Here is a 72,089-nt window from a genome sequence, read left to right as displayed (position 1 = left end):
AACCTAGCAGCTATTCTTCAAGCATTGGAAGATGGAACTTCTGAGCTGCCTGAACCAGAATATGCCAAGGCTCCTTCTGAGTCAGACTCAGATGAGGAAATGGGAGATGCACAAGCTGAAGATCTTCCAGAAGATCACCCTGCTGAGATTGCTGTCCCTCTGGGCAGAAATACTGGTGCTTCTTCTTCTGGTGAAACCTCAGCTCTGATGGAGACCTTGGAAACTCTTCATCAGAATCAAGCTATGCTGGCTTCTCGTTTGGACGCGCAAGAAGCAGCCAATGCTGAGTTTCGTTCCTTCATGACAAGGCAAGCTACAAGCACTGACGGGATTCATGATGTTCTGGCGCGGATTTTGCGTAGGCTAGGATCTTAGTCTTTTGGTCTTTGTAGTTTCCTTTCCTTGTTGCATCTGTTTTCCTACATTCTTCTTGTAATCCTCTTTTGCTGATCAATAAAATAGTTTCTTTGTGTTTTACATTCCAGTACATGTTTTCTTTTGTCGTTTTATACATCTGAATCTTTTTATATATTCTTTTTGATGTTATGACAAAAAGGGGGAGAAAGATAAATGATAAATGATTTGATTAAATCTATCAGTTGCTGGGTAAAGGCTCCCACACATTCACTAACAAGAACTGCAAGTTCTATATGGTTTAAGTGTTTTGCAGGTACAGAGAAGTGAAGTGAATCTTCAAAGCAAACACTAGAAGCAAAACCATGGAAACTGAAGCAAGCTGAGTGCTGTCAAGCTTCAGAGATCAGAAGCAAGAAAGAAGAATGAATCAGAAGCACTGATAATAGAATTTGAATATCATTGTCTATCCTGTTATGACAAAATTCTATTCGCCCTGATACATATAATGTTATGGCTCTGATACATTATTTGCTCTGATACATGTTTTTAGCCTAAATGCTCTGATACATTTGGCTCTGATACATATCATGTATTTGAATATACATTTTATGTTCTAACTCGTTCATGCTGACTTTTGTCGTTTAGTTTTTGTTCTGTAACATTTCAGGATGTAGAGATGCTCAGATGATGCTCTGGTACATTCAACAATGTTCTGATACAAATCTAGCATGAAGTGATGTTGGTAGACATTCAAAGTTCTGAAGCTATCCGAGGGAAGCAGAAATCAGAAGATGTGAGTGTTCTAAAAGATCCAAGAAATTCAAGTTCTGAAGCTGTCCTGAATGGAAGCAGAAGTCAGAAGCTGTGAATGTTCTGAAGATCAAAGAAATTCAAGTTCTGAAGCTGTCCAATGGAAGCAGAAGTCAGAAGCTATGAATTCTCTGAAGGCAGAAGCTTATATGATCGTCTCTACCGAAATAATCAGGGAAGTCTTTTATCAAAGTTCTTCGAGTATTTATTTCAGGGGGAGATTATTTATCTCAGGGGGAGATTGTTAATCTCAGGGGGAGACATATTCATATGCTTATGCTATAGCTGTGTAATTTGTCTTTTGCCGTCTACTCTTTCTGATCGCAAATTCATATCATTTATATATGTTTTTGTCATCATCAAAAAGGGGGAGATTGTTAGAACAAGATTTGTTCTTATCAATTATCTTAGTTTTGATGATAACAATAATATGAATTTTGCTTAAGATAATATGGTACTCTAATCCAATGCAATTTCCCTTTCAGGAAATATATATAAAGAGTACGCATAATTCAGCGCTCAGAAGATGTGTCTCAAATGGTTCAGCGTGCAACATCAGAACATGGTCTGGCAAGACATCAGAAGATGGTCGAAGCAGAATCAGAACATGGGTCTATGGAAGCATCAGAAGAACATGAGATCAGAAGCACTGAAAATCAGAAGATGGTATCACGCTCAGAAGCACTTCAAGGTCAGAAGATCAGAAGATGCTTTGCACCAAGCTGTTTGACTCTGATGATATTCAAACGTCGTATTCACAAACATCAGATCAGAAGGAAGTACACGTGGCAGACTACGCTGACTGACAAAAGGAACGTTAAAGCTACTAAAGGCTACGTCAGTAGACACAGCGTGAACAAGGCTCGAGGTAGTTGACAAAAGCGTATAACATTAAATGCAAAGCTGTACGGAACACGCAAAGCATTAAATGCATTCAACGGTCATCTTCTCAACGCCTATAAATATGAAGTTCTGATGAGAAGCAAGGTCAACGATCCTGAACAAAGACAATTCAAATTAACTTGCTGAAACGCTGTTCAATCAAAAGCTCAGAATCTTCATCTTCATCAAAGCTCACTACATTGCTGTTGTAATATCTTAGTGAGATTAAGCTTAAATTGTAAGAGAAATATCACAGTTGTGATTATCGCTTTTAAGAAGCATTTGTAAACTCTTGAATAGATTACATTAAGTTGTAAGGAACTAGAGTGATCAGTTGATCAGTATACTCTAGGAAGTCTTAGCAGTTGGCTGAGCAGGAAGTCTTAGCAGTTGGCTGAGCAGGAAGTCTTAGCAGTTGGCTGAGCAGGAAGTCTTGGCAGTTGGCTGAGCAGAAAGTCTTAGGAGTGAACTAAGCCTAGAGTGATCGTGTTGATCAGTAGACTCTAGAAAAAGTCTTAGGAGTGAACTAAGCAGTTGTTCCTGGAGTGATCAGGTTGTGATCAGAAGACTCTGGAAGACTTAGTTGCGGCTAAGTGGAAAACCATTGTAATCCGTGCGATTAGTGGATTAAATCCTCAGTTGAGGTAAATCATCTCTGCGGGGGTGGACTGGAGTAGCTTCGTTAACAGCGAACCAGGATAAAAATATTTGTGCATTTATTTTTATCGTCCAAGATTTAAAGTCACACTTATTCAATCCCCCCCTTTCTAAGTGTTTTTCTATCCTTCACTTCTCACCAACCAATTAGAACTCACTCTGCATCAGAAATGTTCCCTAAGATCAGATAGGATCAATGGATGGGGGGGCTGGCTCGAAAATGCAATGATCACTCTTGGATATTCCTTGAAATTTCTTCATGGCTAAGAAACCAAACTCACTTCACTAAGCAAGCTCACTCTCTCAATCAGTACTGAACCATTTGCCTATAAATAGAGGGCTCTTTCTCATTCAGAAAACACACCAAAGCAACCATATTCCTTGCTTTCTCTTTCTCTTCTCATGCTTATGGTTTTTCAAAGTTCTTTGGCAAGAAGAATCGTTTTCTTCAAACCAAAGCTTATCTTTGGAAAGTAAGCATTCTAACATCTCAAAGGGGTTCATTTGAGGTGATCCAAGCACCTGGATCACTTCTGTAAGTGGAGGAACGCCATTGTTTCTCTCACTTTGGAGCTGTTGCAGTTGGAGGTCCATAGAGCAATTCAGAAGGTTTCCAACAAAGCCAAGCATCCAGACGTGTTCCTCAGGTCATAGTGAAGCTGTTCAAATGGCTGCAGCTCATCTGTAACTCAAGATTCATCACTCTCCATGTCCACTTGAAGCTCAAATCGAGGGAGGTCCATAGAGCAATTCAGGAGAATTGAAGTTACAATAAGCATTCAGTTAGCATCACTGAGTCCCAAGGAAGCTTTTGGGATCATTCATACAAGCCCAGGTGCTCTCTATCATCCTCACGACCTCCATTTTCAGAGGTAAGTTTCTGAACTCTATCTCTTTAATTTAAGTACTCTTTGTGATAAAGCTCGATTCTATCTTGTTCAGCATCTTCAGAGGATTGAAAACCCTCTATCATCATTCATTTATTCATCTTGTTTGTCATTTAATTTCAAATTTAGGGTTCATGTGTTCTTAGAGTTCTCTGAGAAATTAGGTAGCTATAGTTAATATAAATAAATGTTAGTTACATGTCTGGGTTCGTGAGGAAATTTAGAGCAAGATTGATGTTTACATCATGCCATTTAGTTGAGAAACCAGAGAGTTAGAAATTTGAAAATCTTTGAGCTCGAGGAAGAAGATGACTATGGTGGCGCGCGAAATTCAAATCCATGGGCTAGGTTTATTTTATTTTGAATGGTATGCGTTTTATAAACGAATTCATCGTTTGCCCTAGTGGCCTCACATGCGCTCTTAGTCTCCTCATGCCTCAAGTCTGGGGTTCGAATCCCCCTCGCCCCAGACTTTTTGTTTCTTTTATTTTTCCATGATTTACCACTTGTTTGAAAATATAATGAACTGGGTGTGTGTTATAATCACCAAGCGCGCGTTGGCTCAGTGGTGTTATTTTGAGCTGGTGACTTAGAGGGCGTGTATTCAAACCTTGGAGGAGACAAACCCAATTTTTTACCACTATTTTTCTTTGTTTTTATTCACAAACTTCACACAATTATTTAACCTATCAAAAATATCCATTTTCACCTCATTTTTCACACACTTGTTATTTAATATATCTATTTTGTGAATAATCAAAAAAATCATAAAAATATTATTTATTTCATATATTTTTATTAGGTTTAAAATAGTATGTTTTAAGTGTTTTCTTAAATGCTTTGAAAATATATTTTTTCATTTTGTTTTAACCTAATTACTTTGTGAATAATTTTATGATAAAACCCTAATTGTTTAGGTCTTAATTAGGTATAGATTTCATCTTTGCCTTAATTAAGTTGACTTTTGTCAATTTGCAAAACTGTTTTCAATCTCCGATCAAACAGACGATTAAGGTTTTCAAACAACAAAACCTTATATCATTTCAATCATTTTCAACTGTTTCTCATAAACAGTAAATCATTTTTAAGTGGGCCTCTAATAGAGTGTAAGTCCCAGCACCTTCTTCTCTTCTTAGCTTGTTTTCAAAACTGTATTTTCAAAATCTTCTTTCTGTTTTCAAAACATTCTTCTGGTATTTGAAGGGCATTATTCCCGGTGAAACTCTTCAGATACCTATGTGACCTTTGTCCATCTCCACTTCTTCTGTTTTCAAAATCCATTAACTGTTTATCATATATATATTCAATGTTATCCATCAATTGCTGGTAAGGCTTTGTACATACTTCTTCAAAGGCCTCCACTCCATCCAGGTTAGGCTTTACAAGCTTTCAATTTACAGTCTTTGTTTAAATTACTGTCAAATATAAACTGTGCATATATTTGTTTAGAACTACGTTTGAGTGTAAACCCTAGGACAGTTAAACTATATATATATTATAGGAATATGACCTAGGATTGAGAATGTCTTCCCGGTGAAGGCTCTTTCCTAATTAGAGATCTGTAGTTCAAACCCCCAAGATGAATTATTCCCGGTGAAACATCTTGGCAAAAACCTTAGAATCCAAAAAATAGGACACATCCACCCAAGAGGAATTATTCCCGGTGAAACCTCTTACCCATTTGCTTAAAGCCAAAATAAGTTCAAAACTACATAGCTTTCTCTTGTGCTATAACAAGGACCCTCGATGACCCTCGATTAGCCTCCTCTTGGGCTTTGTACAAGGACCCACAGGCTTTTTAAAAGCATTTCCAGCTTCCCCTTGAGCTTGTATACAAGGACCCATCAGGTTTCTTATAAACATAGGAACAGGTCTTTAGTCACCTTTTAACATACCCTGGTGAGTTTCTTCCAATTTAAACCAGACTTTAAACAAGCTAAGTTTGTCTCAATTTTACATTGAGTACACCTTTTGGAATGAGAGACATGGACAGTCTCTGTCACCCTTATCTTCATCAATCTTCCTTAGCAGAGTCTAGGATCCATGTTTGCTTATCCTCAGCAAGTGTCAGCCTTCATCTTGGGCTTTAAACAAGAAGTCTCACTAGATAATATTTCTGCCATTCATCTTAACAAAACCCCTGGAAAGGGTTAGCCTCCACACATTCTTTCATCTTAACAAAAACCCCTGGAAAGGGTTAGCCTCCAAAATCACTTCTTCAAAAACCAAAGATTCATTTCTCTTAGGAGATAATTTCCCCAAAAGAGTCAAAACCCCTGGAAAGGGTCAGCCTCCAAAAACATGACAAAAATCAGTCTTTTAACAGACAATTTCTCCAGCTGAGTCAAAATCCCTGGAAAGGGTTAGCTTCCAAAAATCAGTCTTTTAATAAATAAATCCTTCAATAGAGTCAAAACCAACAAAAAACAGTTAGCCTCAACCTTGGGCTTCACACAAGGCACCAAAACAATAAAACTCCCCTGTTAATAGTCAGCCTCAACCTTGGGCATTGTACAAGGCAGATAATAGAGTCTCCCCAGTGAGTCCTTCATTGTTCAGTAGCCACAACCTTGGGCTTTGTACAAGGCAGATAAACCACACTTCATGTGTCAAAGATTCCTAACATCTAGGATCTTTTCCCTATTAGAGTCATTCATACTCAGTCAGCCACAACCTTGGGCTTTGTACAAGGCAGAAAATAATATTTTTTTCTAGCTAGAGTCAGCCTCAATTCTGGGCTTTGTACAGAACACCAAATAAAACCCATCAAAATAGATTTTCCCTAAGTAGAGTCAGCCTCAATTCTGGGCTTTGTACAGAACATAAAAACCCCTTGTAAATTAATCCCCAGTGGAGTTTTCTCCCAGAGTCATAATAATAATCAATCAATCAAAAAGCCTCAAGCTTGGGCCTCATGCAAGCCAGCTAAAGTCAAATCTTTTATACAATAGATAGACATAGCTTATCTCTATAGAGAGATATTTTTACTACTCTACCGCATTCAAACAAACAAACATTCCAACATTTCAATTTCAATTTCAATCAAGTCTCCCATTTAGGATTTTGAAAGGCATGAGCTGGCAGTAAAACCCAGACATGTGGTAACTTTCCCTAATTTGGACGAGCATCTTTCTTTCATTCAAGAGATACTAGCATACTTGCAAACACACAAGTAAGGTCACTCTCTTAATGAAATGAATTCAATCATTCTGTCACTCTTTTAAAATGTTTGTGGTAGAATAGTACAAATACCTCTCTGTAAAGATGATTTCATGTCTCTTTACTGTAAACAGAGATTTAATTCAAAGCTTCAACCTTGAGCTTCAAGCAAGGCACCCAAAAATAATTAATAATTAATTAGTTCCCCGAACTACATTAAGCTTTGACTTCCATTAGGGATATGTAGGCATGAGGTTCACAAGGAACCTCAGCGAGCTAATAAAATACCAAAAATAGTCAGTCTGTCTGTCTGTCTTTCTTTTATTCAATTCAATTCCTTCTCCTAACACAAAGGAGAAACTTTCCCAATCATTAGCAGTAAACACAATCACAATGACACAGAGAAGGTTCCTGTAGAGTACTACAGATATGTAGGGTGTTTAAACACTTCCCTATGTATAACCGACCTCCCGGACTCCAGAATTTCTAGTCTAGGTGTAATCCCCACACTTAGCAAACTCCTAGGGTTTAGTTGAGATCTTTTTTCCCCTTTCCTACTCGTAGGACAAATAAGAAAGTTCGTGTGATATCGTAGGAAGAACTGAAATAAAATTCATCCCACCACGGGCGCATTCTCCTTCCAAATTTCGCGTGAAGGGTCTAGCGTGCCGTCCTCCCAAGTAAAACGGGGAGGTAAAAAAAACGACACCACATATAGTTCTAAGGGTATCCAGCATCATAGATCATGTGTTGAGACACCTCAACAAAATGGTCGTGTAGAAAGAAAACACCAGCATATACTTAACATAGGTAGAGCATTACTTTATCAATCTAAGTTGCCAAAGCATTTCTAGTCCTATGCTATCCAACATGATGTTTTCCTAATGAATCGAATACCTTCACCCTTACTCAACCAGAAATCACCCTTTCACATCCTATTTGATCAACTACCTGATATTCAGGATTTCAAAGTTTTTGGCTGCCTTATCTATGCTTCCACCCTTCAAAATCATAGATCCAAACTTGACCCTAGAGCTAGAAAGGTTGTTTTCTTGGGTTACAGGGCAGGATTTAAAGGTAGCATCCTTCTTGATTTACATACCAATGAAATATTCATATCTAGACATGTAACATTTCATGAGACCATATTACCTTACACAACTAAAAAATCCACACCTACATCTAAATGGCAAGTTTACCAAAATTCCAAACCTGAACTCACTTCCAAATCTAACATTACAAATCCCGTTCCTTCATCTCCTATCCCACCTCTCACTGAGTTACCTATCACTAACACACCACCACCAATTCCTGTAGTCCAAACTTCTTTCCACCCTGAGCCTGATGCCCCCACCATACCTATCCATACACCTGCACCATCAAACCAACTTCCACCTTACCTAAAAGATTACTTGTGCAATTCATTCACTGATCAGGCTCATCAATCATCATCAGGAACTTCATATCCTTTATCTAACTATTTGTATTATTCTTCATTGTCTCCTTCTTTTCATCATTTTGTCATGTCCATTAATATCCTCCATGAGCCAAGGACCTATGCTGAAGCCGGCAAGTTTGAGTGTTGGAATCAGGCCATGCAAGCTGAACTGTCAGCTCTTGAAAGAACAGGCACGTGGCAACTTGTTGATGCACCTCCTAACATCAAACCAATCGGGTGCAGATGGGTATATAAAGTAAAATTTCATGCAGATGGCTCAGTTGAAAGATTTAAAGCACGTTTGGTTGCAAAAGGTTTTAATCAGATTGAAGGCCTCGATTACTTTAATACATATTCTCCTATTGCAAAAATGACCACAGTTCGAATGGTGATTGCTCTTGCATCTATGCATAACTAGATCATACATCAATTAGATGTCAACAACGTATTCTTACATGGAGAATTACAAGAGGATGTGTATATGTCTCTTCCACCTGGTGTTACACCAACCAAACCCAATCAAGTGTGCAAACTTGTTAAGTCCCTTTATGGACTCAAATAAGCCAGTCGCAAATGGCACAAAAAGCTTACTACTACAGTTCTTGCTCAACATTACAAACAAGCCAGTTCTGATCACTCTTTGTTTACAAAACAAGGCACTCACTCATTCACACTTCTCTTGGTGTATGTTGATGACATCATTGTTGCTGTAAATTCCTTATCTGAAATTGATCACATCAAATCCATCTTGCACCACACGTTCCAAATCAAAAATCTTGGACAGCTTAAGTACTTTCTTGGCCTCGAGGTAGCAAATTCTTCTAAAGGTATCATAGTTTGTCAACACAAGTATTGTTTAGACCTCATTTCAAACACTAGATATCTTGGCTTCAAGCCTGTCTCCACCCCTGTGAAGGATAGAAAAACACTTAGAAAGGGGGGGTTTGAATAAGTGTAGTATAAAAACTTGAACGATAAAAACAATTTGCACAGTTATTTTTATCCTGGTTCGTTGTTAACTAAACTACTCCAGTCCACCCCCACAGAGTGATTTACCTCACTTGAGGATTTAATCCACTAATCGCAACAGATTACAATGGTTTTCCACTTAGCCCACGACTAAGTCTTCTAGAGTATCCTGATCACAACCTGATCACTCTAGGAACAAATGCTTAGACACAAGCTAAGACTTTCTTAGAGTATCCTGACCACCACGTGATCACTCTAATTACAACTGCTTAGACACAAGCTAAGACTTCCTAGAGTATCCTGATCAACACTTGATCACTCTAGTTACTTACAAATTAATGTAATCAATTCTAAGAGTATTACAAATGCTTCTGAAAAGCTATAATCACAACAGTGATATTTCTCTTAACGTTTAAGCTTAATCTCACTAATATATTACAACAGCAATGTAGTGAGCTTTGATGAAGATGAAGTTTCTGAGCTTTGATTTGAACAGCGTTTCAGCAAGTTAATATTCACAGAAATCGTCAAGAATTGGTAACCTTGCTTCTCATCAGAACTTCATATTTATAGGCACTTTGAGAAGATGACCGTTGGGAGCATTTAATGCTTTGCGTATTCCGTACAGCATTGCATTTAATGTTTTACGCTTTTGTCAACTACCTCGAGCCTTGTTCACGCTGTGTCTACTAACGTTGCCTTTAATAGCTTCCAACGTTCCTTTTGTCAGTCAGCGTAGCCTGCCACCTGTACTTTCTTCTGATCTGATGTTTGTGTATACAACGTTTGAATATCATCAGAGTCAAACAGCTTGGTGCATAGCATCTTCTTGTCTTCTGACCTTGAAGTGCTTCTGAGCGTGATACCATGAGAACTTCAGTGCTTCTGCTTCTGATCTCAAGTTCTTCTGATGTTTCCATAGACCCATGTTCTGATTCTGCTTTGACCATCTTCTGATGTCTTGCCAGACCATGTTCTGATGTTGCATGCTGAACCTTCTGAGTCAAAGCTTCTGAGCGCTGATTTGTGCATACTCTTTATATATTTCCTGAAAGGGAAATTGCAATGTATTAGAGTACCACATTATCTCACACAAAATTCATATCCTTGTTATCATCAAAACTAAGAATATTGATCAGAACAAATCTTGTTCTAACAATCTCCCCCTTTTTGATGATGACAAAAACATATATAAATGATATGAATTTGCGATCAGAAAGAGCAGACGGCTAAAGACAAATTACACAGCTATAGCATAAGCATGTGAATGTGTCTCCCCCTGAGATTAACAATCTCCCCCTGAGATGAATAATCTCCCCCTGAAATTAATACTAGAAGAATTTTATAAATAAAAGACTTCCCTGAGTATTTCAGTAGAGACGTTCACAGTGCTTGATCTTCAGAACATTCATGACTTCTGATTTCTGCTTCCATAGGACAGCTTCAGAACATTGAATTTCTTTAGATCCTCAGAACATTCACAGCTTCTGATTCCTGCTTCCATCGGACAGCTTCAGAACTTAAATTTCTTTGATCTTCAGAACATTCACAATTTCTGACTTCTGCTTCCATCGGACAGCTTCAGAACTTGAATTTCTTCTTTCATCACTTCATGCTAGATTGTATCTGAACATTGTTGAATGTACCAGAGCATCATCAGAGCATCTCTACATCCTGAAATGTTACAGAACAAAACTAAACGACAAAAGTCAGCATGAATGAGTCAGAACATAGAGTATGTTTCATAACACATAATATGTATCAGAGCCATATGGTATGTGTCAGAACACATAAACATAATGTTTCAGATCATATTCTATCATCAGAATATCTGAACATTCTTCCTTCTTGCTTCTGATTCTGAAGCTTCATAGCACTCAGCTTGCTTCAAGGATCCAAGAACTTGATTCATCTTGTTGCTTCTTATATTGATCTTGAATCTTCAATTCCTGCAACAACACAACTTAAAGCATAGAACTTTGCAAGTTCTGTTAGTAATGTGGGGCCTTTTTACCCGGTAACTGATAATATTTAATCAAATCATTTATCATATATATTCTCCCCCTTTTTGTCATAACATCAAAAAGAATATAAAAGATTCAGATGTAGAAAACGACAAAGGAAAGAAACAGAATTAAACTTTTCATTGATTAAACACGCAGGATTACAAAAGATGTATGCAGAATAAGCAGATGCAATCAAACAAAGAAAATTACAAGGACTTAAGGACTACAACCCTAGCCTAGTCATAATCTTAGCTAGCATATCATGAATCCCTGCGGCGTTCTCTGCATTCCTGTCCAGACTAGAACCTCCACTGTAGGAGAGATGCATGAATTCAAGGAGGAAGTGAGAGACAGTTCACAGGAAGAGAGTTAATGTCTCAAACGGGGCTTTCCCTTAACATAGAAGTCAAGAACATGATCCTTAACTTCATCCAATATCTCAAGAAAGTCTTCTTCCTTTGGATAAATGTTGATAACAGCATCACAGAAGAGATCTGACTTGAGACTTCTTAGAATCTTGAGAGATCCGTCTTGAAATCAATGTCAGCAATCCCCGAGATTTGTTTCTCAACCTGGAACCAGACAACCCTTCCAACCGTTCTATTCAAATAGATCGACCATCCTTGAGCCTTCGTCTTCGTTTTTGGTTTGAAACCATAAGCACCCAAGTCATCAGAGTCCACAGAAGATTTACACAAAACTTCCATTTCTGATGGAGGAATGTAGCGAGTTTTCAGTGGAGAAACCTCTTGAGAGGAACTTGAAGACGGATTCATGGTGAATGCTAGGTTGAAGATGAATAAACTAGGGTTTATGCAAAATGCAGATAAAGAGAGAGAGAGAGAGAGAGAGAGAGAGAGAGAGAGAGAGAGAGAGAGAGAGAGAGAGAGAGAGAGAGAGAGAGAGAGAGAGAGAGAGAGAGAGAGAGAGAGAGAGAGAGAGAGAGAGAAATAAATAGAGGGAAAAGAAACGTTTGAAGAGTATAAAAAGAAACTGAAATGATGAATGGCATTTAATGTTACATGACGTGAGGAGAGATAATAATGACAAAAGAAGTGATTAGCACAGTTACCTAAGTAGGCGTTCCCTCAACTGCACGCACGATTGTCCAGAAATAGTGAACACGTGTTTACCATCTGGATAGCCAGTTACAGCTGTTTTACTTTAAAAGAGATTCTGAGTCAACTTAGACAATGAAACGTTAGTAATAACAGAATCACTACTTCTAATTGATCACAATCAGAACTTCTTATAAAAGACTAATCCAATCTCATTTCAGAAGATACTCATACATAAGATCTTCTCATCTTCTCATTCTGGGCATAAATCCATACTGATATTCTTCAGAATGAACTTAAACCTATCTTCAGCAAGGGGTTTTGTAAAGATATCAGCCCATTGATGGTCTGTATCCACAAAGTTTAAAGATATAACACCCTTCTGAACATAGTCCCTTATGAAATGATGTTTAATCTCAATATGTTTAGCTTTTGAATGTAAAATAGGATTCGTAGATAAACATATAGCAGAAGTATTATCACAGAAAATAGGAATGTTACTCTCATATATCTGATAATCTTCTAGCTGACTTCTCATCCAGAGCATTTGTGTGCTACAACCAGCAGCAGCAACATATTCTGCTTCTGTTGTTGAGAGGGCAATAGTAGCTTGCTTCTTGCTGTACCATGAGATCAGGTGACTTCCAAGAAATTGACAACTTCCAGAAGTACTCTTCCTTTCTATTCTATCTCCAGCATAGTCAGCATCATAGAATCCTACTAAGTTGTAATCTTTGGATCTTCTGTAAACTAAACCAACATTAGTAGTACCTTTCAGATACCTCAGAATTCTCTTAACAGCAGTTAAATGAGATTCTCTCGGATCTGATTGGAATCTAGCACACAAACAAACACTGAAGAGAATGTCAGGTCTAGAAGCAGTTAGGTATAGAAGAGATCCAATCATACCTCTGTACAACTTCTGATCTACCTTCTTACTTACCTCATCCTTACCTAGGACACATGTTGGATGCATAGGAGTTTTGGCTTCTTTACTTTCAGAAAGATTAAACTTCTTCAGAAGTTCTTTCACATACTTCGTTTGATGAACATAGGTTCCATCAGAAGTTTGGTTGATTTGAATCCCAAGGAAATACTTGAGTTCTCCCATCATGCTCATTTCAAATTCAGCCTGCATAGACTCAGCAAACTCCTTTCTAAGTGTAGCATTAGATGTTCCAAAGATGATATCATCAACATATATTTGACATATTAAAATATCCTTTTTAAAGGTTTTACAAAAGAGAGTAGTGTCCACTTTTCCTCTAGTGAAACCATTTTCCAGAAGGAAAGAACTTAAACGTTCATACCAAGCTCTAGGAGCTTGCTTCAATCCGTATAATGATTTCTTTAATTTAAAAACATGATTTGGAGACTTGGAGTCTTCAAAACCAGGAGGTTGATGGACATAAAATTCTTCATCTATATAACCATTTAAGAAGGCACTCTTGACATCCATCTGATAAAGAGTGATGTTATGTTGAGTGGCAAAAGAAATTAATAGACGAATAGATTCTAACCTGGCCACTGGTGCAAAGGTTTCTGTGTAGTCAATTCCTTCTTGCTGACTATAACCTTGAGCAACCAGTCTGGCTTTGTTTCTTACCACTTCTCCCTTCTCGCTTAGCTTGTTTCTGAATACCCACTTAGTGCCGATGATGTTAAATCCTTTTGGTCTAGGAACCAAGTCCCATACATCATTCCTTGTAAACTGATTGAGTTCTTCTTGCATGGCAATTATCCAGTCTGGATCTTCTAGAGCTTGATCAACAGAAGTTGGCTCGATCAAAGAAACAAGACCTAATTGACATTCTGCATTGTTCTTAAGGAATGCCCTTGTTCTGATGGGATCATCTTTCTTCCCAAGGATCACATCTTCTGAATGAGCTGAAGCAAGTCTAGGTGATCTTCTGACTGTTGGCTCTTCAGAAATCCTGAGATTCTCTAAAGATGCAGCAACTTGATCTTCTGATCCATTGCTTCTGAGACTATCAGCTTCTGCAGCTTTGCTTCTTGGTTCTACTGCTTCTGATATATCAATATCAAAATCTGCAAAATTCTCAAACTGCTTTGGTTTTTCAAGACCAAGCTTATCATCAAACCTGATATTGATTGATTCTTCTACAATCAATGTTTCAGTATTGTATACTCTGTAGCCTTTAGAGCGTTCAGAATATCCAAGAAGGAAACACTTTTGTGCTTTAGAATCAAACTTACCAAGATGATCTTTAGTATTCAGAATAAAACATACACATCCAAAAGGATGAAAATTTGAAATGTTGGGCTTTCTGTTCTTCCACAATTCATAAGGAGTCTTATTTAGAATAGGTCTTATAGAGATTCTATTCTGAATATAACACGCAGTGTTTATTGCTTCTGCCCATAAGTCCTTAGCCATATTGGTTTCGTTGATCATGGTTCTGGCCATTTCTTGTAGAGTCCTATTCTTTCGTTCTACAACTCCATTTTGTTGTGGAGTTCTAGGACAAGAGAAATCATGGGCAATACCATTTTCTTTGAAGAACTCCTCAAAGAATTTGTTCTCAAATTCACCACCATGATCACTTCTGACCTTTATGATTTTACACTCCTTCTCAGTTTGGGTCTGAGTGCAGAATTCAAAGAACACTGAATGAGACTCATCCTTGTGTTTCAAGAACTTTACCCATGTCCAATGGCTATAATCATCAACGATGACTAATCCATATTTCTTCCCTTTGACAGATGCTGTTTTGACTGGGCCAAACAGATCAATGTGCAAAAGTTCTAACGGCCTTGAGGAAGAGACAACATTCTTAGACTTGAATGCAGGTTTGGAGAACTTGCCCTTCTGACATGCTTCACAAAGAGCATCTGATTTGTATTTCAGATTTGGGAGTCCTCTGACCAGATTTAGTTTGTTAATCTGAGAGATCTTTCTCAAACTAGCATGTCCTAATCTTCTGTGCCAGACCCATTGCTCCTCAGAAACAGACATAAGACAAGTCACCTTCTGATTCTTAAGATCCTGAAGATCTGTCTTATAAATGTTGTTCTTTCTCTTGCCTGTAAATAGGATTGAGCCATCCTTCTGACTTACAGCCTTGCAAGACTTTTGATTGAAGATTATATCATAACCATTGTCACTTAATTGACTTATGGACAATAAGTTATGCGTTAATCCTTCTACAAGAAGTACATTAGTTATGGAAGGAGAGTTACCAAGACTTATGGTTCCAGAGCCAATGATTTTGCCCTTCTGATCTCCTCCAAACTTGACTTCTCCCCCTGGTTTAAGCACCAGGTCTTGGAATGTAGACCTTCTTCCCGTCATGTGTCGCGAGCACCCAGAGTCCAGGTACCATGACATTTTGCTTTTTGTCCTCTTTGTCGCCAAGGATATCTGCAACAGAAATTATCTTCTCCTTAGGTACCCACAATTTCTTGGGTCCTTTCTTGTTAGTTTTCCTCAAGTTCTGATTGAACTTGGGTTTAGCATTATATGAAATAGGAGGAACAGAATGATAGTTTATGTTCTGAGTTCCATGATATTTCTTAGGTTTTGTCACATGCTTCTTGGTGTGTGTTATGTGAAAGCTTTGAGCATGTGATGTGTGCCTAATATCATGGGAGTGGCCAAATTTAAATTGGTTATACAGAGGCTTGTATGATATTTTCATATCATCCACAGATTCAAGCTTGTATGGGATTTCACCCTCATAACCAATCCCAGCTCTTTTGTTTCCTGACACAGCATATATCATAGAAGCAAGTTGACTTCTGCCAATACTTCTAGATAAAAACTTTCTGAAACTTAAGTCATATTCTTTCAGAATATTGTTCAGACTTGGAGTAGATTTTTCAGAGACAGAAGGAGATCCAGTATTTTTGGATAAATTTAAAACTTTTTCCTTCAGTTCAGAATTCTCCACTTCAAGCTTCTTAGTTTCAAATTCAAATAGCTTCTTCAGCTTTTTGTATTTGATACTAAGATGAGCCTTGAGTTCCAGAAGTTCTGTTAAACTGGAAACTAACTCTTCTCTAGACAGTTCAGAAAATACCTCTTTAGAATCTGATTCTGACGTAGATTCTGATCCATCATCTTCTGTAGCCATCAGCGCGAAGTTGGCTTGTTCTCCTTCAGAGTCTGATTCTGATTCTGATTCAGAATCATCCCATGTTGCCATAAGACCTTTCTTCTTATAAAACTTCTTCTTGGGATTCTCCTTATGAAGTTTTGGACACTCGTTCTTGTAATGTCCAGGCTCATTGCATTCGTAGCACATGACCTTCTTCTTGTCAAATCTTCTGTCATCAGAGGATTCTCCACGTTCAAATTTCTTTGAACTTTTGAAGCCTCTGAACTTCCTTTGCTTGCTCTTCCAGAGTTGGTTTAACCTTATGGAGATCATGGATAGTTCATCTTCTTCTTCAGATTCTGATTCTTCAGGATCTTCTTCTTTAACCTGAAAAGTATTAGTGCATTTTTTAACATTAGATTTTAATGCAATAGACTTACCTTTCTTTTGAGGCTCATTTGCATCCAGCTCTATTTCATGGCTTCTCAAGGCACTGATAAGCTCTTCCAAAGACACTTCATTCAGATCCTTGGCAATCTTGAATGCAGTCACCATTGGACCCCATCTTCTGGGTAAACTTCTGATGATCTTCTTTACATGATCAGCCTTGGTGTAGCCTTTATCCAGAACTCTCAATCCAGCAGTTAGAGTTTGAAATCTTGAAAACATCTTTTCAATGTCTTCATCATCCTCCATCTTGAAGGCTTCATATTTCTGGATTAGAGCCAGAGCTTTAGTCTCCTTGACTTGAGCATTTCCTTCATGAGTCATTTTCAAGGACTCATATATATCATAGGCCGTTTCCCTGTTAGATATCTTCCCATACTCAGCATGAGAGATAGCATTCAGCAAAACAGTCCTACATTTATGATGATTCTTGAAATGCTTCTTCTGATCATCATTCATTTCTTGCCTTGTAAGCTTTACGCCACTAGCTTTTACTGGATGTTTGTAACCATCCATCAGAAGATCCCATAGTTCACCATCTAGACCAAGAAAGTAACTTTCCAGTTTATCTTTCCAGTATTCAAAGTTTTCACCATCAAATACAGGTGGTCTAGTATAACCATTGTTACCATTATATTGCTCAGTAGAGCCAGATGTAGATGCAGGTGGATCTGTTGGAATTTCACCAGCCATCTTTTACTGAAGCGTTTTTCTCTTCCTGAATCTTTTCTAAACACGGTTAAGTGCTTGCACCTTATAACCGGCGCTCTGATGCCAATTGAAGGATAGAAAAACACTTATAAAGGGGGGGTTTGAATAAGTGTAGTATAAAAACTTGAACGATAAAAACAATTTGCACAGTTATTTTTATCCTGGTTCGTTGTTAACTAAACTACTCCAGTCCACCCCCACGGAGTGATTTACCTCACCTGAGGATTTAATCCACTAATCGCAACAGATTACAATGGTTTTCCACTTAGCCCACGACTAAGTCTTCTAGAGTATCCTGATCACAACCTGATCACTCTAGGAACAAATGCTTAGACACAAGCTAAGACTTTCTTAGAGTATCCTGACCACCACGTGATCACTCTAATTACAACTGCTTAGAAACAAGCTAAGACTTCCTAGAGTATCCTGATCAACACTTGATCACTCTAGTTACTTACAAATTAATGTAATCAATTCTAAGAGTATTACAAATGCTTCTGAAAAGCTATAATCACAATAGTGATATTTCTCTTAACGTTTAAGCTTAATCTCACTAATATATTACAACAGCAATGTAGTGAGCTTTGATGAAGATGAAGTTTCTGAGCTTTGATTTGAACAGCATTTCAGCAAGTTAATATTCACAGAAATCGTCAAGAATTGGTAACCTTGCTTCTCATCAAAACTTCATATTTATAGGCACTTTGAGAAGATGACCGTTGGGAGCATTTAATGCTTTGCGTATTCCGTACAGCATTGCATTTAATGTTTTACGCTTTTGTCAACTACCTCGAGCCTTGTTCACGCTGTGTCTACTGACGTTGCCTTTAATAGCTTCCAACGTTCCTTTTGTCAGTCAGCGTAGCCTGCCACCTGTACTTTCTTCTGATCTGATGTTTGTGTATACAACGTTTGAATATCATCAGAGTCAAACAGCTTGGTGCATAGCATCTTCTTGTCTTCTGACCTTGAAGTGCTTCTGAGCGTGATACCATGAGAACTTCAGTGCTTCTGCTTCTGATTTCAAGTTCTTCTGATGCTTCCATAGACCCATGTTCTGATTCTGCTTTGACCATCTTCTGATGTCTTGCCAGACCATGTTCTGATGTTGCATGCTGAACCTTCTGAGTCAAAGCTTCTGAGCGCTGATTTGTGCATACTCTTTATATATTTCCTGAAAGGGAAATTGCAATGTATTAGAGTACCAAATTATCTCACACAAAATTCATATCCTCGTTATCATCAAAACTAAGAATATTGATCAGAACAAATCTTGTTCTAACACCCTGGTGATCCATCCATTAAGCTACATCATGATAATGCTCCATCTTATCATGATATATCTGAATATAGACATCTGGTTGGTCGTCTCCTATACCTTTCAGCCACATGACCCGATATTACTTTCATAACCCAACAACTGGGCCAATATCTTACCACTCCCACCATCACTCACTACAAGGCAGCTACACGTGTCATCCGTTATCTCAAAGGTTGTCCTGCTCGTTGTTTATTCTTTCCCCGACAATCTTCCACTCAGTTGATTGGCTTTTCAGATGCAGATTGGGTTGGTTGTGCAGATACGAGACGTTCTATATCTGGCCAATGTTTCTTCATTGGAAAGTCACTTGTTTCATGGCGCACAAAGAAGCAACTCATAGTTTCTCGCTCCTCATCTGAGGCTGAATACCATGCCCTTGCAGCTACCACCTGTGAAATGCAATGGTTGATATATCTTCTTCGTGATCTTCATGTTTCCTCACCCAAGCCTCCGGTTTTGTATTGCGACAATTTAAGTGCCATTCATATTGCTGCCAATACGGTGTTTCATGAACGCACCAAACATTTGGAATTCGATTGCCACATTGTTCGCAAAAAGCTCCTAGCTCACGTGTTCAAACTATTACCGGTTTCATCCAAAGATCAACCGGCTGATTTCTTCACCAAAACGCTGCTGCCTCTTCCATTTCATACTCTACTATCCAAGTTGGGGATGATCAATGTCTATCCTCTAACTTTTGGGGGGATATTGCACAATGATAATATAGATGATAACTAACTTGTTTTGTATAGTAGTTTAGTTAGTTAATTGTTAGTTTAGGTAGTTATGAAATTATGTAGGCTTACCATCATAACTACCATGCTACTCATGCCTTGTATATATACCTCTTGTACCAACTTTATCAAACTAATGAAGATTAGATTTCATCTCATAACAACATTCCATGTGTCGGTATGGGACTTTTGTTGGTTAAAATTTAGTTAGAACTAGTAACAAATCCGTGCGTTTGCACGGGTTCTAGTACGGGACGCACATTTGTTTCATATGTATATTTTTTAATAGAAAAGTGTCTTGTACCCGTGAAAAAACAATAATTGAATGTATAGAAAAATGTCTAGTACCCGTGAAAAAATAATAATTAAATGTATAGAAAAATGTCCGGTACTCGTGAAAAAGTAATAATTGAATGTATAGAAAAATGTCTGGTATCCGTGAAAAAATAATAATTGAATGTATGGAAAAAATTTCGGTACCCGTGAAAATAATAATTGAATGTATAGAAAAATATCTGGTATCCGTGAAAAAATAATACTTAAATCTATAGAAAAATGTCTGGTACCCGTAAAAATATTTAGATCAATAAGTTTTTAATACAAAATACAATTTTGTTATAAAATATGTGAATAATAGAAGCTAAAAAATATAATAAAAATATAGAAGCTAAAAAAATTATGAATGAAAAGAGTATGAGAAAAATTAAAGAGAAGTTTAAGAACATAAAAATGAAAATAGTGAGAAAGCAAATAAATGGGTTGTATTGAAACAACAAAATATATGACATATAAGGCATAGTAGGATAGTTGGGTTGTATTAGACAGTTGATGTGATGGAAAATGTAAAAAATATCAATTTTGTGGAATAGTTTGTTGGAGTTGAAAGAGAAGTTTAACGATGGAGAATGGATCATGAGAGGTGACTTTAATGCTACTAAGGCTCGTGGAGAAAGGAAAGGTAGAGGAACGGCGTCAAACTCGACTGAGTTGCATGAGTTCGCGGCTTTCATGGATGATAGTTTGTTGGTGGATATCCCTTGCAAAGGAAAAAAATTTACTTGGTATAGCGGAGACGGTAAATCGATTAGTAGAATTGATAGATTTATTGTATCGAGCAAAATGGTGAATGATTGGAGAGTGGTGGGACAATTGGTAGGCGAGAGAGATGTTTCCGATCATTGTCCTATTTGGTTAGAAGTTGATAATAATAATTGGGGTACTAAACCGTTCATTTTTAATAATGAGTGGTTTTCTTTTGCTTCGTTTTTTCCTTTTGTGGAGAAATAGTGGAAAGGCTTTAGGGTGGAAGGAAGAGGGGATTACGTGTTGAAAGAAAAGCTTCGTCTTCTTAAAGAAAGACTTAGATGGTGCAACAAGGAAGTGTTTGGAAGAAAATATTTGGATGTAGAGGAAGGTGTTAAGGATATTAACATAGGGGACGATATATTGGAGTTGGAAGCGGAGGATCTTCATCTCGGCATTTTAAAGAATATGAAGGAAGCCACTAGCTGGTTTTGGTCTAAATTGAGAATTAAAGAGAACATGCTAGTCCAAAAATCAAGAGTTAAATGGTTAAATGAATGCGACTCCAATAACGACTATTTCCATAAGGTTATGAAAGAAAGGAGAAGACATAATCACATTGGTCCTATTAATTCTTCGGAGGGAAATATGAAAACGGTGAAGGAAGTTAAAGAGGAAGTAGTTCGCCATTTTTCTAGTAAATTTGGAGGAGTGGATGGAGTTACACCTAGTCTTGACGGGATTCTATTTGACAAGATTAGTGAGGAGGATAGAGGGTGGCTAGAAAGTCCTTTTCAAGATGACGAATTCAAGGAGGCTATCGGCGGTTGTGGCATATCTAAGAGTCCGCGACCGGATAGGTTTTCTTTCCTTTTTATCAAGAGGTGTTGGTCATTTTTAAGAGTAGACTTCATGAGGTTCTTTGATCATTTTTTTGAGGGAGGAGAGTTGTCTAAGGCAGTTACATCTTCTTTCTAGTTATTGATTCCTAAGACTTCTAATCTTCTTTCTTTGGATGATTATAGACCCATTTTCTTGGTGGGACGTATGTATAAAGTGATGGCTAAAATTTTGGCGGGAAGAGTGAAACAAGTTTTAAATTCCATTGTCTCTCCTTGTCAAAATGCTTTCGTTCCGGGTAGACAATTGCTTGATGTTGTTCTTGTGGCAAATGAAGTGGTTGACTATGCTAGAAAGGAATATAATTCTTTTCTTCTCTTTAAAGTTGATTTTGAGAAGGCCTACGATAAAGTATCGTGGGATTTCCTTCGTTATTTGCTTATTAATATGGGTTTGGGGGAGAGATGGAGGAGGTGGATGGAATTATTGATATTTAATAGTAATATGTCGGTTATGGTCAATGGTAGCCCGAGTAAGGAATTTGTTGTCAAGAGGGGATTAAGACAAGGTGACCCTTTATCGCCTTTTCTTTTTGTGTTAGTGACAGAGGCCTTAGCAAGGCTGGTGAGGAAATCTATTGATATTGGAGATTTTGAGAATTTTGTCATAAAAAGAAGTTGTAATGTGGATATTCTACAATTTGCGGATGACACTTTGTTGATTGGAGAAGGGACGTGGAAGCATGTAAAAGCGATAAAGATTGTATTTAGAGCGTTTGAGTTAATTTCGGGTCTTTGCATTAATTTCCATAAAAGTAAATTGGTTGGAGTTAATGTGTCGCCTCATTTTTTAGAAGCCACCGCTTTTTATCTTTCTTGCAAAATTGAAGATAGCAACTTTATTTTTCTTGGAATTCCGATTAGGTGTAATCCTAGAAAGGTTTCAACATAGTCTTCGATCTTGGATAAAGTGAGAAAGCGTTTGGCTCGATGGAAGAATCGTTGTCTCAATCTTGGAGGTAGAATTACTCTCTTGAAATCTATTTTGAGTTCTCTTACTATTTATACTATGTCTTTTTACAAGATGCCGGCTAAAGTAGTAAAAGAATTTACTAAGATTCAAAGTAATTTTCTATGGGGTGTGTTGAGGAGAAGAGAAGTATTCATTGGGTTAGTTGGAAAGTGGTGACGTTACCTTATTTGAAAGGGGGATTAGCGATAAAAAATATTTCTAATTTCAATTTTGCTCTTCTAAACAAGTGGAGGTGGAGGATCGCTCGAGGGGAGAATTCTTTATGGTTGGATATATTGAAGGCCCGATATGGAGATTTATGTTTGCAAGTTACTTGTGGTGGAGATGATTCCAAATTGTCTTCCTATTGTTGCACTCTGATTTTTACCCTACGATTCCAGTTCATTCGCACTGTCGCATTTTATTCGATTATTCTTTATGTTTACTGATCATTAATCAAAAATGCAAAAATATGTCTTGTTTCTCTTTTATTGTGTAGGACAAGGACTGGATCGAGAATATCAAAGTTTGCGAGATGATTCGTAACAGTTGATGTAAAAGTCAATATTTCGAATCAATTCCAATTTGAAGTTTAAAGTTTCATTCTGTTATGAACATTCTATGATTTTATATTAATTTTAGTTTTAATTCCAATTTTAATTCAAAATTGAAATGTTCTTTTAATTTGAATTATTATTAAAGTTAAAATTGATTGTTAATATAAAAAATCATTTCTCTTTTTTTATTGCTATTATTATTTTACATTTTTCTTTGATGACATTTTTCTTTATTATTATTATTAACCATTACTGCTTTTATTACTTGTATTATTTTTTTGTTGTTGTTTATGTCCAAATAAACAGGAAGAAAGATGGAATTGTTGAGGTCCCCACTCAAGCAAGCATTCCACGGTTTTCTTCTGCAGAGACCAATTTCTCCAAATTGTCCATCCTTACCTCTAAATTGTCCATCCTTACCTCTATTCCATCATGTGCCTGCAAATCAGAAAACAAACAAAACGGTCCAAAATACTGCTCCACCAACCTTGCAGCTCAGAAACTTGCAGTACAAAACAGTCCAAAAATTGCACAAGAATGTACCAAGCAAAACCTGCATCATTAAAGCAAAACAGGATAGAAGAACAAAGAGGAAAACTTAATGAACAAGGAGGCTTAATTCTTTTTTTTGAAATTCATCTCAGCTCTATATAACCAGCTGCTCAGCACACACAAAGGGAAGAAGAAAATTACAACAAAAAAACTCTGCCAAAAGCTTCCTCCAAATTCATCTTCAAACCTCACCGTTCCATCACTCACCAACTCTTATAATCTACATCCTCTTCACCATCACCTCAACACTGAGTTATTGATATCACAGCCAAAATCACCTTCACCATAGAAATCAACCTACATATGCTTAGCATAATCTCATCACTGATTCATAAACCTGCAAATCTTACACAGCTTCCAAACACAACGGTTCAACCTTCATAACAAAACCATTTTCACAAAAACGATACAATATCTCATACCTGCAAAAGCCACGTTCATAAACCTTCAAAAATCATCTCACCGAGCCACCCAAAACAAACGCACCATTCATCACATCACCTTCAAACTTTCCTTCGTACATCACCTCAGAATAGAACAACAACACAGTAGCCATTCCGCCGTAGAAGGCTACCTCACAAACTCTTCAACGCACACATCTCCGACCGAAGCACACAGCTGCGAGAGTTCGAGCACGCAATAACAAAACCATCAGTGACTCTCCCCATACCTTCATCTACCATCGATTCGACAACTCGAACAACACCAGACTCACAAACGCTCCGTTGGTAACCATTAACAATTCGTACCATAGCTTTTTGCTCTTTTTAATTGATGTTGCCCTGTTAATTTGTGACGTGACTGTGTCGATTGTGTTGATAATTTTATTGATGTTTGACTTGTTTTTGTGTGTTAATGAAACGAATTGCAAGAGACAAGGATTGAGGTATGAGTTTAATAGAGAGTGTATATTGAGAGAGAGAATGATGACCGAAAATGGGGAGAGGTTTAGTTGAGTTTTCGTTGGTTTTTGTTCTGATTGATGGTTGAAGTTTAGAGCAGAGAGAGACTGAGTGCGAGAGAAATCTAAGAAACAGAGGGAGTATGTTCTGAAACGTGAGAGAGGTGAAGTTGAGTGTTGGACCGAGAGAGAAAAGAGGGATGGGGCGGCCCCTCTTTAGTTTATTAGGGTTTTTGTTGGTTTCAAATTGTGGGCTTAAGCTGATGTGAGCCCAATCCATTTTCATTACTATATATCCATGTAAATTCAATACTACCCCTAGTTTAGTTATGCTTTTGTTTTGGGCTTAGCAATCTCAGCCCACCTGATTTTCTATGCTACGCCCTTGTTCCCAACCAACTCCCCCTCCTTGCTAGATTTTGTGTTTAACTTTGGGCCGAATTCTCCTTAAAAGCCCAGCGCCTCACATATATATCATCATCCCTCTGTAGCGGGTGCCTCACATATATATCATCATCCCTCTGTAGCGGTCACACCTCCTCTCTTGGTTTAACCTTCATATTTCTTTGGGCTTGACTGTTTTAGCCCAACAATTCCTTTTAATTACACCTTCCCTTTTATTTGTTTTAGTTAGCCCATTTCTTTTTTATTCTATGTTATATTTTTGTTCTCATTTTCATTTTAGTTTTATTTTGATATATGCTTTAATTTCTTTTATGATTATCAAAAAAAAAAATGCTTTTAATTATAATTTTTTATTTTTTTATTAAAAAACTCCAAAAATATATTTTTTTAAATTAATCAGTTGTCTTCTTTTAGTTACAAATATTAGTCTTTTCTAGTTAGACTTTCATTTTTTTTTTATATTAAAAATCCCAAAAATATTAGAGTAGTTCTTTAATTTCCAATTTTAGGTAGAATTAGATTAATACAATTTAGATTTAGAATTCCCCTCGTTTAGTTTTAGTTCTCTTTTTTTTTTCAACTTTTAAAACACTTAATAATTATCAAAAGTGGAGAACGATGAGCATCCTTGCATTGGGATTCAGTTCACAACTATCTACATTTCCCTTTAAAAAATACTCAACAAAAAAACACATAAAATACCTAATAAATTTCTGATTCTTAAAAAGTAGAGAAGAGTGAGATTCCTTGCATTGGGATTTAATTCACCATTATCTACATCAAAAAATACCAATCAATTCAATTTTTCTTTTCCTTTAAGAACGTGTTAATTCATTTCCACGACAATTGTGTAAGTCTCCAAAGGTCGAGCATCAGTGGAAGGCGACGTTTAACATCGTTCATCTAAAAAACACAAGAGCATACAAAAATTGTAAGCCGAACTACGGCTGCTCTGATTCCTTAAAGGGATACGTAGACATTGGGTCGTGGGGCCTGAACGAGCACATCTTTGTAAATATTTCTTTCTTTTCCCCGTGTTCCTTTTCTCTTCCTTTCTTCACGCGTTTTCGTTTAGTTTTAGGCTTTAGACTTGTAGATAACACCCATAGATTTAGACTAACAAGAGTGGATCCCGTCGAGTACGACGGACGTGAGGAGTGCTAATCCCTTCTCCTTGCGTAACCGACACCCTTACCTTTTTCTCTGGGTCGTAAGACCTTTATTTGTTTTTCCCGTTTGGTTTTAGTCGATGTTTTCCTTTCCCATCTCCTGGGATAAATAAATAATCGATGGCGACTTCATTGATTTTAATCCATGATGATTTCGATCCGGTTGTCAAACCTATTCTATTTGGTGGCGCAATATTCAAAAGGTTAGGCTTTCTTCTCTTTCTTCAAATGACCCAATTGTCTTTAATTGTCGATTTAGTGTTGGAAACGGTTTCAACACACCTTTTTGGGAAGTTAGATGGTTAGAGAATTTTATTTTGAAGGAAGATTTTATGGATCTTTATGCGGTCTCGTCTTTGAAAAAAGTCTCGGTGGCGGCTATGGGAGGTTGGTGTGATGGTGTTTGGAGGTGGGAGATTTAGGCATTTCGGAGGTCGAAATGGATGCGGCCAATTTGTTACCTTCTTTCACGGCCTTAAGGGCTCTTTTAGAGTCTTTTCGTGACTTGAACGGCGAAAAAGACACCGTGGAGTGGTCTCTCGATTTGGAGAAAGTTTATCGGTCTCTTCTTGTTATTCTTCGTATGCTTCATCGCGTATTCCATATGGTCCTTCAAATAGACATGATGAGGTTTTGGAGTGGATTTGAAAATGGTGGTTCCTTTTAGGATAAAAGCTTTCGGGTGGAGACTTCTTGTGAATAGGTTGCCTACTAAAGATTTTTTGTTGTGTAGAGGTATTTCCTTATCTTCCTCTTCTTCTCACTTAAATTGTATTTTTTGTGAATTGCATACGGAAGATAGGGATCATATGTTTTTTAGGTGTAAAGTGATTAACATAGTTTGGAAAGAAATTTCTTTGTGGGTGGATTTTCTGGAGTTTCCGGGAGGGATTGAGGACTCGTGTATCTCGTCTTTTATGGAATGGTACACTTGGAGCCGTGTAAAAAGACTTAAAGATGGCAAATTGGGGGTGTTATGGTTAGCCACTTTTTGGATCATATGGCTAACTAGGAATGGATTTTGTTTTAGAAATGGGGTGTGGAACATAAACATCATAGTTTGGAATATTAAGATTTTGGTTTGGAGGTGGTCCTTTTTTTGGCGATATTGTCCATCCAAATATTAGATTTTACGATTTTATTAAAGACCCTTTATCTTTTATGTCGTAATTTTTATTTGGTTCGTAATATCGTTTTGGCGGCTTTGGACCCTTCTTGTGTATCAAGGTTGGAGAACCCTTAGTTCTCCTTTTTATTGATTTCTTGCTTACACAAAAAAATAAGGAAATGGAAGAAGGGAAGATGAAAAACAAATTTGAATGTTGATCAGATTATGTCTTTGTGTTATCGTGAAAGAGAAAGATGCAACAAGAATGGGGTATTCGGAAATATTAAGCTTTTCTATTTCCTAAATGTGAATGTATGGTATTTGTTTTTTTTAATTTAAAAACTTACATGCCATGTGTCGCTATGGGACTCTTTGTTGGTTAAAACTTAGTTAGAATGGTTGACTGAACAAAAAGGCGACGCCTCTTTCTTCTTGTTTATGTTTTCTTTCTTCTTTTTTATGTTTTCTTTCTTCTTATTTCTCCATGCGATACCAATCAAACCTCTTTTGTCCATTGCATTTAATTCAAAACTAGCTCTAGCCTCATGCGATAAATTTTTTTTTTTATAAATTAAAAACAACCAACCAACAAAACATAGAACTACTATGACTATGATTTTCTCATCCTTTGATGAGAGTTACGTAGGCACAACAAAGTTGTAAAATCAAGACGAGTCTACTAATTTTTTTCCCAACTTAAACCTTTGTAAATATCTTTTCTTTCTTTGACGGAAGACAAATAATCAAATTAAACAGAGTGTCACCTTGCTTTCGATTATTCGAGGATAAAAATAGAGTACCCCAATTTTCCCATTTTAATCTAGTTTAATTATAAAGAGAGGTTTGATATGAATCGAGTCAAAATTCCTCAAAGATGAAGAGCACTCGAAAGACAAGCTATGTTGCTTATATTCATGTACTCGGAAAAAAAAGAGAATATCACGTCCGATTAATCCTATTTCATGCGTGAAAGAACAAATTGAATTCGATTGTATAATTAAATTTTAAGAAAGTGTAACCTAATTCATGACATAATGTTCTAGAAATAAATACAGTTAAGGTGTACTTGGCAATGAGGTGTAAACCTTAAAAAGCTAAAAATGGGCTAGGCCCAAAAGTTCTATCATAAAGTAATAAAAAATCAATATTATATAATTAAAAAAGAAAAAGAAAAAACGTATTCCTTTTTTAAGAAAAAACTTAAAACAGGTGAACTATCCTTTTGTTTTCTTTGTTTGCATGAAAATTAACAAGGAACCCTCTCTTCCTTTTTTTTCCATTTAATACCCTTTCTCTGTAAAAACTCATCTTTTCTCTTCATCATGAAAACTAAACACATATCGATTTTCTCAATAAAGTGCAACATATGCAAATGAAAAAACTCTCACGCATCTTCTATTCGAGAAAGAAAATCCAATCAGAATAAAGACTAAAATAAAAAAGGGTCACCGTAAAGTGGTGGCGCTGGTACCACGATGGCAGTGGCAAAACGCGCGACAAAGGGTGGTTGCGACGAAGGGTGGTTGCGACAAAATGTGGATTTGGCTTAAAACCATACTAAAATTAACCGGTTTTTTTTAACCGGATTTGGATATGGATATGGATAATTTATATAACCGGATAATTTGAACACTCTTAGTGATGGTTAGGGCTGTAAATGGAGCTGAAGAACCGAAATCCACCCTGGAATCGGTCTAATGGAACCGGACCATTTGACCGACCGAAACAAAATGTTGGTCTAGTAATGGATATAATTTTAATCTGTATCCAGAACAAATAACCGGACCATTTATCCAACGGATACCCGGTAAGCATGCATATAAATTCTTTAGTTTTTTCATTTCATCATTTTTCCCCTCTCTTTTCACTCCCTCTCTCTCTCTCTCTCTCTCTCTCTCTCTCTCTCTCTCTCTCTCTCTCTCTCTCTCTCGTGTCTTACTCTTCTGTTCCGTCTCCTAGGGTTTCTTCTTCCTCCCATATTCCGATCAAGCCAAAGTGGTTCCTTGCATGAGTGTTTGAATCATTTATGTTAGTGTGATTTATTCAAGAATTCAAGCCTATTACTAGTACTACAATCGTGTAATGTTTCAAAACTCTTATAGTTCTTATTTATGTTCGCCTATTGTTTACAATGTTTGCATGTTTGATATATTGAATACTTCTTTACCTGGTATCAATTTTCGCATAAAATGTTGTGATTTCGGAATCGTTCTTGACCCTGTTTCAATGATGTTATGAAATTTTGACCTAAACAGTTTGAGTATTTGATTTGTTGTTTATATTGCTTGAGTTGTGATAAAAAATGTCTAAGAGGGTGATTATGTTTATGAGTATTGTTTTCATTAGGGTTTCGAGGTTTTGAATTGAGGTTCTTTCTGTTTCAATTTCGAACACAATTTTGACCTAAATTGTTTGAGTATTTGATTTGTTCTTTATATTGCTTGAGTTTTGAGAAGAAATTGTTTGAGTATTTGATTTTGTTGTTGAGTTTTGTTCTACATTAGGGCTCGGCCTTAGGGTTTTGAATTGAGGTTCCAATTGTATTTGTGTTACTCAGTTTTGTTCATATTTCATCATACATTATTGTTTGATTGATATTTTTTCTTTTTGCCATGTCTTTTCAAGATTCTTTATTGACTCCAACAATGGATGATCTTATTGATATTAACATGATGCTTGATGGGAGTTTGGAAGAGGAGACAACGGACAGAGGAAATTTAGAGATTGGCGAGATGATTGATTTGGACCTTCCAGTTACACTTCCAAATGACAACACTACTCAAAATACAACTACTACTCAAAATACTTCTACCACACAAAATACAACTACTGCTGATGATGGTGCAACCCCTCTAGTTGACCCATATCAGAGTTCTCAAAGTCATAGAAATGCATTTGGTAAAGCTCCTCATCCTAAGAAGTCTGCTATTCATACTGAAATGGTTCTTATAGAAATGCCCGATGGTACCAAGAAGTGGAAATTCAAATGGTGTGGTAAGCTTTACACTTATGATGTGAAATGGAAAAGTACTTCTAATGGTAAGAAACATTTAGAAAACTGCATTCAGAGAAAGTTGAGGCTGAAAGGTAATACTGACAAACATGTTGCACAATCTAGGTGTTGATAATACTCCTAGTTTAGCAACTTGGACATATAATCATGTTAGGGTTAGAGAGGTTGCAACTCATATGATTCTAGGTCATGAATTTCCTTTTTCTGCTATGGAAGGTGTTATCTTTAATGAGTTTCTTAGAGAAATTTATCCATGGTACAAAAAGATTACTAGACAATAGGTTAAGTTTGATTGTGAGAGATTTTATGAGGCTGAGAGAGCTAAGATGAAAAAGTTTATGTCTTTGATTAACAGGATCAGTCTTACAACTGACTTGTGGTGGTCTAGTGAGCAGAGGATAGGTTATATGACTGTGACTGGTCATTTAATTGATTCAAAATGGCAGCTTCACAAAAGAGTTTTATCTTTTAAGAATGTGCCACCACCACATTCAGGTGAGGTTTTGTGTAGAGAATTTATTAATGTCGTGGATGACTGGGGCATAAGGGATAAGGTTGTTTCAATTTCAGTTGATAATGCTAGTGCCAATGATAATTGTATTGTTAAGTCGAAGAGAGATTATTCTGGTAGGAGAAATCTACCATTGAATGGTAAACTGTTTCATGTGAGATGTTGTGCACACATCCTAAATTTGTTGGTTCAGGATGGTTTTGATATGATTAAGTTGACTGTTGATAAGATTAGGAATGGGATCAAATACTTGCTGAATTCTGAAACTAGATGCAAAGTCTTCAAAAAATTTGTTGATGAGTTGCAACTTGAAGGCAGAATGCAAGTGTTGGATACTAAGACTAGGTGGAACTCAACTTGGTTGATGTTGTCCACTGCATACTGTTGCACCCCAAAATGTGCCCATCTAATTCCATTTCTAATTGGCTTATGTTTTCCCATTTTATTTGCATTATCATCCCATCAGGTCATAAATAAAATCATGCATTTATAAATAATCTGGAAATGAGAGCAAGGATCATATATGTAAGGATTCAGTTATGGCTCTTTGTAAATATTCACATACTTGTGGTCATTATTTGAACAAGATATATTGTGATATTCTCTGACTCTATCGTTCACCAATTCAAGGGGTTCCTAGTGCTGATTGAGATACAAGAAATAACTCATGGTTTGTGCAATAAGGCGATGATGAGTTTGTTTATCTTGTGACACATCGAGTTAAGGTCTTATGCATATTAAGGTTGCTTCAAGTACTAATTATTATGAATTTAATCAGGAGTGCTCAATTTGGATCTAATTATTATGGAACTATGTCAAAATTACAAGTTCAACTACCAAATTTCACTATTCAATATCCATTACAAAAAGCCAAACTCAAAAATATATACATTCCTCATTGGTTGACTTTCTAGTCACAGTTGACTTTTATGGTCAACTGTTGACTTCTGGTCAACATTCGACCATTGACCCTAAAATTCTGACTTTTGGTCCTTTGACTCAGTTGGACACCTTAAATCTATTTCTTTCATTTTTTCTAATTTCCAAACCATATTCACCCATTTCACATTCATGTAACTAAGCATTACCAAAGGAGATAACATAATTTCAAACTTGTAGTGGCAGCCACAAAATCAGTCATTGAGGTCCATAAAAATCAGTTCATAAGGAAACTTCATACAATTCAGAATCCTTTAAACAGTCAACAAAAAATATCATGCCATGTACATCCATTTCAAAGTAAAAAAAAACTACACAAGTTTATACTACATCAGTGTTCCTAATCTCCATTCCAAGTCGTACTCTACAAAAGGAAGTGTTTCAAGTCTTCAGCACACCAACTCCTTAATTCTCTAATGCTGCCTCAAATAACTAGCTACTCCGAACCGAAAAGTTGCAGCCAATTGAACCATAAAACCTGCATATACATAAACCACATATCAGCCCCATATTTCAATTCCAAACATTCAAAAAAAAATAGACCCACATCTCAGCATGCTACATGATTCAAGCCAATCCAAATTCACATTCATACAACACATAACATATTATCCAGGCCTACACAAACTTCCAAACAATAAAGACCTCAAACCAAAACAGATAAATCGGTTCAGATTTCCAATGCAAATCAACTCAGTAGGAAACTTTAACTTGCACAAAGTTAATAGTAAAATTGGTTCAAAGATCAATGGAATCGGTTCAGCATAATTCAGTATGTCAGAAGTTCTTAGAATTTTCCAAAGTGAATTAACAGAATAAGACAGCTCCTAACAAACTCTCAACTAACCTAACCAACTATAACAGAATTATAACAACCTAGAACATCTCTAACAGATTTTTAACCAATTTATAAACTACAATAACCAACTTCAATTTCCACCCTAAATCTCATAACTAGGGGTGTTCAAAACCAAACCAACCCAATAGGAAACCGCAAACCAAACCAAACCGAAACCGCAAAAAACCGCATTTGGTTCGGATTAGTTTGGGTCATCTTTTAATAAAACCGCACGGTTCGGTTCGGTTTGAGGTTTGTATTTTGTAAACCGAACCAAACCAAATCAAACCATATTATGTTACAACCTAATTTTTACTTAACTCACATCCAACCCAAACTTAAACCTAATATACCTTAATCTTATGATTACTAACAATTTTCTCATTCTTACATATATAATTTAAGTCCCGATCTTCTTAAATCTCTAATAACATTATCGCACCTTCTTTGCCACATACATCGTACCTCTTCTTCTATAATCTCCACTATCTTATATTCTTTCTTTTTCACTTTCTCATTTTTATGTAAATGTTTCGTATTTCAGTTTCGTTTTTGTCGTACATCTTCTTCTCTAATCTCTCAACTCTTTTCTTTTTCTTTTTCACCTTCACTAATCTCTCGTCTCTTCTATTTTTTGTTTCATTATAATAATTTTTATACTATTTTATGCTATTATTTTATGTTTAATATTCCACTTTTGTCTAATTTAATTTTTACATAATAATTGAAAAATTATTGTCAAAATATGACGAGTTTTGTTGTTATTTGATAGTGTATGAATGTCTAAATATAAAATCATGTTGTCATCTATATGTGTATGTATAGCTCAATAAAATATTTGTAAGGAACCGAACCAAACCGCATTAGTTTCGTTTGGTTTGGTTCGGATTTTTTTTAAAAGTCAACCACACCAAACCAAACCAAACCGCACGATTTTTTCTCTTGCTGTTCGGATGATTTTTTTCGACAAAACCGCCCAAACCGCACCGCGAACACCCCTACTTATAACAGAATCCTCTCAATCCAAGGGCTCACAATTACTCTCCTCTAACTGGATCAACTCCATTCTACTCTATATATTCATGACTTTATCTTCAAGCCAGGGTGCCCACCATTTTTACTCACCTTCAACTTCCATTTCTTATTCTCCCCATTCTTCTTTATCTCCATACTCCAACCACTCTCCATATTCATCTCATCGTCTTCATCACTCAAACCTCATATCTCTGCAAATTCTCTCTCTCCAACCTCTCTCTCCAATTACCCTCACTATACGCTCGGTTTTCAGAAGCTATTGGAGCTCCACAATCGGAGCTCCGATTAAGCTTGAGCTCGGCCTCCATCCTCCTATTTACAAGTCATCCTCTGCAACTTCTCTCTTCATCAGTTCGTGCCTCCCTCACACTCTATTCAACAACTCAAACAAAGAAACACAAAAAAGAAAATGAATCAGAAGAAGACGAAGATACACACACAAAGGAGAAGAACGAGAATTGAAGTTACCTGAAACCGAAGTTCCCCTCGCGTTTATTTCGCCAAGATACAATCGTCGAAGAGCCGTCGGAGCTACTCCGGTAGGTAAGTAGTTGTTTAACCTTTCTTCGATATTCTTGATGCCATGTGGTAGATTTGTATCCTTTGATTATTTTCCCCATGGTCTTGTTCCTTTGTTCGTCACCATCGCTGATTAATTGAACATTTAGCTAGATCTAGGGTTTCACTTTGGGTTTGATTATGAGAATTTGAGGGAGAATCAAAGAAAACAGAAGATATTGTCGTAGTCGGGGCAACGTAAAGATTGGTTTAGAGGTTTCAATCGGAGGTTTTGACCTCCGGCCGTTGCAGTCGCCGCCATGGGGAGATTTCTGGCCACTGTGTTTTGAGAAATGAGAGCATGACATGAGTTTGAGAGGAAAAGCTGATGAGTCACGAGTGAAACCCTAAATCCCTCTTTCAATTATCTTTTTATTTTATTTTTAATTATAATAAGAAAATCTGATAAAAAAAACCTTTGCTTGGGCCTCACCGTATTACTGCACATACCCCCCTGTGGCCCATGATACGCATTTTTTGCTATAAAAAATCTATAACAAAAACACCCTTTGGGCTGGGCCCTGCGCCCACTGCTCTTCACACTCTAATTTCAATTTGACACCCCCTGTTTACATTTTTATTTTATATTTTATTAGTTTCTTTTGCCATTTCTTTTAGGTGTTAAAATGCTAATTTTTCCTATTAGTCTTAGGCCTTTAATACACAATTTTTACATATAAAAACGATCACAAAAATACTAGTTTAGGCTAATTCTTTGGTTAGAAATCATTTCTTCAGAAAATCAAAAAAAATAAATAGTATCTTTTATTTCATTTTAGCACTATATTTTGAATCATTTGTTTTCATGTTTGGTGCTTTATTTGTCAAGTCATTCTTAGTCAATTTTGTACTAATTTTGTATCATGCTCACTTGTGATTTTTACTTGTAATTTCACTTGTATGTTCCTTAGAATTTTGGGACTTGTAATCTTCACATGCTAACTAGGCTAGCTTTCTCTCAAAAAATCCTTAAATTGTAGGTAGAAACCATGACAACATTAGGATCTAGAAATTCCCATTCATATTAGGCTAGCTCTTTTTTCTTTTCAACTTTAAAACACTTAACTAATATTTGAATCTAATTCCCCTTAAAAGATACAAAGAAAACACTTCAAAACATCTAATAAAGGTCAAAACAATAAAAAAAAAAGGGAAATTAAAACTCTCGTCTCCCTTGCTTAAGGGAATCACTTGAGTGGAAATTCCCAATCATAAAAAACACCAACCATAGAGCAACTCGAGTCTCCCTTGCTTTAGGGTGCCACTTGAAACGCTCAAACTCTCTTCTCTCTTGCCTTCAGGGCATTCTTTCTCTTAATCGGACACGTTGCTTCCTTTCGATCGCAGACAGGTAACACATAAGACTCCACTCAACGAGCTGCTATCCTAATGCTAGATTGCGAATGTAACTTCGTCCACTAAAAAATACAAAAAACAAACAAAAACATGTGAGCCAAACTACGACGCTCTGATTCCTAAAAAGGATACGTAGGCATTAGGTCGCGGGGCCTAAGTGAGCACAACTATTTATAAACCTTATTTTCCCCGTATTTCATTTTCTTTCTTTTGCATGCATTCCCTTTGCATTGAGATTTAGATTTATAGCTAACACACCCTTTAGATAGCAACAAACATAGGTGGATACCATCGAGTACGATGGACGTGAGGGGTGCTAGTACCTTCCCTTCGCGTAACCGACTTCCGTACCCTATCTTTGGTCGTAAGACCTTGTTCTTATTCGTTTTTAGGTTTGTTGGCGTTCCTTTCCTTTTAGGATAGATATGTTAGTGGCGACTCTGTTGTTCATATTTCGCGAGCGTGCGACACATACCACTATAGAGAAGTCTGGCCTAGATATGCTGAAGAAAATGGTACATTTCTCAACTATTTTCCTGATGCAAATGATTTGGAAGATGTTCATGATATTTGCAAGTTCTTGGAGGTTTTTGCTGATGTTACATCAATTTTTAGTGGTACCTCTTACCCTACTGCTAATTTGTTTTTGGCTGAGCTTTACAGGGTGAAGGTTCTACTTGACAAACCTTCAAGTATCTCAAATAATCCTCAGCTGCAAGCGCTTGCTAATGAAATGAAGTTAAAATATGACAACTATTGGTCAGAGTCTAATACATTGATTTCTATTGGTGCAGTTCTTGATCCAAGGTATGTACATTTTACAAGTAGATAGTTAATTATGATGCCATTGTATTGTACAATAGTTAGCTACTATTCTGCTTTGTATGTTGCCTTGAGATTCAACCTTGGATGATAAATTTTGTTGCCTAAGTTATACATCTTGAGGCCACTTCTATGTCTCTGATCTACTTGTGGTTCTGTTTGATGAATTATTCATATGATGACTTCTGTTGCCTTATTGTGTACTTCTATTTTATTTAATCTTGGCCTTTGATGAATATTGAGGCCACTTTTATGTCTCTGATTTTCTTGTGGTTCTGTTTGATGAATTATTCATAGGATGACTTCTGTTGCCTTGTTGTGTACTTCTGTTTGATTTAATCTTGGCCTATGATGAATTTTGTTGCCTATGAAATACATGTTGAGGCCTATGATTTATGTTGCCTTGTCATCTACTTCTGTTTGATTTAATCTTGGCCTATGATGAATTTTGTTGCCTATGAAATACATGTTGAGGCCTCTGATTTCTATTGCCTTGTTGTGTACTTTTGTTTGATTTAATCTTAGCCTATGATGAATTTTGTTGCCTATGAAATACATGTTGAGGCCTATGATTTATGTTGCCTTGTTGTGTACTTCTGTTTAATTTCATCTTGGCCTATGATAAATTTTGTTGCCTAAGAAATACATGTTGAGGCCTATGATTTCTGTTGCCTTGTTGTGAATTGTGAATCAACCTTGGGCTATGATGAATTATGTTGTCTTGTTGTGAATCTGAGGCCAATTCAATTATCTAACATTGTGAGTTGTGACTCAATTGTGCCTATGATTAATTATGTTGCCTAGTGAGTTGTGACTAAATTGTGCCTATGATAAATCTGAGGACAATTCTGTTACCTCCTTCTGATGTGACTTTAGTTGTGTCTAGGGCCAATTCTGTTACCTCATAGTGTCTTTTGTTGCCTATGATGAAATCAAATTCTGAGGCCAAACAATGTTGAAAATAAATTATGCAAATAGGTATAGCTGAATTTAAGTTGGTTGACAACTCTACTTGTTCAAATAGGTATAAAATGATCTTCATCAAATGGGTATATCCCTTCTTGTATTCAAATTCTACTCAAGCCACGGCCTATGAACAAGAGTTGGCAACCAACTTAAATTCTCTCTTCCAATTATATCAAGATACCTATGGAACCAATGGTGAGAATGTCCCTGGATCTGAGACTCCAGAGGTTGGGTCTAGTTCTGGGTTGGGAAGGAGGAGTTTTGAAATGTTTTTAGAAACTGTTGTTGGTAACACTAATTCAAAATTTGATCTTGAATTATATCTTGAGGAGCCTCCCTTAAAAGTTCTCCCTAAAACTAAGTTTGATGTTTTAACATGGGGAATGAAGCCAAGTATCATGTGTGAATACAAGATTACACTCAAAGATGTTTTTGATTCATGGCAAACTCAAATAAGCATTCAAACAACAAGACGGAAGCAGAAAACCCAAAGAAAAGCAAGCATTGATCACTCATAGGTCAACCCATTATGTTTATATGTTTATAGGTTGTCTCAACACAAGCAAAACAAGAAGAATGCAGAAAAACAGCAGTTAGGTCGACCTACCATCAACCTAGGTCGACCTAAAATGGAGAAAAATTCATATACCCCTGCTAGGTCGACTCACACATCATTTAGGTCGACCTAAATTGATGAATTCTACATACCAGCCTGTTAGGTCGACCTACACATCAACTAGGTCGACCTAATCTGTGAAAATATCCCCAGAATGCATCAGAAGAGGATTCTGGTCGACCTACTCCTTCAACAGGTCGACCTAACTGGGAGCAAAATTCTGCAAGCTCTGTTAGGTCGACCTAAGCACTACAAGTGGTCGACCTAACTGATCAAGAAAGTTCAAAAATCAGTTTTTCTTGGTTCTAACTGTTATGCAATCATATATATTGTGCAAGAGTAATTATTCAAGAAACACCAACGACTGAAAGATACACAAACGCTTCTCATCTTCGTTCTTCATCATCTCCAACACAATTACACATAATCATTCTTGCGTTGCGGGTTAGTGATGAGTTCGATAACGTCCATGGAACGGAATTGAAGATTCCTAGTGGGTGAAGGTTTGTGGGGTTTGTTGGTGAATAAAATCTGCGGGTTTTGTCCTCCACGACGGGTGGTTCTTGGGGGTTTTTATCAAGAGGCGTTCATTGAGGATTCGGCTGAGTGTAACGATTGAGGAACGGGGAGTTCAAGGAATCAAGACACTGCAGAAGGGAATCAAAGTGAAGCTCTTGGATAACCTTGATCTTGGTCAAGATTAAGGGGGAAGAAGATTCAAAGGATCGACATAATTGGTTTATCGTTTATCGCTTTGTTATCTTCTTTGTATATACTACTTTCAACATTAATGAAAGATTACCCAATTTCAATTTGGAATTGGGGGCAGACGTAGTCGTAGCGAGGACGATCGACGAACTGCCTAAACAAATATCGTGTTCTTGTCGCTTTTACTTTTTCATTTACATTCTGTTCATATTTGGTTATAATAGCAAATTGATCAACGATTCGAGTGTTAAGATTGTGAATTAAGTTCGTTCATAAACATCACAATCCATCACACATTGAATTACCTTCAATTTGATCATTATCACCAAGTGTTTGTATATTTGTTTCTATCACTCTTACTGCATTGCAAACATTGTCCATCATACAAAAAGTTAATCTGATTTTCATAAGAGAAACATCTTGATTCTGCGACATATACTCTTATCATTTACTTCAAGTCTTTGACTGGTTTTTCCAAACACATATATAATCGTTTCGATAGTGGTTCGGAATAGACGCGAGTCGATTCAGAATTCACTTCCGCTGAAAAGTCGTTTAAATCCGTAAAACTGTGAACGATCTATTCACCCCCCCCTCTAGATCCTAAGGCCAGCGTCTAACAAGTGGTATCAGAGCCTGGTTTATTCCGTGCTACGTGAAACACTTATTGGAAAGATGGCTTCCGGACCTAAAGGGGCTCATAATAGAGCTCCAGTTTTCAACGGCGAAAACTACGGCTATTGGAAGGATTGTATGTGTGTCCATATCAATGCAATTGATAGGAACATCTGGACAGCTATTGTCAATGGTCCATTTCAGATCACCATGACAAATGCAGCTGGTGCAGTTGTTCCAAAACCAGAAGATACTTGGAATGCTGAAGATGAAAAGAGATATGCATACGATTGGAAAGCGAGAAACATTCTAATCTCAGCTCTAGGAGTTGATGAATACTATCGCGTTTCCCATTGTAGATCAGCTAAAGCTATGTGGGACACATTGCAAGTTGCCCACGAGGGAACGGATGATGTCAAACTAGCTAGGATCAATACGTTAACTCAAGAGTTCGAACTCTTCCACATGGAAGATGGTGAATCCATCGAAAACATGCAGAAGAGATTCGTTCATCTGAAAAATCGGTTAAATTCTCTTGATAGACCTGTTTCCAATGCAGTTGCTACTAACAAAATCTTAAGATGTTTGAACAGGGAATGGCAACCCAAAGTTACAGCAATAAAGGAAGCAAATGATCTAAACACTTTAGATATCACAACTCTATTTGGTAAACTAGAGGAACATGAACAGCACCTTAAATGCCTTGACATGCATGAGAAAAGGACAAAGAAAGAAAAGAACATGGAGAAAGAGGTAGAGAAGAAGTCAATAGCTCTAAAAGCTTCGAGCTCCAAGACCTCAAAACGAGAGCCAAAGGATAGTGACACAAGTGATGACGAAGACTCCGATGATGAGGAAATGGGACTGTTTGTGCGAAGATACAACAAATATCTAAAGAAAAATGGAGCAAAACATTCCGACAAAGGCAAAAGATCGTATACTCCTTTATATAGTAAATACACTTTTGTACCAAAAGTATCAACTAGCAAAACTCCATATTCTCATCATATTACCTGTCATTATTGTTGCAAAAAGGGACATACCATTGAAAAATGCAAATTTAGGAGAATTTTAGTTCCTAAAGGAGTATTTCAATGGTTGCCTAAGTGCAACAAATTGTGTACTCACTACCAAGGACCCAATGAAAATTGGGGACCTCCCTCTTTAAATTAATCTTGCAGGAAAAGTGTCTTGACATTGCCGAAAGGTTGTGGTTCCTTGATAGCGGATGTTCAAGACACATGACTGGAGACCTATCTCTTTTCGTTGAGTTTCAAGCAAAGAAAAAGGGGTATGTCACCTATGGAGATAACAATCGGGGAGCCATACTTGGTAAAGGAAGTGTAGGTAACCCTTCTACCACTACTATAACTGATGTGCTGCTAGTAGAAGGTCTTAAACATAATCTTTTAAGTATAAGTCAATTGTGTGACAAAGATTTTAAAGTAATGTTTACAAATTCTGGCTGCACAATAGAACATACTAAGAAAAGAGACATTATGTTTAAGGGCTTGTAATACGGTGAACTGACTTTTATTTTTATAAGCAACAATGTTGCGGTGAGCAAGACCTTTTATTTTGTCCAATTTAGGAAAGGTATAAAAGTACAGGAAAGACCTTTTGAGAAAAAGAGTTCGGGGGGTAAGTTATGAAAAGGGAAGGTGTTAGCACCCTTTTCATCCGTAGTTATCTACGGGCTCTTAGTTTGCTTAGCTCGTTTTGTTTTGTTTGAAAAGCTTGAAAAAGCAAGTGTGTGTGTTTTGAAAGACAGTTTGATTTTTGAAAATGTCTGAAGAGACAATGTTGAAAAATGGGATGTGGAAAGCATTTTTATGTTGAGCAAGCAAACTAAAGCTTTTTACCCTACACTTAGTCTCTCCTATACTTTTATGCTTTTGGAAGGGATATGGCTAACCATACCATTTGTGGGTAGGTAGTCCTATCTATTGGACGTGTTCGGGACATCGAAGGATCATCGAAGGTCGTTGAAGGCAACAAGATAGAGGTACCTTTAGCAAATTCGAAGGGACAATCATCTTTCGTAGGCAGCAGTTCGAGGGACTAGATCATGTATTTGTAGGCAACATCGGGGTCATCGAGGGACCATGATCTTTGATGATTTTTGTTTATCGAGGGACATTTGCTATTTGGTACCTCTATATTCGAGGGACGCAGCCATATAATCGAAGGCAATCGAGAGGGGCGTACCCTAGGGGTGAGTGAGTGCAAGTGTGTTGATTCAGATATATTATCTTTGAGTTAGTGATCTAACGGTTAATTGATTAATCTTGCCATACACGCCCTAACATACATCTAGCAGTTATAAGGGTGCGGAAAATAAATCAGAAACATAAGGTCCTACGCTATTACAAGGCTTCGGGGGAGGGGATTACAATTTAAAAAATGGGGATAGAAAACTTATTACAACAATCGAATAAAAATAAAACGAATAAGTGTGCAAAATTAAGTACTTGTAAATGTCCATGAAAATATTCCGAAAGCCTCAAGTGTAGTACTTGAAGTGGAAAATAAATCCACAGGTTCTTCAAGTTCCAGTGCCAAGTAAACCCGGAGATCCTCCTTGTGCGGGATGGGGCGATCCACGGTGAGACTTTAATGGTGGTAGCGCGGTTGTGACTCGCGTGCGTGTTGAAGGTGTGGGTTGCTCGTCGGATCTTCACAGCGGAGGTCGGTTGAGTGGGATCGGAAGGAAGAGATACCGAGTAACAGTTTCACAACAGCAGCCACATGTGAAACCGAACCAACGTCGTATGCTTTGGAACCTACAAAATTAAAACAACAACACCAACCAAACAAAAAAAAATTGCAATTTACATAATGAAAAATAATGGTGGATGCATATTAGTGAGGAAACATTGAAGGAGAAAATAAAGTTGCGTGATGGTTGAAGTAAATTGTTGTAACACTGTGAAGTTGTAATGAGGTGCAGAGGATTGATTTGTTGTTTTTTTTTTTGAAAAGTCTGTGTATGTACAAGGTTAAAACAAATATAGGGTTTGACTGAAAAAAGAAGGCTTTTTTGTGGAAAGTTTGTTGTTTGTACGTGAATGAAATTGTTGTTGTTGTACGCGTGAGGTGAAGAGAATGGATGTTACAAAAATAAGGGTTTCTGGTTGAATTGTGGGGGAGAGGTTCAAGGCTGAAAAATTGTTAGTCTATTTATATATAAAAATTTAGGTTAACAAATAAGGAAAAGAAAATTAATATTAATTACAAAATTAATTAAATGATATCATGTTTTACTTGGTGATAAAGTTGACACTATTTGGACCAATCAAAGGCTAATTATGACACTAATCAACCAATAAGAAACAATGATGACAAGAAAGGAAAAGATTTGATTTTTATGGACATTTTTTGACTCATTTTTTGATAAAAGTGCATAAAACAAATTAAAAATTATTATTTAAAAATGCCTAAAATTAGAAAACGAAAATTAAATTTAAATACTAAAAAAAACATATTTTTTATGATTTTTGTTGACTAAATGGAAATAAGGTTAGAATTGAAATTAGAAACAAATAAAATGGAGAAAAAGGTAGAAGTGAGATTCGAGCCCGAGACCTCTCGCTCTTGTGCCTTTCATGCTCAAATTCTTACCAACTGTGCCAATTCATTTATTCGAAATAAAATGGCATTCGTAAATATATGAGGGCAAATTTTGGGGTACAACAGCTGCCCCTGTTCAATCTTCTTAAACCTGAAGAGGAAGATTGGCTCGCTTGCCAATTGTGATCTGAAGGTGGAAGAGGATTGAACACTAAAGTGCCCAAAAATTTGCACTCGTCGGTGTGCGAAGTAATGGCGCTGGAGATGGGCTTAAAGATGCCATCCAGATGTTGACAGAGTGTTGTATGAGATGGAGGAATTCATCAAAATGAAGTAATGTCTTACATAAGACTACCTGGAGAGGTTCTTGAATAGGGTATATCAATGACTGATGTAAAGAAGATTAGGCTTTAAACAAAGCTCGGGAATAACTGTCTTGTAGAAGATTAACTGAGAAGCTCCTTGAAATGGCAAGAGATGTCTTAGAAAAGATTGGATAAATGTATTAAAGAAGATTACCTAAAAAAGGTGGAGATATGTCTTAGAGAAGACTACCGAGAAGGACTAAGTTACGTCTTGAACAAGACTAACCTAGAAAGGTTGGTAAACGTCTTAGAAAAGACTACCTAGAAAGGTTGATAAATGTCTTAGAAAAGACTACCTAGAAAGGTTGATAAACGTCTTAGAAAAGACTACCTAGAAAGGTTGATAAACGTCTTAGAAAAGACTACCTAGAAAGGTTGATAAATGTCTTAGAAAAGACTACCTAGAAAGGTTGATAAACGTCTTAGAAAAGACTACCTAGAAAGGTTGATAAATGTCTTAGAAAAGACTACCTAGAAAGGTTCCTAGAAAGGATGTGATACGTCTTAGAAAAGACTACCTAGAAAAGGTTCCTAGAAAGGATATGAAACGTCTTAGAAAAGACTGCCTAGAAAGGCTCCTAGAAAGGATACGAAACGTCTTAGAAAAGACTGCCTAGAAAGGCTCCTAGAAAGGATACGAAACGTCTTAGAAAAGATTGCCTAGAAAGGCTCCTAGAAAGGATGAGAAACGTCTTAGAAAAGACTGCCTAGAAAGGCTCCTAGAAAGGATATGAAACGTCTTAAACAAGACTACCTAGAAAGGTTCCTAGAAAGGATATGATATGTCTTAAACAAGGCTACCTAGAAAGGTTCCTAGAAAGGATGAGAAGTTCTTTGATTGTTTCTGAATTATCTTTGAAGAAAGACCCAGAATGAAGCCTCAGAATTGTATTTGTGTTTGGAATGAGTGTCAAAATTAACTCGTTGATAAGATCATCTTTGCACTGTACTTGGATGATAATATTCTTTTGATTATGAAGTGACCTGAAGAGGAAAAATTAGTTTTATGCAATGTCATGATGCATGTATTGTGTAATGAGGTTCTCGAAATAAACAAGAATGTTATATGTTATGTATGTAATGTAAATGAGGTTCTCGAAATAAACGAGAACGTTGTATGTTATGTATGTATTGTGAATGACGCATGGATGGACTATATAGTCGAAGCATATTGGTAACTTTGTATAGCAATTGCTGATTGAGAAAATAAATCTCTGTATGCTGCTGGAGATGATGACAAGGTGATTGTGTTGAGAATTCATGTCTTCCGTTCGAGGATATCCAGCTGGGGATTTTTATTACCGCTTGGGGATGAAAGTGGCTTGAGTGATTTGATCCTGATGTGCCCTGATTGGGGATAAGAGAGATGGATAACTGACCAAGTTTCCACCGTGAGTGCCAACTTTACTGGGAACAGTGAGTTTGAATAAATCCTGTTGGAGAAGAAGATTGTATCGGAGAACCGATAGCGTCAGAGATATAAACTCCGTTGGGGAACCGAGCTTTTGTTGGGAAGAGAATATTTGAAGATAACCCCTCGAGGATTACTCTGTGGGGATGTTTTGTGAAAACAACTCTGTGGGGAAGATTCCCGGGAATTTCAAATTTTCCATTGCCCCATGTCTCTGAGTACTTGCTGTTGGAAAACACTTTTTAACCATATATGGTCCTTCGCTTGTGGGAGGCTACCTGCCCCTGGTTTCAGTAACCCGGTATGCTTGATACTTGAGATTACAGGAACTAGAACTTCGTATGAGAGATTGATACTGACACCATGTGATACTGGTAGCTAAACAGCTCTTCTTGAAATTTGTGACTAATGCAGCATGCCCCCAGTGATGGCCTAGCCTTTCTGGTGGTTCAACGTCTTTGAGAGGTTCTATGAACTGTGACCAAATTGCCTCTGGTAGATGGAGTGATAATATGCTCCTTGTATATACAAGCTTTTTAGCTGACTGAGTCAGGCGTAGGAAACATCTCTGCTTTTGATGCGCCTTTGAAGCGACTTTGTCTGTCGGGAGGACTTTCTGAGTTCTGTGCTACCACAAGCAACCTGCCCAGTATCATAAGTTTAGGAACGATGCCCACGATTGATCAACACTTTTGAGAGAGTCTTCGAGTCTTGACTTGATTGCCCTAGACATATGAATTCTTACTCAAAAGGGTATTCAACTTTTTTTTTGTGCCCCTGAGGGTGATCAGTATTTGAGATATTCTCGCTCGAACTCAACGGAGTTCTGAAGACAACTTGTCCCTTGAGAGGATTCAATTTTTCATCTGCAGTTCATGATGGAAGCTTTCCTGGTGTCAAGTACTTGTTCATATGCAAAGAATGTTTAGTATGAGAAATATAATTCTAATGCAAAGTGCATGTTTGTCTTGAAGTTTTTTTTTTTTCTTAAAAAAAAGATTTTTTTTTTGAAAGGATGTCAAAACATCGATTTTTGTTAAAGATGGTGTGATACCAACTCAAACGTTTTAGCAAAACTTCTAGGAGTCAGTTTACCGTATTTTCATTACAGTATGCTTTCGAATTAACCCTGCTTCAATTAGGACTTTTGAGGGTTGTAACGTGGCCAGGTTCACGGTTTTTTAGAAAAAAAATGGATTTGTAGGCTCAAAATTTTATTGGTGCCCACCCCCTTCGTGATGTTCTCCAACCTAAGTTCAGTTAACTTGATGCGATCATTCATCCTTCAAGAGGAGTTTGAGAAGATTGAGGAATCAATGAGGTGTTTGGACATGGAAGTCACTTTACCTTTCGTATTTTGTGTCTGATCACACGACCTTGAATTTATAGTCACGCGACTTTTCCTTTTTGTTGAGGATTTTTTTTGTTTCCCTGACTTTTGCCTGGACAAATTCTTTTGAATTCTGAGTTTGAAGTCCAGCGGGATGCCCTAACTTATGCCTAAGTCACTTGTTTTCAAGTTATTGACTTAGCGGGCTTTCTTTTTTTTTATTCGTCCTTTTTATTGTTTTTTTTTTTTGAGCAAGTCGTATGATCCTGAGACGTCTTTGATTTGTTGGAAAGATTGTGACTGCCTCATTTATTGGTTGACGAGGGATAGTTGTTGTTGTATCGTCATATTTGACCTCTTGTTGCGCGAGAGATGACCATTGCGGTCTCGACTTTTCCTCAGCCTTTTGAAGGATAACCATTGTTGTATCCTTATATGCGTGCTCCTGATGAATTTTGAATGCTCAACCAGGTTAACTGAACACTACCCTGCCCCTGGATTAAATATGAGGGTTTTCCATATAGAAAAGAAACTCCTACTTCAAGGCTCAAAGGGGTTGACGAGGGATTAACTTCCTTATATCTCCAGCGTTTGGGAATTTGAAACAATGCCTGTACATCATCAACAGGGTTTTACTCGAAAGCACACCATTTGAGATTATTGGTATTATGTGTTCGTCATTCTCCCTTCAGAGTCATCATGCTTTATCATTGAGAGTTTGGTATCACAAGCAAATAAGAACATATTAGAGCGAGAGCGAGTGAATTTTTTCAAGACAAACACATCCAATGCATCGTTATTATAGTTCAAAAACAAACAAGTATTGCATATAGACAGTATTGAACAAGAACAAGAAAGATTACGCATGAAAATGCATGATAAATTACGAATTGCCAACATTGAGGAGAATTTCTCCCTATGGACGTATTGCTTCAGAAGGTCCATTGAGTCGAGGGAGAACTTCAAATCTGTCCTGCAGGTGTGAATATGATAACCTTTGCATCAATCAGGTCTTGTACCTTATCTCGGACTGGTTGGCAATTATCGATCGACTGACCAAGTGCCCCAGATAGGAAACCAAACCAAGCGTTCGTATCTGAACTACAGATTACTTCTAAGAAGAAGATTCTGACGAAGCCACAAAGGAGTTGTAAGTATCAAGCTTTAGGGATTTGAGGTAGAAAATGAGAAGCTCGTTGTCTGGAAACCTGTTATGCAATGATATGTATGCAAATGCATATGCAATGCTTTCAAGGATCTTTTTGGAACCCAATTTGCAACATTGACATGTATTTGCAGCTTTGTTGAAGAACTTCGACTTCCGTCTTTGAACGTCCTTCTTTAAGAATCAGGCTCACCATATCCAGTGGGTCACAGCCTCTGATTCGGGGTATGGTACTTTTGAGCTTAAAAGCATGTGGCTAAAGGAAAACAAATCCTCTTTCCCCTTGATAGGAACTGTACCCTTGAGTTTGAAGGCATCTGGCTAGAGGAAAATAAATCCTCTTGCCCATTGACAGAAGTTTATTCTACTTTCGAGTTTGAAAAGCATCTGGCTGGAGGAAAATAAATCCTCTTGCCCCTTGATATGAATTAAGGCTCTTGATAGTCCTTCCATAACAGTACCTGGGAATTATGCATCCTAAATACCAAAGATCCCTGAAAAGGTTAGTCAGCACATTATGTAAAAGCATAGGGTAGTACGGACAAGTAAGTCCTACAAACAAAACCTGCAAGGAGATCAAGTGGTTAGATAACAAACATGTCACACAAGAGTCCTTAGGTTTACAGCTTGCATGGAGTATGACCAGGTAATTACCCTTCCCCAAAGGTACTTCTAAGGATAAGGATGATATCAGCAACGGGTTCTACCAGTGACCCAGAATTTTCAGCCCCTTCTAAAGCACCCTCGAACATGGTACATGCATACCACGCAATGATACTTTAGGAAGAAACCTATCTGAGCTGTAGTATCGGGTCGCGACCATAACTTGGCATGCACCAAGAATAGCCCTCCCACTACGTTCCTAAAAGTCAGGATGGGTTAAAGGTGACTAAAGGTCCTTGAGCTCCGACGCACCCAAAGATACATGCGTAAACCTCTCTCATGCAAAAGAGGTACACAATAACCAGTGGAGGCCTAACTCAAGCGCGAACTTCATTTTGACCAATCCCAAGCATGCACAAGGGAGGTCTCCATGACTATGCCGCTCCTATCTTAAGGTGCACTCGAATCCGGGTATAGGATTCATCTTCCATTCAAAACCCAAGCAACCTTGAAAAGTAAAGCAAACAAAACAAGCATATTAAATGGTCTAAGCTCTAAGGTAACCCCTCTTTTATTCGAAAGTATCCCCAGCAGAGTCGCCAGTTCTGTAATACGGTGAACTGACTTTTATTTTTATAAGCAACAATGTTGCGGTGAGCAAGAGTCGCCACCGAATTTTATTTTGTCCAATTTAGGAAAGGTATAAAAGTACAGGAAAGACCTTTTGAGAAAAAGAGTTCGGGGGGTAAGTTATGAAAAGGGAAGGTGTTAGCACCCTTTTCATCCGTAGTTATCTACGGGCTCTTAGTTTGCTTAGCTCGTTTTGTTTTGTTTGAAAAGCTTGAAAAAGCAAGTGTGTGTGTTTTGAAAGACAGTTTGATTTTTGAAAATGTCTGAAGAGACAATGTTGAAAAATGGGATGTGGAAAGCATTTTTATGTTGAGCAAGCAAACTAAAGCTTTTTACCCTACACTTAGTCTCTCCTATACTTTTATGCTTTTGGAAGGGATATGGCTAACCATACCATTTGTGGGTAGGTAGTCCTATCTATTGGACGTGTTCGGGACATCGAAGGATCATCGAAGGTCGTTGAAGGCAACAAGATAGAGGTACCTTTAGCAAATTCGAAGGGACAATCATCTTTCGTAGGCAGCAGTTCGAGGGACTAGATCATGTATTCGTAGGCAACATCGGGGTCATCGAGGGACCATGATCTTTGATGATTTTTGTTTATCGAGGGACATTTGCTATTTGGTACCTCTATATTCGAGGGACGCAGTCATATAATCGAAGGCAATCGAGAGGGGCGTACCCTAGGGGTGAGTGAGTGCAAGTGTGTTGATTCAGATATATTATCTTTGAGTTAGTGATCTAACGGTTAATTGATTAATCTTGCCATACACGCCCTAACATACATCTAGCAGTTATAAGGGTGCGGAAAATAAAAGCAGAAACATAAGGTCCTACGCTATTACAAGGCTTCGGGGGAGGGGATTACAATTTAACAAATGGGGATAGAAAACTTATTACAACAATCGAATAAAAATAAAACGAATAAGTGTGCAAAATTAAGTACTTGTAAATGTCCATGAAAATATTCCGAAAGCCTCAAGTGTAGTACTTGAAGTGGAAAATAAATCCACAGGTTCTTCAAGTTCCAGTGCCAAGTAAACCCGGAGATCCTCCTTGTGCGGGATGGGGCGATCCACGGTGAGACTTTAATGGTGGTAGCGCGGTTGTGACTCGCGTGCGTGTTGAAGGTGTGGGTTGCTCGTCGGATCTTCACAGCGGAGGTCGGTTGAGTGGGATCGGAAGGAAGAGATACCGAGTAACAGTTTCACAACAGCAGCCACATGTGAAACCGAACCAACGTCGTATGCTTTGGAACCTACAAAATTAAAACAACAACACCAACCAAACAAAAAAAATTGCAATTTACATAATGAAAAATAATGGTGGATGCATATTAGTGAGGAAACATTGAAGGAGAAAATAAAGTTGCGTGATGGTTGAAGTAAATTGTTGTAACACTGTGAAGTTGTAATGAGGTGCAGAGGATTGATTTGTTGTTTTTTTTTTTGAAAAGTCTGTGTATGTACAAGGTTAAAACAAATATAGGGTTTGACTGAAAAAAGAAGGCTTTTTTGTGGAAAGTTTGTTGTTTGTACGTGAATGAAATTGTTGTTGTTGTACGCGTGAGGTGAAGAGAATGGATGTTACAAAAATAAGGGTTTCTGGTTGAATTGTGGGGGAGAGGTTCAAGGCTGAAAAATTGTTAGTCTATTTATATATAAAAATTTAGGTTAACAAATAAGGAAAAGAAAATTAATATTAATTACAAAATTAATTAAATGATATCATGTTTTACTTGGTGATAAAGTTGACACTATTTGGACCAATCAAAGGCTAATTATGACACTAATCAACCAATAAGAAACAATGATGACAAGAAAGGAAAAGATTTGATTTTTATGGACATTTTTTGACTCATTTTTTGATAAAAGTGCATAAAACAAATTAAAAATTATTATTTAAAAATGCCTAAAATTAGAAAACGAAAATTAAATTTAAATACTAAAAAAAAACATATTTTTTATGATTTTTGTTGACTAAATGGAAATAAGGTTAGAATTGAAATTAGAAACAAATAAAATGGAGAAAAAGGTAGAAGTGAGATTCGAGCCCGAGACCTCTCGCTCTTGTGCCTTTCATGCTCAAATTCTTACCAACTGTGCCAATTCATTTATTCGAAATAAAATGGCATTCGTAAATATATGAGGGCAAATTTTGGGGTACAACAGGGCTTAAGAGTAAACAACATCTACATGCTAAAGCTGATGAGGGCATATTCCTTGGTTACTCACAATCTAGCAAAGCATATCTGATATATAATAAGAGATTACTTATAGTAGAAGAGTCAGTACACGTGTCTTTTGATGAATCTTATGCAAAATATGTCGAGAAAGGTCTTTCATTTAATGGTGCAGGTCCATTCACTGAAGACATTGTCAAGGATAAGGAAGATGAGGATGAAAGTATTGTAAAGAAAGATGCTGAGAGAGAGAAAGATGAGTCTCACAATGAAAATGAAAAAGAAAGCATCTCAAACAATGAAGAACTTCCCAAGGCCTGGACAAACGTGAAAGACCATCCAATTGACAATATAATAGGAGACATCTCAAGGGGCGTTACAACACGCTCAAAGATAAGTAACTTCTGCCATCATTTTGCTTTTGTTTCACAAGTTGAGCCGAAAAATGCTAAGGATGCATTACTTGATGAGCATTGGCTAATGGCCATGCAAGAAGAATTAAACCAATTTAAACGGAATGATGTTTGGGACTTAGTCCCTCATCCGGGAGATCATCAAGTAATAGGCACTAGATGGGTTTTTTCGTAACAAACTTGATGAAAACGGTGTTATTACTAGAAACAAAGCTAGATTAGTTGCCCAAGGTTACAATCAAGAGGAAGGTATTGATTATGAAGAGACATACGCTCCTGTAGCTCGTCTCGAAGCTATTCGCCTCTTACTTGCTTATGCTTGTTCTAAAGACTTCAAACTATTCCAAATGGATGTTAAGAGTGCCTTTCTAAATGGCTATATAAATGAAGAAGTCTATGTTGCTCAGCCACCCGGCTTTGAGAATTACATGTATCCAACTCATGTTTATAAGCTGAAACGTGCTCTATACGGTCTTAAACAAGCCCCTCGGGCTTGGTACGAACGTTTGAGCAAATTTCTCCTTAGTCAAGGGTACTCTAGAGGTAAAGTTGATACTACTCTCTGTATTAAAAGAAAAGATAAGGATATTCTCTTAGTCCAAATTTATGTAGATGATATTATATTTGGGTCCACTAATGCAAAACTTGTCAAAGACTTTTCTAAGCTTATGCAGAGTGAATTTGAGATGAGTCTCATGGGTGAGCTAAATTTCTTCCTTGGCCTACAAATCAAGCAACTCAGTCATGGAACGTTTGTGAATCAAACTAAATATTGTACGGAGCTGCTCAAAAGATTTGGAATGAGTGAAGCAAAGGAAATTGACACACCTATGGCAACAAATACAAATCTAGACAAAGATGAGAAAGGTAAAGAGGTTGACGTGAAATTATACCGAGGTATGATAGGTTCACTATTGTATCTTACTGCCTCAAGACCAGACATTATGTTTAGTGTATGTATGTGTGCAAGATATCAATCGTGTCCAAAAGAATCTCACTTGAAAGCTGTCAAAAGAATTCTGCGATACTTACGTGGAACTACTACATATGGCCTATGGTATCCAAAAGGAAATGAGTGTCATTTGGTAGGATTCTCCGATTCAGATTTTGCTGGCTGCAAATCCGATAGAAAAAGCACTAGTGGAACGTGTCATCTATTCTCAAACTCATTAATAAGTTGGCATAGTAAGAAACAAGTATCGGTTGCATTATCCACTGCTGAGGCAGAATATGTAGCTGCTGGAAGCTGCTGTGCACAAATATTATGGCTCAAGCAACAACTTCTTGACTTTGGTATTAAGCTTGATCACATACCTATCATGTGCGACAACACAAGCGCCATAAACTTGAGTAAAAATCCTGTCTTACACTCACGTACCAAACATATTGAAATAAGGCATCACTTTCTACGAGATCATGTAGAGAAAGGAGACGTTACTTTTGAACATGTAGAAAGCAAGAAGCAACTAGCTGACATCTTCACCAAACCTCTAGCAACGGAGCAATATTTCAACATTCGTAGGGAATTAGGGATACTCGATATCTCTAATTTGGGCTAATTACGTTTGTTTTCTCTTAATATTATTTCTTTACTTTATGTATATATCTATTTGTCTTGCTAACATCTTTCTTAGCGTAAAGGTAGTTCATCATCAAGCCAGGCGTCATATTGAAAAAGCGGTAACGTAATTGTTGTTCACTTCCAAAAATATTATTGATACTATAATATGCTATCAATTAACATGCTTATAGTGACTTCATGCATAAAAACTGCTCCTGCTCACATATGTGTCTCATTCTATCATTAACTACCTTTTACCTACTATACTGTACATGCTAGCATTATTATCTATGGTTCTCTTGTTACTCTCCTATTCTCTTGTTTTCTCTTTTTGATGTTGACAAAGGGGGAGATAGATGCTGGATGCACGGGGGAGCTTTATTGAGAGATTGCCTTGTTGAGAGATAGATGCTGGATGTACGGGGGAGCTGAGTCTTTATCACTTACTACCAAAGTTTAGATGAATGGTTTGCCATCATCAAAAAGGGGGAGTATGTGAATACAAGATTACACTCAAAGATGTTTTTGATTCATGGCAAACTCAAATAAGCATTCAAACAACAAGACGGAAGCAGAAAACCCAAAGAAAAGCAAGCATTGATCACTCATAGGTCAACCCATTATGTTTATATGTTTATAGGTTGTCTCAACACAAGCAAAACAAGAAGAATGCAGAAAAACAGCAGTTAGGTCGACCTACCATCAACCCAGGTCGACCTAAAATGGAGAAAAATTCATATACCCCTGCTAGGTCGACTCACACATCATTTAGGTCGACCTAAATTGATGAATTCTACATACCAGCCTGTTAGGTCGACCTACACATCAACTAGGTCGACCTAATCTGTGAAAATATCCCCAGAATGCATCAGAAGAGGATTCTGGTCGACCTACTCCTTCAACAGGTCGACCTAACTGGGAGCAAAATTCTGCAAGCTCTGTTAGGTCGACCTAAGCACTACAAGTGGTCGACCTAACTGATCAAGAAAGTTCAAAAATCAGTTTTTCTTGGTTCTAACTGTTATGCAATCATATATATTGTGCAAGGGTAATTATTCAAGAAACACCAACGACTGAAAGATACACAAACGCTTCTCATCTTCGTTCTTCATCATCTCCAACACAATTACACATAATCATTCTTGCGTTGCGGGTTAGTGATGAGCTCGATAACGTCCATGGAACGGAATTGAAGATTCCTAGTGGGTGAAGGTTTGTGGGGTTTGTTGGTGAATAAAATCTGCGGGTTTTGTCCTCCACGACGGGTGGTTCTTGGGGGTTTTTATCAAGAGGCGTTCATTGAGGATTCGGCTGAGTGTAACGATTGAGGAACGGGGAGTTCAAGGAATCAAGACACTGCAGAAGGGAATCAAAGTGAAGCTCTTGGATAACCTTGATCTTGGTCAAGATTAAGGGGGAAGAAGATTCAAAGGATCGACATAATTGGTTTATCGTTTATCGCTTTGTTATCTTCTTTGTATATACTACTTTCAACATTAATGAAAGATTACCCAATTTCAATTTGGAATTGGGGGCAGACGTAGTCGTAGCGAGGACGATCGACGAACTGCCTAAACAAATATCGTGTTCTTGTCGCTTTTACTTTTTCATTTACATTCTGTTCATATTTGGTTATAATAGCAAATTGATCAATGATTCGGGTGTTAAGATTGTGAATTAAGTTCGTTCATAAACATCACAATCCATCACACATTGAATTACCTTCAATTTGATCATTATCACCAAGTGTTTGTATATTTGTTTCTATCACTCTTACTGCATTGCAAACATTGTCCATCATACAAAAAGTTAATCTGATTTTCATAAGAGAAACATCTTGATTCTGCGACATATACTCTTATCATTTACTTCAAGTCTTTGACTGGTTTTTCCAAACACATATATAATCGTTTCGATAGTGGTTCGGAATAGACGCGAGTCGATTCAGAATTCACTTCCGCTGAAAAGTCGTTTAAATCCGTAAAACTGTGAACGATCTATTCACCCCCCCTCTAGATCCTAAGGCCAGCGTCTAACATCATGTTCTTAGTAAATTGGCAAAGGATATTCTAACTGTTCCAGTTGTAATTGTTGCTTCTGAAGCAATTTTTAGTACTGGTAAAAGGGTTATTGATCCGAAACGATCTTCAATGAAAACTAAGACAATTGAAATGGTTCTTTGTGGGGGTGATTGGGTGAAGGAGAAGTATGGAATTAAAAAGGGCTGCACTGCTAGCATTGTAAGTAACCTTTGATTATATTTATGGATGGTCTATTTTAATTGAATAATTATATTACTTTTGCTTATGAAGTTATCCTTTTACTTTTGTAGCTTGGAGAACCACAAGATGAACCTTTAGCATATCATTTTGGTGAGGATCCGGTTGTCGCTTCTTCTATAACAACAACTTGAAGATATAATTGCAATGCCAATGATGAGATTGTTCTGAGGCATTAACAAATGTAATGATATTTTGTATTATTTTGAAAACAAAATTTGTATAACTTATGTTTGAACAAGTTTTAATTATTTGCATCAACTTTCTATTTTGAACTTGTGAATTGTTATCATATTATGTGAATTTTGATCAAATGTAATGTGAATGTCAAATTTAATGTGAATGTTAAATGTCAAATACTCAAATTGGAATGAGAAAATGATGTGAGTTGATTATGTGAATTTTGCTTTAAATTTTCATTTTTTCCTCTCTAATTCGGGTGGTCTAGATACCCGATCCAAAATTATCGGTCCGGTTTCGGTTTTCAATACCAATTCCTCAAGTATCTAGTCCGGTCTCGGTTTACCAGAAGGTACCGGATCGGTTTCGGTTCAAAAATTTAACCATTACTGTTTTGGTCTGGTCCCGATTTACCCGGTTAAGTGTTCGGTCCAACTCTCGGGACCTTGGATACCCGGACCGGTCCAGACCGAAAACAACCCTAGTGATGGTGGTTGTTCAGGTTGTGGTAAAAACTGTTAGAATAGGAATTATTCTGATCAATATTCTTAGTTTTGATGATAACAATATATATGAATTTTGTATAAGACAATATGGTACTCTAATCCTATGCATTTTCCATTTCAGGAAATATATAAAGAGTATGCACAATTCAGCGCAAGAAGCACTGACTCAGAAGGTTCAAGTATGCAACATCAGAACATGCTCTGGCAAGACATCAGAAGATGGTCAAGCAGAATCAAAACATGGTCTATTGAAGCATCAGAAGGACTTGATATCAGAAGCAAAAGCACTGAAGTTCTTGTGGTATCACGCTAGAAGCACTTCAAAGTCAGAAGACAAGAAGATGCTCTGCACCAAGCTGTTTGACTCTGATTAATTCAAACGTTGTATCTACAAACATCAGATCAGAAACAAGTACAAGATGGCAGGCTACGCTGACTGACAAAAGGAACGTTAGAAGCTATTAAAGGCAAAGTCAGTTAAAGTAGGAAAAGCAAGGCTCGAGGTAGTTGACAAAAGAGTGAAACATTAAATGCAATGTTGTATGGATCACGCAACGCATTAAATGCTCCCAACGGTCATCTTCTCAAAACGCCTATAAATAGAAGTTTTGATGAGAAGCTGAATACGAACTCTTTGTGCAAAAATACAGAAACTCTGTTGAATTCAAAAGCTATCAAACTTCATCTTCAACCTCACTTCATTGTAATATCTTAGTGAGATTTAAGCTTAGAACTTAAGAGAAATATAACAGTTGTGATTATAGCTTATTAAGAAGCATTGTAATACTCTTGTAAGAATTTGTTTACATTAATTTGTAAAAGGTTCCTAGAGTGATCAAGGTGTGATCAGAATACTCTAGAAGACTTAGAGGGTATCTAAGTGGAAAACCATTGTAATCAAGGTTGATTAGTGGATTAAATCCTCAGGTGAGGTAAATCACTCTAAGGGGGTGGACTGGAGTAGTTTCGTTAACAACGAACCAAAATAAAAATCATTGTGCAATTGTTTTTATCTTAAGAGTTTTTAAAGTCACACTTATTCAAACCCCCTTTCTAAGTGTTTTTCTATCCTTCAATTGGCATCAGAGCGCCGGTTCTAAGGTGCAAGCACTTAACCGTGTTAGAAAATATTCAGGAAGAGAAAAACACATAATTTAGATGGCTGGTGAGATTCCAACACCTACATCTACTTCTGGCTCTGCTGAGCAACACAATGGAAATGGTAACAATGTCTACACTAGACCACCAGTGTTCGATGGTGAAAACTTTGAATATTGGAAAGATAAACTTGAAAGTTACTTTCTTGGATTAGATGGTGACTTATGGGATCTTCTGGTGGATGGTTACAAACATCCAGTGAAAGCTAGAGGAGTAAAGCTGACAAGACAAGAAATGAGTGATGATCAAAAGAAAGAATTCAAAAATCATCACAAGTGTAGGACTGTTTTGCTGAATGCTATCTCTCACGCTGAATATGAGAAGATATCTAACAGGGAAACTGCCTATGACATATATGAATCATTGAAAATGACTCATGAAGGAAATGCCCAAGTCAAGGAGACCAAAGCTCTTGCCTTAATCCAGAAATATGAAGCCTTCAAGATGGTGGATGATGAAAACATTGAAAAAATGTTCTCAAGATTTCAAACTCTAACTGCTGGATTAAGAGTGCTTGACAAGGGATATACAAAGGCTGATCATGTCAAGAAGATTATCAGAAGCTTGCCCAGAAGATGGGGCCCAATGGTGACTGCATTCAAGATAGCAAAGGATTTGAATGAAGTCTCTTTGGAAGAGCTGATCAGCGCCTTGAGGAGTCATGAAATTGAGCTGGATGCAAATGAACCTAAGAAGAAAGGTAAGTCTATTGCAATAAAATCTAATTATAAAAAATGCACTAACGCTTTTCAGGCTGAAGAAGAAGATTCTGAAGAATCAGAATTAGAAGAAGAAGATGAACTATCCATGATCTCCAGAAGGGTAAACCAACTCTGGAAAAGCAAGCATAGGAAGTTCAAGAACTTCAAAAGTTCTAAGAAGCTTGAAAAAGGAGAATCTTCTGGAAGCAGAAGATATGACAAGAAGAAGGTCACTTGCTTTGAGTGCAATGAGTCAGGTCACTATAAGAATGAGTGTCCAGAGCTTTAGAAGGAGAAGCCCAAGAAGAAGTTTCATAAGAAGAAAGGTCTTATGGCAACTTGGGATGATTCAGATTCATCAGAATCAGAATCAGACTCTGAAGGCGAGCAGGCAAACATTGCGCTGATGGCCACAGTTGATGATAGATCAGAATCTTCATCAGAATCAGATTCTGAAGAGGTATTTTCTGAACTATCTAGAGAATAGTTAGTTTCCAGTTTAACAGAACTTCTGGAACTCAAGGCTCATCTTAGTATCAAATACAAAAGGCTAAAAAAACTATTTGAATCTGAAACTAAGAAGCTGGAAGTGGAAAATTCTGAACTGAAGGAAAAAGTTTTAAAATTATCCAAAGATATTGGATCTCCTTCTGACTCAGAAAGTCCATTCCTAGTCTGAACCATATTCTTAAAGAATATGACATGAGCTTTAGAAAGTTCTTATCTAGAGGTATTGGTAGAAGTCAACTTGCCTCTATGATATATGCTATTAGTGGAAACAAGAGAGTTGGCATTGGCTATGAGGGTGAAACCCCATACAAACCTGAACCTGTTGATGATATGAAAATCACATACAAGCCATTGTATGATCAGTTCAAGTATGGCCACTCCCATGATATTTGGCTCACATCACATGCTAAAAGCTTTTACATTACACACACTAAGAAGCATGTGACACAACCTAGAAAATATCATGTAACTCAGAATAAGAATTACCATGTTGTACCTCCTATTGTTTATAATGCTAAACCCAAGTTCAATCAGAACTTGAGGAGAACTAACAAGAAATGACTCAAGAAAATGTGGGTACCTAAGGAAAATATTATTCCCGTTGCAGATATCCTTGGCTGCAAAGAAGAAAAAGGAAAGCATGTCATGGTACCTGGACTCTGGGTGCTCTCGACACATGACGGGAAGAAGGTCTATGTTCTAAGACCTGGTGCTTAAATCTGCTGGAGAAGTTAAGTTTGGAGGAGATCAGAAGGGCAAGATAATTGGCTCAGGAACCATAAGTACTGGTAACTCTCCTTCTATAACTAATGTTATTCTGGTAGATGGATTAGCTCATAACTTGTTGTCCATAAGTCAATTAAGTGACAATGGTTATGACATAATCTTTGATCAAAAGTCTTGTAAGGCTGTAAATCAGAAGGATGGCTCAATCCTATTTACAGGCAAGAGAAAGAACAACATTTACAAGATTGATCTTCAAGATCTTAAGAATCAGAAGGTAACTTGTCTTATGTCTGTTAGCGAAGAGCAATGGGTCTGGCACAGAAGATTAGGCCATGCTAGTTTGAGAAAGATTTCTCAGATTAACAAACTAAATCTGGTTAGAGGACTCCCTAATCTGAAATACAAATCAGATGCTCTTTGCGAAGCATGTTAGAAAGGGAAGTTTTCCAAACCTGCATTCAAGTCTAAGAATGTTGTTTCTTCCTCTAGGCCGCTAGAACTTCTGCACATTGATCTGTTTGGCCCAGTCAAAACAACATCTGTCAGAGGGAAGAAATATGGATTAGTCATCGTAGATGATTATAGTCGCTGGACATGGGTAAAATTCATGAAACACAAGGATGAGTCTCATTCATTGTTCTTTGAATTCTGCACTCAGATTCAATCTGAGAAAGAGTGTAAAATCATAAAGGTCAGAAGTGATCATGGTGACGAATTTGAGAACAGATTCTTTGAGGTTTACTTCAAAGAAAATAGTAGTGCCCATGATTTCTCTTCCCCTAGAACTCCACAGCAAAATGGAGTTGTAGAGCGAAAGAATAGGACTCTACAAGAAATGGCCAGAACCATGATCAACGAAACCAATATGGCTAAGCATTTCTAGGCAGAAGCAATAAACACTGCATGTTATATTCAGAATAGAATCTCTATAAGACCTATTCTTAATAAGACTCCTTATGAATTGTGGAAGAACAGAAAGCCCAACATTTCATATTTTGATCCTTTTGGATGTGTTTTTTTATTCTAAATACTAAAGATCATCTGAGTAAGTTTGATTCTAAGGCACAGAAGTGTTTCCTTCTTGGATATTCTGAACGCTCTAAGGGCTACAGAGTATACAATACTGAAACATTGATTGTTGAAGAGTCAATCAATATCAAATTTGATGATAAGCTTGGTCTTGAAAAGCCAAAGCAGTTTGAGAATTTTGCAGATATAGATATCTCAATTTCAGAAGCTGAAGAACCAAGAAGCAAAGTATTAGAAGCTGAAGAACCCTGAAGCAAAGGATCAGAAGATCAAGCTGCTGCTTCTTTAGAGAATCTCAGAATTTCTGAAGAGCCAACTGTCAGAAGATCTTCTAGACTCACCTCTGCTCACTCAGAAGATGTCATTCTTGGAAAGAAGGATGATCCTATCAGAACAAGAGCATTCCTTAAGAAAAATGCAGAATGTCAATTAGGTCTTGTTTCTCTGATCGAGCCAACTTCTGTTGATCAAGCTCTAGAAGATACAGACTGGATAATTGCCATGCAATAAGAACTAAATCAATTTACAAGGAATGATGTGTGGGATCTTGTTCCTAGACCAAAAGGATTTAACATCATTGGTACAAAGTAAGTCTTTAGAAACAAGCTAAGCGAAAAAGGAGAAGTTATAAGAAACAAAGCCAGACTGGTGGCTCAGGGCTATAGTCAGCAAGAAGGTATTAACTATACAGAAACCTTTGCACCAGTGGCCAGGTTAGAATCTATTCGCTTATTGATTTATTTTGCCACTCAACATAACATCACTCTATATCAGATGGATGTTAAGAGTGTCTTCTTAAATGGTTATATAGATGAGGAAGTCTATGTCCACCAACCTCCTGGTTTTGAAGACTCTAAGTCTCCAGATCATGTTTTTAAACTAAAGAAATCATTATACGGATTGAAGCAAGCTCCTAGAGCTTGGTATGAAAGATTAAGTTCTTTCCTTCTGGATAATGGTTTCACTAGAGGAAAAGTGGATACTACTCTCTTTTGTAAAACCTTTAAAAAGGATCTTTTAATTTTCCAAATTTATGTTGATGATATTATATTTGGAACATCTAATGCTACACTTGGAAAGGAGTTTGCTAAGTATATGCAGGCTGAGTTTGAAATGAGCATGATGGGAGAACTCAAGTACTTCCTTGGGATCCAGATCAATCAAACATCCGAAGGAACATATGTTCACCAAACCAAGTATGTGAAAGAACTTCTGAAGAAGTTTAATCTTTCTGAAAGCAAAGAAGCAAAGACTCCTATGCATCCAACGTGTATCTTAGGTAAGGATGAGGTAAGTAAGAAGGTAGATCAGAAGTTGTACAGAGGTATGATTGGATCTCTTCTATATCTTACTGCTTCTAGACCTGATATTTTATTCAGTGTGTGTCTGTGTGCAAGATTCCAATCAGATCCTAAAGAATCTCACTTAACAGCTGTTAAGAGATTTCTGAGGTATCTGAAAGGTACTACTAATGTTGGTTTAATCTACAGAAGATCTAAAGATTACAACTTAGTAGGATATTGTGATGCTGATTACGCTGGAGATAGAATTGAAAGAAAGAGTACTTCTGGAAGTTGTCAATTTCTTGGAAGTCATCTGATCTCCTGGTACAGCAAGAAGCAAGCTACCATTGCCCTCTCTACAACAGAAGCAGAATATGTTGCTGCTGCTGGATGTAGTACACAGATGCTCTGGATGAAGAGTCAGTTAGAAGATTATCATATATATGAGAGTAACATTCCTATCTTCTGTGATAATACTTCTGTTATTTGTTTATCTAAGAATCCAATCTTACATTCCAAAGATAAACATATTGAGATCAAACATTTCATTAGGGACTATGTTCAGAAGGGTGTTCTATCTTTGAACTTTGTTGATACAGACCATCAATGGGCTGATATCTTTACAAAACCCCTTGCTGAAGATAGGTTTAAGTTCATTCTGAAGAATATCAATATGGATTTATGCCCAGAATGAGAAGATGGGAAGTTCTGACGTATGGATTAGTTCTGAAATGATTTTGTTTTATCTTCTTATAAGAAGTTCTGATGTTAATCAATTAAAAGTTCTGATTCTGTTATTACTGACGTTTCATTATCTAAGTTGATTCAGAATCTCTTTTAAAGCAAAACAGCTGTCACCAACTGTTCCAGAAGATGAACACGTGTTCACTCTATTTGGACAAGTACGTGTGCAGTCGATGAGACGCCGCCCTAGGTAACTGTGCAAATCAATTCAAATATTACGTTATCTACACTAACGTCTTGGTTTTTTAATTTTTTTGGTTTATTTACACTAACATTTTGAATTTTAGATTTATTTATTTTATTTATTTAAAAATATATAATAGTTTATTTAAAATTATTTGTATTTTTAAATAGGAAATACTTGCTTGCACTTCATATACTTTTAATTAGTTTTATATTTCGAATAAATAATATAGCACAATAGGTAAAGGAGCAAAGCTTGTAAACACAAGGTCATGGGTTTGAAGCTCGCAAGTGACAATTTGGCATTTTTCTTCAAATTTTACTAATTTTCTTTCTTGTTTCAACATATCAAATTTTGGGCTTTTTCTATTGGGTTATTTCCTTTTTTGGGTTTTTAACCTAATTTCTAACGTTATAAATAGGGCCTTTGCAACCCTATTTGGGGGAGAATTCTTTGGTTTCACGTACGATTTGTTTCAAAACATTTTCTTTCCATTCCCATTTTTTCTCTAAGTTACTTCTTCTCCCTCTTGGAGGTTTGTCTCGTTGACTGAATAGACAACGACCGACAAACCTTCTCTCTTTTACACAAAACTTTTTAAACCTTTTTTTTAATCAAAAATCTTATGTTTTGGGGGCCAATGATTTCATATGAGGTCCCCCTTAAAAACAAAAAGGGTTTATCCTTTGGCAAATGATTTCATATGAGGCCTCCCCCTTTTTAAAAAAACCTCTTTCAAATACTTTATCTAGAATTACAATATTTTTGGCCAATGATGATACCTGAGGCCTTCCTTTTTCAAAATGTTTTTTACAATGCTTTTGGCCAATGATTTCATACGAGGCCCTTTTTTTAAAAAATATTTATTTTGGACAGTGATGATAAGGCTATTGTTGCTACACTTTGGTTTAAATTTACTATCACAATTTTATTTTCTAAACCCTTGGGGATTTTTTCCCAATTTTCCAAATTTTTCACGTATTTTTTTAAAACCTAAAACCTAAAGGCTAAATGGGTCCCCTTGAGTACAAGGTAGGCAAAAGATGTCTAACACATTCCCTTTGCCTAATCTACCTACTTACCAAAAAATCTCATTTTAAGGTTTCTCACTTGCCTAAAACAAGTAGTGGGTGGCGACTCTCGTTTAAACGTAAATTTTAAAGCAGGTTGCTACACTTTGCATAACCTCTAGCCAACATGAGATTGAGGCCTTCAAAAACTCCCCAAGCCTCCGCCATAAAAGCACTACACGAGCCAATAAACTTGGAAAAGCCACATATCTAGTCGCCACTACTATCTCGAATAACACCACCACATCCTGAGAAGTTATCTTTGCGATTATATCTTATCAGACTCAAATGTGATAAATTGCAACTTCAGAAACCAAGAGCTCTTGGAATCTAATGTGGGGGAAAAGTTATGGTCTGTAGTATCAAAGTTAGGCGTCATTCCTATAGGAGAAGAGAGGGATCTTTTGAAAAGGATCGAGGCTATGGAAAGAAAGGATAGGGAGAGGAAGGATGGTCAGAAGGGGACAGTCAATTTGTTTCGATGATTGTAGGCTCTTTGAACATTAGGGGTGGAGGAAGCTCTTTCAAGAGGAACTGCATCAGCAAGATTATCAAGTCAGGGAATGCCGATATTTTTCTTTTGCAGGAAACGAAGTTGGAAGTTATAGATTCTGTTATTGCAGGTAGTTTGTGGCAAAATGAAAATGTGGGGTGGTCTTTCTCAAAGTCTGAAGGCAGGTCGGGGGGTCTCGTCATTCTCTGGAGGGAGAATATCTTTGATCTAGTTTTTTCTTTCAAAGGGACTGGATACATTGGGATCAAGATTTGGTTGAAGGACAGTTACTACTATATTTGTAACATATATTCTCCCTGTTCTTTTCAAGGCAAGAAAGAATTATGGAGAGATTTTCTCTTGCTCAAAACTAAATATGCTGACAGCGAATGGCTGATGGGAGGGGATTTTAACGCTACGAAGGATAGCAGGGAGAGGAAAGGGAACTGTATAGGTAGGTCGATGGAATCTAATTGCTTCTCCTCCTTCATCGACAAAAGCAGACTTATCGATGTCCCGAGCAGTGGCAACAAGTTCAGTTGGTATAGTGGCGATGGCAGATTCATGAGTAAAATAGACCGTTTTCTGGTGGAGGACTCTCTTATTTGTAGATGGGGGATTGTGGGTCAGCGGATCGGGTCTAGATCTATATCCGATCATTGTCCGGTGTGGATTATTATTAACAAAGAAAATTGGGGTCCCAAACCTTTCTTGGTGAATAACTCTTGGTTTGAAGACAAGGATTTTCTGCCTTTTGTTGAGAAGGAGTGGGAGAAGTTAGTCGTATCGGGCAGAGGTGATTATATCCTTAAAGAAAAATTGCGATTACTGAAAGATAGTCTCAGGAGGTGGAATTTAGAGGTGTTTGGTTGAATCAATTTGGAAATTAAGGAAGATGAAAAGGATATGAACGAAGCTAACAGACTTCTTTATACGGTCTCTGAGGAGGGTTTCAAGGAATTGGTGGATAAAAGAAGCAAGGCGACAAGCAGGATGTGGATGAACATGAAGATTAAGGAGAATATGATTCTTCAAAAATCAAGAGTTAAATGGGACAAAGAGGGAGATCTTAACAGTAGGTATTTTCACGCCATTATGAAGACTAGGAGAAGGAGTAATTTCATTAGTAGCATCACGACAGGAGGCCGTGTGTTGGAGTCAGTGGGCGACATTAAGGAGGAAGTTTGGAGTCACTTTTCGTCTAAATTTGCTGAGCATGATAGGACGCGAGCGGTGCTGGATGGTGATTCGATTAAGTCCATTTCTGCCATCGATAAATGGAAGCTGGAAGAACCTTTTTCTGATCTGGAAATCAAGGAGGCGGTGTGGGGTTGCGAGGGGTCGAAGAGTCCGGGGCCGGACGGGTATAACTTTTTCTTCATTAGAAAATGCTGGTCATTTATGAAGAAGGATTTCTGTCGGTTCTTTAACGATTTCCATAGAAGCTCTATCCTCTCTAAAGCGGTCGTGTACTCTTTTATCACCTTGATTCCGAAGAAGCCCAATCCTATCCATCTTGACGATTATCGCCCTATATGTCTTGTGGGCTGTCTTTACAAAGCTATTTCAAAACTGTTGGCTGCCAGATTGAAAAGGGTGCTGGACTCTGTTATTTATCCCTCTCAGAGTGAGTTTGTCCCTGGTAGACAGATGCTCGACGGTGTTATAGTTGCGAATGAAGTGGTGGACTTGGCTGTCAAGGAAAACAGAGGCTGCTTGTTATTCAAGGTGGACTTTGAAAAGGCGTATGATAACGTTTGTTGGGATTTTCTTTGTTTCATGCTTAGAAGGATGGGGTTCGGGGTGACTTGGATTAAATGGATTGAGGCTTTGGTGTGCTCGAGTTGGATGTCGGTTCTTGTCAATGGTAGTCCGACCAAAGATTTTGAGGTGAGGAGGGGTTTAAGACAAGGGGATCCTCTATCTCTGTTTCTTTTCGTTATCATTGCGGAAGGGCTGAGTGCGTTGGTTAGAAAAGCTGTCAACAGTGGGTTGTTTTCTGTTTTCAAATTCGCCGATAACTGCAATATTGACATCCGTCAGTTTGCGGACGATACGCTTTTAGTGGGTGAGGGGAGTTGGAGTCACGTTTGGGGCTTAAAGGCAGTGCTGAGAGGATTTGAAGCGATATCAGGATTAGGAGTTAATTTTCACAAAAGTCAGATTATCGGTATTAACTTATCCAATCACTTTATTAACGCTGCAGCTAATTTCCTGTGTTGCAAAGTTAAGGGCACTCCTTTTTCTTTTCTCGGCATCACGGTAGGTAATAATCATAGAAGGGTGTCTTGGTGGAACCCTCTCGTCGAAAAAATCAAGAAGCGGCTGGCAGCTTGGAAGGGCAGATTTTTATCTTTAGGCGGCAGAATCACTTTGATTAGATCTGTTTTATCTAGCTTATCGATTTTCCAACTTTCTTTTTTCAAAGCCCCAGGGAAGGTTTGCAAAGCTATCCAACAAATTCAAAACAATTTCCTGTGGGGTTCCGTCTCCTGTTTTTTCGGTTAATTGCAGGGCTATTTTGGGGACTGGTTGCAATGTTCCTTTTTGGAGTTGTCAGTGGAGTAATGCGGGTATCTTGCAGGAGGTGTTCCCGACTCTGTTCCGTGCTTCCAAGCTCAAAGGCGATTATGTGGCTAGCATGGGATGTTGGAATTCTGCAGGTTGGAATTGGGGAGAGTTCGGGGTGACTGCGGCAGACCCGGAGATGCTGTTCCAATGGCAGCAGTTACTCATGTTACTCGACGGTATCTCTCCTTCTCTTTCGGAAGCGGACTCAATTGTTTGGTGGCCAGAAGTGGATGGGAGTTACTCGACTAAAAGTGGATACAAATTATTGGCTTCTTTACGGTTTGGGGAGGATTGGAACAATGATCACTCTGCTTGTTTTGAGGTTATTTGGAAAGCTCCTGTTCCTTATAGAATTCGAGCTTTCGGTTGGAGATGCACTCATAATCGTTTACCTACGGAGGAAGAGTTAATCCACAGAGGTATTATTATTCCTTCTAATAATATTCTTTGTGTTCTTTGCTTGGATTTTACTGAAAGTTGTAATCATCTATTTTTAGAGTGCCGTTTTTCCCGTTTGGTGTGGACAGAGATTTTTAAGTGGTTGGGTTTGTCGGCGGATTTACGAGGGGATATAGTCGTGAGCTTGGGACTTTGGACTCAAGCCTGTTGTAATAGTGGGATTAAAAAAGCTTTTGCTATTAAGATTTGGTTAGCGGTCCTATGGAGCATTTGGTGTTTTTGGAATGATGTTATCTTCAACAACGCTAAAGCGTGTCCCTCTGATTTGGGATGGGACATTAAATTCAAGGTTTGGAAGTGGTCGTGTGCCGGTAATACTATCTATTCCAAGTGTAACTACTACGACTTTTGCTTAAACCCTTTGGTCTTAGAGGGGTAGTTTCAGTTGGTGGGTAATTTTTGGTTTTCCAAGCGCTGTTTCTTAGTCTTTTGTAAGCGGGATTAGAGTACCCCTAGTACTCTCATTATTAAAATCTCTTGCTTATAAAAAAATAATAATTATTATTATTTAAATAAAAAAATCAATTTCATATTACAATCTATTATTGAATATTTATAATAAAAAAATTATAAAATTGAACAAAAAATATTTTGATAAAAATAATTTTATCTAATGGTAAACATCAATATTCTTCCAATAAAATAAATATAGATATAAACCCATCAAATGTTTTTAGTGGTCCTATTACATTATTCAATATTTCTTACCTGTCAAATCATTCATTTTGCTTTTGGTATATGTTGGTATATGTTTTCATGTCTTGCACATATGATTTTGCTTTTGGTATATGTTGGTATATGTTTTCATGTCTTCCACATATGAGTTATAGGCTCAGGCTAGGGTGAGAGGCCTGTTTAGGTCTCTCACCGTGAGAGACTTAATTTTTTTTTTTGTTTCAAATGCTTTTCTGCCATTGGATTGAATTGGGGTACCATTGGATTGAATTGGGCCCATGGATGCTATGGTGTACCAAACACACACAATAAAAATGCTTTAATGATAGTTTCTCACATTGCTGTTTCCAATGCAAATTGTACAGTAAAGCTGAAAATGCTGCAAGCCAATGATTATGCATTAATTGAGTGCTGAAAAAATTGAAAAAATAAAAGAAAAATTGTTGGGAAGCAAAATGAGAAATGCAGCAAATTAACAAATGCATTATCTTTGGTATTGCTATTTGCTGCCTGCACCCCCTCATTATATTTTAATTTTGCAACCTGCACCCCCTCATTAACATATAAACATTACTAAATTAAAATTAATAATAGAAAAGTTGCATATTTATTTATTTATTTAAATTAAAAACTGCATATTTATTTATTTAAATTAAAAACTTGATATTCATTTAAATTAAAAAAATCAATAACATTTTTTTAAAAATACATTAACATATTTTTTATTTAAATACGTTAACATATTTTTTGTAAAATTTGATTTTTTTTTAATTTAAAATATAAATTATGTTAATCTTATAAAATCTCACGTTAATTTTAATTTTTTTTAAGTTTAAAAAATATTATTTTTTATTTAAAAACTGGATGTTTATTTAAATTAAAAAAAAATAAAATTTAACTTAATAAATCTAACGCTAAATTTATTTAGTAAAATTTGATTATTTTTAATTTAAAAAATAAATTATATTAATCTTATAAAATCTCACGTTAATTTTAATTCGTTTTTAAATTTAAAAAAATATTGTTTGAAAATTTAAAAACTTGATGTTTACTTAAATTTAAAAAAAAAATTAACTTACAAAATCTGACGCTAAATGTATTTTATAAAATTTGATTTTTTTTAATTTAAAAAATAAATTATGTCTAAATTTAGAAATCTCACGTTAATTTAAATTAAAAGTTATTGTATTTAAAAACAATTATTTTGACGTTTAAATAAATTATATTGACCTATAATAATAATAATAGTAATAATAGTAATTATAATAAGAAAACTATAATAATAATAACAATAATAATAATAATAATAATAATAATAATGATAATAATAATAAAAATAATAATATCAACAACACATAGTTATAATAAAATAGACAAACTTTAGATATATTAATAGATAAAATAGACAAATAAACTACATTACAAGTATTCTTTTAAAACCTGAAATATTCAATATGAGTGCTTATGTTTTACAAGTATTTCAGCACCCAACATAACATACAGTTTGCAAAAAAAAAAACTGAGTATTCTGCAGCAATTCATTCACGACGGATCCTTTCAATGTCCTCCTGCGGTATCACCCCTACGCTCAACATAAACCATGATTTGTTCAGCTGGTGGGTAACGGATGGCAAAGCGAAGTTTGTCACCAACCTGCACTTCAGCATGCCTTATATAGTCAAACCAAGCCCTACACAAATAACACTCCTTCTTCTTCAAATTCTTCTTAATCTCACAGTCATAGGGTTCATTATTGTCACAGTCATAGAGCTCAATATTTGAAAAGTTTCGCAGCTGGCAGCTGTCGATGACGTTGGCTGGAAGTTGCTGCAAATTAAGTAGAAATCATTATCAGCTTCAATACAATTCAAACACAATTGAAATAATACAACAGATCAAATTTTTTCATTTCCTACCATAACATTACTCCGCGTCCTCTTCGCATCAACTACTTCTCGCGACCACATCTCTTCGTCCTGATCCACAATTATAGGGCTATACACCCTAACACTGAAACAAAATCACAATTAACATGAAGCCCGGACTCGGACACGGGACATATCATCAGACACGAGGACTCCGCTAATACAGAAAACATAGGACACAGACACGGCAAGAACATATTTTATATATTAATATAACAATGCAATGTACGTGTCATACGCGTGTCGTGCGAGTATCCATGTCCGACGCGGCGACACGCCTTCTGAATGGCGTGTCGGCGCTTCATACGAACACAATGTATAAAAAGGTCAAACAATTGCTTATGCAGTTACTTCAACACAATTCCAGTACACATTTGATTTACCTCTCGCTATCCGATGATATAGTTGTGTATTCATGCTCATCTCTTTGAATGTCGTGGAGATCCGAAGACTCCATGTTCTTACCCTTATGTTTGTGCTGCAACCAACACCACCTTCAGCACATCCTTCTCTTTTAAGATTCCCTTTCTCTACCTCACCACTTCCCTCACATTTCCTTTTTCCTTTCTCCATGGTGCCTTTTTCCTTCCTAATGTTGGAAGTATCCTTATGCAGACTATGTTTCCTGGTAGTGAGTTCATCATATCAGGGTCCAATAAAACACTTAATGGTTACAATCATACCTGCATCCTACTCAACAAGAAATGGCAAGGAGAAATTGGTTTTCATGTTATTAAAAATCATAAGTTAAGTACCTTTGGGATGCAGATGATGGCATCTCTCCTTGACCGTCTTTACCTTTAACTTTGCTTTCTTTCTTGTTCCTGGCGACCTCCTCCAACATTTGCTTCAAAACAAAGCTCCTTGTGCGTTTCCCAGGTATTTTCCTTTCCTGGGAATCATCCTCATCGCAGCTTCCTTCTTTCACCCTGCATTTTAACAAACAACCACTTCAATATCTCGTATCACTTTTTACACGAATATTACTGTCTTCTTCAAATACAGTATGATTATCAGGTTGCATTATAGACATTATACAAACACATTACATGAAAACCCGATATTGGAGAAGCAGAAGAACAGTTTAAGATCAAGGAATTAAACAAATTTTTGGAACAAACCTTCCCCATTCAGCCATGGTCGTGTGTGTCCGTGAATCTCGCGCAATGCCGTTGGCAGTAGCAGTATCGATTGAAGATGGAAATAAACCCTAATTTCACCCTTACTTTTTATGCAAACATATTAACCTCTGTTTTTATTTTTTTAATTTTCATTGTTTTGATGTTCCAAAACACACTAACAGGAAAAATAGTTTTTCATTAATGGCAAAGTGGATTTATTATCTAAATTATTATCTTATTAATTTTTAATTAATTTTTTTCACAAAGTTATTTTCTTATTAATTATTAATTTTCTAAATTATTATCTTATTAATTTTTAATTAATTTTTTTCACAAAGTTATTTTCTTATTAATTATTAATTTTCTAAATTATTATCTTATTAATTTTTAATTAATTTTTTTCACAAAGTTATTTTCTTATTAATTATTAATTTTCTAAATTATTAATTATTAATTATTGATTACTTTCACAAAGTTATTTTCTTATTAATTTTTTTCACAAAGTTATTAATTATTTTCTAAATTATTTTCTTATTTTCTTATTAATTATTAATTTTTGACCATCACTAGTGGAACATGTCAGGGATTCAACTGATGATGTCTTACTATGTGTGGAACATGTCAGGGATTCAACTGATGATGTCTTACTATGTGTGGAACATGTCAGGGATTCAACTGATGATGTCGAACTATGTGTGGAACATGTCAGGGATTCAACTGATGATGTCTTACTATGTGTGGAACATGTCAGGGATTCAACTGATGATGTAGAACTATGTGTGGAACATGTCAGGGATTCAACTGATGATGTGGAACTATGTGTGGAACATGTCAGGGATTCAACTGATGATGTCGAACTATGTGTGTCACATGTCAGGGATTCAACTGATGATGTCGAACTATGTGTGGAACATGTCAGGGATTCAACTGATGATGTCGAACTATGTGTGGAACATGTCAGGGATTCAACTGATGATGTCGAACTATGTGTGGAACATGTCAGGGATTCAACTGATGATGTCTTACTATGTGTGAAACATGTCAGGGATTCAACTGATGATGTCTAACTATGTATGGAACATGTCAGGGATTCATCTAATGATGTCTAACTATGTATGGAACATGTCAGGGATTCAACAGATGATGTGGAACTATGTGTGATCCATGTCAGGGATTCAACTGATGATGTCGAACTATGTGTGGAACATGTCAGGGATTCAACTGATGATGTGGAACTATGTGTGGAACATGTCAGGGATTCAACTGATGATGTCGAACCATGTGTGATCCATGTCAGGGATTCAACTGATGATGTCGAACTATGTGTGGAACATGTCAGGGATTCAACTGATGATGTCTTACTATGTGTGGAACATGTCAGGGATTCAACTGATGATGTGGAACTATGTGTGGAACATGTCAGGGATTCAACTGATGATGTCTTACTATGTGTGATCCATGTCAGGGATTCAACTGATGATGTCTTACTATGTGTGGAACATGTCAGGGATTCAACTGATGATGTAGAACTATGTGTGGAACATGTCAGGGATTCAACTGATGATGTGGAACTATGTGTGGAACATGTCAGAGATTCAACTGATGATGTCGAACCATGTGTGATCCATGTCAGGGATTCAACTGATGATGTGGAACTATTTGTGGAACATGTCAGGGATTCAACTGATGATGTCTTACTATGTGTGGAACATGTCAGGGATTCAACTGATGATGTCGAACTATGTGTGGAAGATGTCAGGGATTCAACTGATGATGTCTTACTATGTGTGGAACATGTCAAGGATTCAACTGATGATGTAGAACTATGTGTGGAACATGTCAGGGATTCAACTGATGATGTGGAACTATGTGTGGAACATGTCAGGGATTCAACTGATAATGTCTTACTATGTGTGATCCATGTCAGGGATTCAACTGATGATGTCGAACTATGTGTGGAACATGTCAGGGATTCAACTGATGATGTCTTACTATGTGTGGAACATGTCAGGGATTCAACTGATGATGTCGAACTATGTGTGGAACATGTCAGGGATTCAACTGATGATGTCGAACTATGTGTGATCCATGTCAGGGATTCATCTGATGATGTCGAACTATGTGTGAAACATGTCAGGGATCCAACTGATGATGTCGAACTATGTGTGGAACATGTCAGGGATTCAACTGATGATGTCGAACTATGTG

General features: G+C 37.0%; 3 protein-coding genes across 3 annotated transcripts; all 3 read left to right on the top strand.

The window, feature by feature from the left end:
* Nucleotides 1-23,377: 23,377 nt before the first annotated feature.
* Nucleotides 23,378-30,981, top strand: LOC131611639 (uncharacterized). Its single transcript, XM_058883566.1, has 2 exons — nt 23,378-24,205; nt 29,686-30,981. Exon 2 carries the CDS (start codon nt 29,706-29,708, stop codon nt 30,183-30,185), a length of 480 nt encoding a protein of 159 aa, XP_058739549.1. The 5' UTR covers nt 23,378-24,205; nt 29,686-29,705; the 3' UTR covers nt 30,186-30,981.
* Nucleotides 30,400-54,680, top strand: LOC131613849 (zinc finger BED domain-containing protein RICESLEEPER 2-like). Its single transcript, XM_058885488.1, has 5 exons — nt 30,400-30,944; nt 35,974-36,117; nt 37,157-37,491; nt 54,350-54,507; nt 54,600-54,680. The coding sequence occupies exons 1-5, from the start codon at nt 30,400-30,402 to the stop codon at nt 54,678-54,680; spliced, it is 1,263 nt and encodes a 420-aa protein (XP_058741471.1).
* An 8,438-nt stretch (nt 54,681-63,118) lies between these two features.
* Nucleotides 63,119-64,003, top strand: LOC131613848 (uncharacterized). The gene has a single exon (XM_058885484.1). The coding sequence runs from the start codon at nt 63,119-63,121 to the stop codon at nt 64,001-64,003; it is 885 nt and encodes a 294-aa protein (XP_058741467.1).
* The last annotated feature ends 8,086 nt before the right edge of the window (nt 64,004-72,089 follow it).

This window comes from Vicia villosa, linkage group LG6 (assembly GCF_029867415.1).
Source record: "Vicia villosa cultivar HV-30 ecotype Madison, WI linkage group LG6, Vvil1.0, whole genome shotgun sequence".
Lineage (NCBI taxonomy): Eukaryota > Viridiplantae > Streptophyta > Magnoliopsida > Fabales > Fabaceae > Vicia > Vicia villosa.
Note: the sequence above shows the minus strand (reverse complement) of the source record. Positions and strands in the feature narration are given on the sequence as shown.

Excerpts from the sequence above, each read along its gene's own strand:
- LOC131613849 (XM_058885488.1), top strand. The coding sequence starts at position 30,400 with ATGAAAAAGTTTATGTCTTTGATTAACAGGATCAGTCTTACAACTGAC. Across the intron at positions 30,945-35,973 it reads ACTAGGTGGAACTCAACTTG|GGTGAAGGTTCTACTTGACA; the intron begins GTTGATGTTGTC and ends TGAGCTTTACAG. Across the intron at positions 54,508-54,599 it reads AGGGCTGCACTGCTAGCATT|CTTGGAGAACCACAAGATGA; the intron begins GTAAGTAACCTT and ends TTACTTTTGTAG.
- LOC131613848 (XM_058885484.1), top strand. The coding sequence starts at position 63,119 with ATGATTGTAGGCTCTTTGAACATTAGGGGTGGAGGAAGCTCTTTCAAG.
- LOC131611639 (XM_058883566.1), top strand. The coding sequence starts at position 29,706 with ATGGATGATCTTATTGATATTAACATGATGCTTGATGGGAGTTTGGAA.